Source organism: Rissa tridactyla, chromosome 11, assembly GCF_028500815.1.
Source record: "Rissa tridactyla isolate bRisTri1 chromosome 11, bRisTri1.patW.cur.20221130, whole genome shotgun sequence".
In the NCBI taxonomy this organism is placed as follows: Eukaryota; Metazoa; Chordata; class Aves; order Charadriiformes; family Laridae; genus Rissa; species Rissa tridactyla.
Window position 1 is genome coordinate 3,175,774 of NC_071476.1, and position 68,410 is coordinate 3,244,183.

The 68,410-nt window shown below is 50.3% G+C and overlaps 4 protein-coding genes across 7 annotated transcripts; 3 read left to right on the forward strand and 1 right to left on the reverse strand.

The window, feature by feature from the left end:
* Nucleotides 1-3,115: 3,115 nt before the first annotated feature.
* On the reverse strand, nt 3,116-13,501 carry MFAP3 (microfibril associated protein 3). 3 transcript variants are annotated; one of them, XM_054217113.1, is made up of 3 exons: nt 8,667-8,797; nt 8,427-8,557; nt 3,116-7,270 (listed from the first exon to the last, which is right to left on the reverse strand). In XM_054217113.1, exons 2-3 carry the CDS (start codon nt 8,503-8,505, stop codon nt 6,525-6,527), a joined length of 825 nt encoding a protein of 274 aa, XP_054073088.1. In that variant the 5' UTR covers nt 8,506-8,557; nt 8,667-8,797; the 3' UTR covers nt 3,116-6,524. The 3 variants fall into 3 exon arrangements, with proteins under 3 accessions (XP_054073088.1, XP_054073086.1, XP_054073087.1); XM_054217111.1 differs by lacking the exon at nt 8,427-8,557 and adding an exon at nt 13,407-13,501 and having other exon boundaries at nt 3,118-7,270; nt 8,667-9,124; XM_054217112.1 differs by lacking the exon at nt 8,427-8,557 and adding an exon at nt 13,169-13,376 and having other exon boundaries at nt 3,118-7,270; nt 8,667-9,124.
* Nucleotides 13,459-24,805, forward strand: FAM114A2 (family with sequence similarity 114 member A2). 2 transcript variants are annotated; one of them, XM_054217108.1, is made up of 14 exons: nt 13,459-13,613; nt 15,080-15,291; nt 15,511-15,610; nt 16,079-16,174; nt 16,459-16,571; nt 17,542-17,676; nt 17,821-17,979; nt 18,595-18,718; nt 19,720-19,799; nt 20,509-20,637; nt 20,852-20,991; nt 21,776-21,848; nt 22,424-22,477; nt 23,198-24,805. In XM_054217108.1, the coding sequence occupies exons 1-14, from the start codon at nt 13,604-13,606 to the stop codon at nt 23,297-23,299; spliced, it is 1,527 nt and encodes a 508-aa protein (XP_054073083.1). In that variant the 5' UTR covers nt 13,459-13,603; the 3' UTR covers nt 23,300-24,805. The 2 variants fall into 2 exon arrangements, with proteins under 2 accessions (XP_054073083.1, XP_054073085.1); XM_054217110.1 differs by having other exon boundaries at nt 13,476-13,613; nt 14,799-15,291.
* Nucleotides 24,806-29,960: 5,155 nt separating this feature from the next.
* On the forward strand, nt 29,961-38,951 carry LOC128916013 (uncharacterized). The gene is made up of 6 exons (XM_054217114.1): nt 29,961-30,060; nt 30,148-30,208; nt 30,305-30,444; nt 31,308-31,358; nt 31,539-31,793; nt 38,904-38,951. Exons 1-5 carry the CDS (start codon nt 30,025-30,027, stop codon nt 31,578-31,580), a joined length of 330 nt encoding a protein of 109 aa, XP_054073089.1. The 5' UTR covers nt 29,961-30,024; the 3' UTR covers nt 31,581-31,793; nt 38,904-38,951.
* A 2,625-nt stretch (nt 38,952-41,576) lies between these two features.
* LOC128916323 (LON peptidase N-terminal domain and RING finger protein 1-like) lies at nt 41,577-57,425 on the forward strand. Its single transcript, XM_054217797.1, has 12 exons — nt 41,577-42,101; nt 45,715-45,833; nt 46,652-46,774; nt 47,510-47,641; nt 48,374-48,509; nt 49,304-49,397; nt 51,042-51,156; nt 51,778-51,899; nt 52,306-52,464; nt 53,374-53,536; nt 53,625-53,771; nt 55,017-57,425. Exons 1-12 carry the CDS (start codon nt 41,711-41,713, stop codon nt 55,212-55,214), a joined length of 1,899 nt encoding a protein of 632 aa, XP_054073772.1. The 5' UTR covers nt 41,577-41,710; the 3' UTR covers nt 55,215-57,425.
* Nucleotides 57,426-68,410: the final 10,985 nt, after the last annotated feature.

A 68,410-nucleotide genomic window follows, 5' to 3' on the forward strand; every position in this document is an offset into this window, starting at 1 on the left:
TTCTGCAGGTTTTGTCTGAACACTGAACAGCCTCTTCAGACCTGGCAGGCACATGAAGCCAAGCACGGCCCTGCCTGATGTCCCCACCCAGTTCCTCTCCTGCGTGTTTGGGGTGGCCCTGATTTGGGCTGAGACGTAGCAGCAGTAGACACAGACAGGATGAGAAAGGTGAGGAATTTAGAGATGCTTGGGGACAGGTATCAGGGAAATCTTTCCAGCAGTCGGGATAGGTTAGCAGGGGAACAGATTGCCTGGGAGATGCGACATCTCTGCCAGTGGCTGTTTCTAAGACAGGACGGACGTCCGTGGCTGAGAGCACGTCCTGGGTGGGCTCCCATGCTCGCTTCTAACCCAGGGCTGTTCTCAGTGCCCCGACCTTCACAGGAACAGAAAGTAGCACGGGACACAATTTTCATTTTCAGGTCCTGCAGACGGCCCGTAAGAGGCCTTATACCAGAGGCAGAGAGAAGGAATGGGAAGGGGAACTCCAGCCAGCTATCTCCAACTACTTACTGAAGTTCGTGTGATGGCAGCCTCCCCCTTACATTTAAAGCTGAATACGTCCCCTCACTTTCCACTGCAATGGCTTTCTGCAAGCTTGTATTATGCTTGGAACGATTTAATATGAAATTATATATATTTAATAACATGGTAGCACAAAGAGGCACTGAACATAAAAAAGAGCTAGCAATAGCCTCTGGAATATTGAATCCACTGTGCGCCCTTCATAAAATCCTCGCCCAGGTTTCATTTGCCTTTGATTTACTTGAAGTATAAACCTCTTGAGACAGTCTTCAGTGCATTTATCCACCCCAGTGCTCTGCCCTCCGAGGGCTATCACGATACAGCACTCACAATCCCAGTGGTGCTGCCGTCAGCAACGTCTGTGCCGGGGACAGCCGATCTCCATCGGAGATCAGACATGTTCATCACTCTTCCAGCCTCTGACAGCGGCCGACGCGCGAACCCGGCAGCACACACACACGCGCCACGATGACACCAGCCTCTTTGCCCGACTCATCGACATGCAGCAGCAGAAACCTTGGATACCATATGGAATGTGGAGGCAGATGGATGGACATATGTATAATCCATGTGCATCTCTGCCGATGCGAGCGTCCCAGCGCAGGCATTAGTGCTCAAGTATATGGTTTGCACTGGGGGCGCGAGAGAATTTTTCGCCCATAAAATAAATAAAATACATTCTGAGCATCTTGGGATGAAGCCATTCCAATCCTTTGATTCTTTCCAAAGGCAAATGATTCTATATTCAGGGCACTGTGAAAACAATTAATTAGCCTAATGAAAATGAAAGGCCTAATTGCTCAGTATTACGATGATCATTGGCAGCCAGGCGTGACCAAAGAATAGGCACTGCCTTACCAGGGATAAAGCGTAACTTCCCAGCTTTTTGGGCTTTTTTGATATTTGAACATCTAGCAAAACAATATTTTATTTTTTTGGAGTGATGGTGTAATTCTCCTTTCCACATGCAAAAAAGCTGGCAGTGTTTGGAGACATCTGAATGAGCCGCTATACAATAAAAAAAAAACAGAGAGAGACCCAGCTGGTGTGAAATGACCTGGCTGAATGGAAGTCGATAAACCTGTAACTTGCCTGAATTGAATGACATGGTGGTGTCTCCACACGTGCAACATTAAGAAAAAAATGTATTTTTTAAGGAGAACACCTAAAATTAAAGTACAATCATCCTTAATGCAGCTCCCTTTTCAGTGATCAACAATGTTCAATAAACAACAATGTCTAGTTGTTATCCAACTGGAAAAGCGCTTTGAATTTATGCTGATGAATTTGTTCACTGTGGATGGGATCATGAAGAGTCAGGTTACAGGAGTTTTAAGAAACTGAACCGTTATCATTTATGCATATCTCGTAACATGGAGATAGAAAGCAGATGCTGATTGAACATTAACCTAGCCTGAGCGGTATGGGTCCAATAATTCCTCCTTTAAGCAGCTGATTCTCATGGGAAAATCCCCAAGATTCAGCTTTAATTCTATTATCTGCCTTGTGCAGAGACTGGCAACCAGAGACCATTCTTTTAAAAGCAATGTGGTGAAGTCTGCTTTCATTCACACTTGCACAACCCCACTGACTACATTACAGAGGGCTTCTCAGCAAGATGGATTTTTGGTGTTTGGGGTGGGGGGGGATTGCAGTTTAAACTTAACTAGGGGCGCTTTTACTCTGTGCTCCAGGCTGGAACCCAGAGCTGCATGATGTGCCCATACACAAGACATCCATTATCACGCAGTGTCGGATGCCCACATGGGAAATACACCTTCCCCGTGTAACCGGTGGGGATAAGTAAACGCCTCGCTTAGGGGCTTGGGATCATCCCCTGGCAGAGTTTAATACTCTGAATTGATTGCAAAGGGATCAGGAACCCAAGCCTGGTCCCCTCCTTTCCATTCTCAGTGTGCCCAGCACAGCACTCCAGGGGATGTTACTCCCTCCCTGTTTAATGTAATAAACTGCTGGCTAGCAAAGGGCAAGGGTAAAGTCAGACCTACGCCTCCTCCAGCTCTAGGGATGCAGAGTGAGAGCAGCCCACATCCTTCCCTTGGCGCAGGAGTGGAAATTCCTTTATGCCATCTCAGCAACTCACTGGAAAAACAGCGACACGGACCTGGTGACTCAAAAGCTTTAGATACTCCACATTTGTGCTGCGTTGCCTTTTAGGAGATAAGTTGTGTCCCAATATACTGGGTTTTGAGCAGAACTTAAAAAAAAAAAAAAAAAAGATGTGATTACAATACAGAATAGTACAATCCCGTGAAAAAGGTAAGAACAGAAAATACAGGTTTGTGGCTGACGGTCACTGCACTTCACCATCGCCCTTTTACCTTGCAAAAGTGAAATCAAGGAGGACGCACGGGCCTTCCTGAGACCATTTCATGTCCGTTACCATTTGTTTATGTAGCTGTAACAATTATTACAGATGCTGCTGGGGACTTTGAGACATAGAAAAACGACAGACCCAAAGACGTCATAGCAGGAACTGCTATCAGATAACTGAACACCCCGCCGACCTTCGTCAGGCTGGCTAACCACCTTTGCTTAGTTGCATACCGCTGCTATTTAACCTCGGACAGACAGGCACTCATCGCCCCTCACTGACAAAAAAGAAAACCCTAACAAAAGGAGGCTTCCGTTTTTAATTTATTTTGCAAATCTACCAATTCATTTTATGAAAGTATGAAATCCTATGTGGTTACATTAAACAGTTACATTACAGGTAATACAAATAACCACTACAAAGTTAGTCTTAGGTACTCTTGGATAACAAGTAGATTTAACATTATTTAAAGTAAGTCACAAAGAAGAGAAAAATAGCCTTGTGATTGTCAAAGAATTTAGTTTAAAGCAAGGAAACCACTGTAGACTCTCCTTGTCCTACAAAAAATTAAGAGAGAAACACTGATGTTTACATCATCTTTCAATGTTAATAGTCAATTAGTCGCATCAAACAAATTCAAGTGCATACATCTAGTCAGGATAACAAGAATAGTTCACACATTGTTTGCAAACCAGTGTCAGATTTCATTCTCTGGAAATCACATTTATAGTATAACATCCCCACCATCCTTGCTTTCAGATGCATAAAAATCCTGTAATATCATTTGTAAAATATACTAGAGCTTCAAATCTGCTCTAATTGAATTCAGTGGGAGTAGGATCATTTAATAAGTACTCCTGATTTACTGAAATCCTTACAAAACAGCCTCCTTCCCAGGAATGAAATTAATTTACCGAACAAAATACTGTAATAATTCAGCAAAACTCTTAGCTTTACTATCCAGCAATTGACACTGAAACTGCATTTTTGAGGACCTTTATGCATGACCATTCTTTCCTCTCCACCAGCAACAGGACACACGAAGACACCGAGTAGCTGTGCTTAGTAAGAACTTGGAGCTATGTAAATAAAGTGTAAAAATCAACGAACAGATTGAATTAATCTAGAAACTGCTCTCCTGACACCCATCTGACACACCTCTAGTGTCATTCTGCCACCTGTAAACTGCCGCTTCCGATGAGACATCTGTCAATCACGACTGCACAACTGCTTCTTAGGAAGCAATTAACTGCAGCTTTGATTTTGTAGCTGCATCTCTACACTGCATACGTAGTTAGGGGGAAAATGGCCAAGATGCCACTGCTGCATATAATGCAAGAGTTTCACAGAAGTAAGGAGAGCTATTTATGGGGAAAAAAGGCAGGTGCAGGTAAAATCCTGATGGCTCGTGGAGAGCCATCAGGAGAGCCAAAGGAGATTAAAACCTATCATTCTCTCTTGTAGCCTTCACCTCTTCCAACTAGGACATCCAAATCAGTGCAAACCCCCAAATCTCCACTCATGCACGTGCAAGAAAGCTGCAGAGCTCGTCGTAGTACAGAAGTGAAGCCAGCAGCATCTTAGCAGGGCTTCTAAGAGAACTAGGCATTTATCCACAAGAGTATCTTTTAACACCGATGACCTCAAAAAACTTAAAAGAAACCAGACAGGTTACACAAAACTATACAAACTTTTCACCTGGACATAAAGTGCCACCAAACTATGGAAGCAAAAAAGAACTTACTGTTGAGGGCAGTAGCTACTGGAAGTGTCTAGAGAAGGCTTTATTCTCCTGAAGCAGATAAAGTTTGCTACAATCTTGGAAAAGGTATCAAGCTGGCGGGAATACTGCTATAACCAAGGCTAGCCATTTTCTTCCCTCCTGACAAACGCCACTTATCTGACAAACCAAAGCCAACTAGGCTGCGTTTACTGGTAGCTGACTGCAGAACTTTCCCCAGAAGGTAGTTTAAAATGTTAAGAGATGCTTCAGTTTCCCATTCTCTGACATGATACGATAAATATAATTTGTCCAGACCCTTTGTTACGAGCATGCATTACAACAGACAGCCCCACCCTGCTATTACCACCGTGCCTGCTTGTTTTCCATCTCTACTCATGTAAATGTAATGTCAAATCCTCTTAAGAATCCTGAGCAGCCATCCAAAATCACTTGTTCAACTGACATTTCTGTAATAATAAGGAAAGAAAAAAGAGTTGTGGGAAATTAAATGGTGCTCCTGTTGCCAAGTTGTTAAAATTATATGGCAATATGCTTCCAGTAGTTGTAAGAAATTAATTTGTGGAGTGCTTACAAGCCTTACATCTACTAAATCTCAACAGGATATAAAATGCTATTTAAGTGATACAACTTACAAATGTTAAGGAGAAAAAAAAAAACAGCACCAAAGAGTGAAAGAAGAAATTACATTCTTGTCTGCACTCTGATTCCTTGAGGCTGGATCTCTACAGCTCAGGAAGCCATGCGAGATATCCTTGGTGAAGTACTTATGTGTGTACCTATGTCAGCACCTGCGCCTCTCCCTTCTGCCACCCCTCTTCAGCAGATGAGACAGAGCACGGTCCGTGAGTTACTCCGCTCCTGCAAACAGTGGCTGGCAAACAGCTCAGCCAGCCCCTCCGCTAACCACTCTCTCTTCAACTGCTTTCTGAAAGCACTAGCCAGAGCAAAGTGAGTGTCACTACTTTTCCTCTCCTTTATTATAATGTTGTTCAGAGAAGTGCCTGAGACATCTGATCTGTAGATGAATTAATTTATAAATTATGCCACTACATATTACTGCCATTCTTTTCTCACAATAATGTCAAATACAATATAAAACTTTGGATTTTCTATAGTAAGTGAAATCAGCAAAGTCGAAAGAAAGAGAGTGCCAGCAGTGCTGTTACTGCTCTGTTCTCGAAGACAGAACCAGGGTAAGGCGCTTTGGCAATCAGCACCGAGTTTACGTGACAAGCTTTGTAACAACAATTCGCCCTCTGCACACTAGAGTACACACAAGTTTTCTGCAGATGCATGGAAAACTGAGACCCCCTGGTTGTTCTCTAAGCTGCTTTGAAACTGCAACAATTTGTTTAATCCAGCAGCAGATCCTGGTACTATTCTTTTTCCTAAGTACAGTACATTTTGATAGCAACATAGAAGCACACGACACAAAACAGATTTGTTCAAGCTCACCATGGTTCTGATGGGCTACACGCACCAAGAGGCAATTCAAAAAGAGCACACAACTCAATTCATCAGGACAACACCATTGACTCAAAGGAATTCCGGCTCCACTTTGTGGAAAAGATCTTATTGCAAATTGTACTGCTCAGCTTGGCCGCTTCTAATACAGATTAGAAGTATCAGAAGCTACCAAGGAGTAAAGGACAAAGAATTCCTGTTTTGTAAATATTTTAAGTATAGCAAGCTCGCTTTAAAAAGAAAAGCCACTGCACAATATTCCAAATGGCTTTCTCTAACAGACTTGAAATCGTTAGATCAACACTGACAGAAAATACAGATTTCAGTAGCAGTTCTGGCACTTTGCAATTTGGATAACTCTTGTGCATATGGGACTGAGGCAGCTTGTTTGCAGACCCCTTTCTCGCAGTATCCTTGGGTCATCTCTGGTCCCTTCACAACAGCGTAGCGCTGGACTCAGCAGGTGCCTTCCTCAGAAGGTGGAAACTGGCAGCTGTCGTGAGAAACAGTGTCAATGCTCTGCACTTCTGACTGCGGGTGAATGGACACCTGGACGGCTATCTCTTGACCTTGCTCATTCATGGACCCATCGTCTGAATCCCCGGCTGGTGAATCGCTGCGCTTGATCTCTGGGTTGATGGGGTATATCGCAGCTTGGGTACCGCAGCCTTGGGTCTGTTTTTCCTCCTCACCAACTTCATCAGGGTCGTCAACTCGCACAGCCTCAAAGATCTCCTCCATGAACGCCCTGCAGTTAAGGATCAGTGGTGGAAGGGGAATGCTTCTGGCAAGCTCTTCAATGTATCTAGCAAACTCCATGGTCTTAAACTGAGTGACTTTGGCCAGCTCTAGTGTTTTGGCAGATGTAATGATAGGGATACGCTTGGCTATCTCAAAAGCCTTCTGAAGCTTCTCAGCCCCTTCCGTTCTGAAGAACTCATTGATAGCCTTCTCTGTTTTGCGGAGGTGACTGCTCATCATGCACAGACGGGTTATGTTTAAAATGAGGGTGATAGCAAAGGCAACGAGGCACACAATCATGTAGTAGATACTCATGTCTCCTGAGGTGAAGATAACCCTCAAGGTGACTGTGTAATATGAAGTGTCATTGCGACTAACAGCTGCACACGTGTATCGCCCCCGGTCAGCAAAGTTGACCTTTGTGATGTTAAGGGAGTTATCAGCAATCCTCCACCGTCCACCTGGAGATTCAAAAGAAATAAACTGAGCTAATGAAATAAAAATCACTTGGTAAACTAAACACATGTTGTTTGCTCCATCAACAGGAGACGGAGCTTGGAAGTAAGCAGTCCATTTCTGGCATAATAATACAAACAGTACACCAAGGACGGAAATTTCCTTTTCGTGCTTCTGATATAGAAGGCCACAAACCAGGTACCAACCTTACTGCTTAATGGTAAATTATTGTGCATGCCTGCTTCTCTGGTTCTGCTGCTTTCTCTCATCTGCAGTTTCTTGTGTGCTTTTGGACTGCCAGCTCTTTCTGACAGGGAACCTAATTCTTAACCAGTGCTTCTCACCCACTGTGTAACACTATGTTGAAAGACTGTCCTCTATAAAGTCTAATTTTCCGTATGTTCGGAATCAAAAGTCAAGTGACCCATGAAAAAGATCAGAGTCAGTAAATGGCTCCGCTGGCAAAAGAACCCGGGATTTTCTTGAGTTTTCTGCTGAGCATGCAGTGCTAATATACAAAACCAATGTAAAAAGAAATCAATAAAAGAAGCTAGCTTTATACAGTATTTCCTACGCATTTATAACTTAGGGGGAAAACTGTTTTCATAACTCATTCTTCTAATTACTCTACTTTGAGCTAATCTCCAGATGGCATTCTAACTACAAAGAGGTTACTGAATACTTAAGGCAGAAAGACGGCCTCCGAGAAGATCCTATCAATTAGCTCGATGACCTTCATTAATACTAATAGAGTAGCGAAAAACCACATGCATCTCTAAAAGACATTATTTTTTGAAAATTAAAAACTACTGCGACAGAACTATAAGAGCCAATGGCTAGGAATCTATCTTCTCCCTTTGTACAAGAGGGTTAAATAGCACGTATTTCATCATTGACCATTACAAATTGTGTTAGTTTCCACAGTCTCACTGGTGCATACATGAGAAAATAAAGGTAGTAAGTTACCCCATGCTTTAAAAAATCCTGTAACAAAATTAAAACATTGATTGCCGGCTGGAAAAAGTCAGAAGTTGCAGAGAATTTTGTTTAATTTATGTGTTTGGGAAAATATAATATAAACCAGAGTAATAATAAATAAAAACATCAGTTAGCATCTGGTAGGATACAGACTCATTTCTCCTGTATTGAATACTGTGATACCTCTTGACTGAATTGATTCTGTGGGGCACCACAGCAGGATGGATGGGCTAGGACAGAAGAACTCAGGTATAATTCTCATGGCACACGCCACAGGGCAAAGGGCTTTTTCTTGCTCTCTCCTTATCTGCCTACTGTAAAAATGGGAGGACGAGAAGAGAAAATGATAATAAAGTCCCAGAGGTTTTCAGATACTGTATAAAAGGGGAATACTGAAGGATAGAACACAGCAGGAAAGCTCACCTTCATCTTTCTGTTGAAGCAGGTGTCCTCTGGAGTTATACCAAAGAATATATTCATACTGGCTGATGTTCAGTTTACATTCAATTAAAATACTGGTCCCCTCTTTGGCTATGATATCATGGTGTGCTGGAGAACTTACTAAAGCTTGAGACACTGCATGAAGTGATGTATTGAAAGACCCAAAAGCGACAGTCCCATTTGAAGCTACATTTTCCAGTGTATATCCGATTACAAGATCAGCACTAACAGTCAAAATTAACAGGCAATAGCTGAGCTTCATGGAAAGCTACAGAAAATTCTTTTTTCATTTAATTTGGAGAAATGAGGTCATATGATATTAGGCTGTCTGTATTGCTCTGAGATAAGAGAGAAGGCTCTTGATTCAGCGATAGAAAACGTCTTGGATCCAAATGCACTTTCAAGACCATCAATATCAGAAGTGGAAACTGGAAATCCAACTGGAAAAAAAAAGAAAAAGAATTAAGTTTATTGACAGCAAGCTTACAGCATATTCAAATTTCATTTCCAGCAAACAGATTTCGATTAGCATAATATAAACTGTCAGCCGAGAGATTCCAAATCAGAGCTTTGCTCAGAACACAGTAATGAAACAAGGGTAAGGAGGCACTAGCACAACTTTCGGTCCTCCAGCTGTTCATCTTCCCATCCAAATAAATAATCTCAGAAACAATAATCATTAAGGGGAAAAACGTTTTTAAAAAAGAACAAATTGTTCAGACTACTTAAAATGCATAACTATCTTTAGGGTCAGAAAGTGGATTCTGCATTTATTAACAGAGAAAAAGTGCTTCACTTAATACAGGAAGAAAAGCAAGAAAAAGGACATAATTTCTGCCTCCCTCCCCATCAATATCAGTGCTTTTAAGCCCTGATTTCCTAAAGTCAGTCTTTCATTTAGCATCTAGAAAAAACCAAAGCACTCACAAACCTGATTTTTAGCATTTATACATCTACTTACTTGATTTTAGAGGCACGGTCAGTGTTAGATGTCTAAGTACTACATAATACGCTTCTAGTTTCTTGTGTTAGTTATCTAGAGCAACAGAGAGGAAGTCCCTTTCTGAATATCAGGGCACTGATGTCTAAATATACTTCCTTTTTTGCAATCTATCTTGTTGATATTGCATTTTATAACTCTGCCTCTTTTTTTTTCTTGTTTGTTTTACAATAAGCTCCTATTGAAAATCTTTTTCTTTATGCTGCTGCGTCTGAGTGGTTATACCTTGTTTATCATCTTTTCTACCTAAATTCTGCCCCGTACTTCACTGCAATTTGAAAAATTGTTTTTGTCTAGGGACAGATTTCACACTCTTCAAATTATTGTGCACAAAAGATATTTTTAAGACATTAGGATACAGCCTTTAATTTTATATTCTTTGCTCACAAGGATTTTTCTTTTTTAAAAACCAGAATAAAACCAACTTCTAACAAAATGAGATGACACCAATAAGAGAAAATCTGCAATCAATTTTCCTGGAAGCCTCATTCAAGAAAATTTCTAATCCAATATGCATTCCCTGAAGTTATGATTCCATCTAGACTGCGCCAGAACCCTAAAAAACAATTTACAAAGTACAGAAGCCCCAGGCCAAAATGTTATCTTAAAGAACATCTCACTTCATCCCATTGACTGTGTGACTTCAAACTATCATCTTGCCTTCTACCAATAACAAATGCTAGCGGAGTTGAATTTCATAAATAACACAATACAAAGGAATACATTTTCTTAATAAATAATGCAGGCACTTCTCGTTATCACTGCCTAAAGCAGATAGAAATCTTATAATTTATGAAAAATAATATAAATAAATACAGGTGATTTGTAGTAATTGTCTTTTCAACAGAGAAAAATTAAGCTTATTCAGGAACAGGAAAACTTGCTGATAACACACTACCCAGATGGAATTTTTTTCAGTTAAAGATAATTTGCCAGAGGCCAAACCAGATCCCAGACTTGACATCTGATGAGAAACGTGTATCTGACCCATTTCTGTTGCAGCTATTGCCAAAATCAGTTTAACAAAGAAGACAGCTGCGTCCAACTCTCCTTCAAGCTTGACTAACCAACTCACCCAGTGAATCCTGCAAGAGAAACTGGAAAACAGGCCCTCTACTTGTTTCCTTGTAAACAGCAATCCCTTCATCTGCCCTCGTTTTGTTTCTTTAGTTGGCCCCACTCTTTTTTCTATCATGCCTCTTGTCCGCTTATTTGAGACCAACGCTCAGAAATCAATTATACCGCTGAAGAAGCTACTTTCCCACAGCTAAACAGTTAAAAATATACCAAGGCCTCTTTCATTCCTGTTTTCCAACAGTCACACTTCAGTGCTACTGAGTCCTGCTGCCTGTGAAGAAGAATATCCCAGCCACATTGACTGCACAGGTCTGAAAAAAACCCAGTACCGATTAGTTGATCAACAACTAATCTTCTGTTTGAAGGAGTGGTTTCAGCCTTCCTTTTTTAAATCCCCAGTATTTTCTGAGGGTTTCAGAGCCTTCAGAAGGCTGATGACAACTTGGGTCACCTTAAAGGCAGGCTGTGGATCGTTAGCAGTTTGTAGACCACTGACATTTGGATTGCCAGTGCTGCCATTTGAGTGTCTGTCACCGCTTGCGCTAGCAAGTGAGGTGCTGTGGTTGCAGATATTCAGCATACATCGCTCCACAACCCAGCTGCCTTCAGTTTAAAATGCCACCGCACTTAATGGCTTTTGCATGCACTGGGACTTGACTTCACAGCATTTGATGCAGTTACAACTGATGATAGCTCTGCAGTGAAGTCAAACCCTCATCTTCAGTATCTCATCAAACGCACAGAATAACTTTGTCTTCCAAAACAATAACCTCCCAACTAATAATGTTTTAGATTTATTAGAGAATAATTCCAGTACCTCCTGTACTTTGCCTGAGTTATTGTCATCTTAAATTATTAAATTTAAATTGTTAGATTTCCAAGCATCTGTGACACTCCTCCTAAAATGACATTAGGAACCTCAGTCAATTATTTAACACAAGAAATAGTCAGCAACATTTTCCCCTCATAAGAATAAGATAATTATCTTCAGTAATTGCATATACTCTCCACTATATTTGCACTGAGCTTGCATAATGTATAAAACATTGGTGATGGGTCATTGAATTTTACTATTAAACTCTTCGAGGCCTGATTTATTAGAAATTGTTTGTCACATTTTGCTCTTGGAAAAGCCATTATTGCTAAGCAGACAATGATCTCTCACTGACGAGTGCTCAGAAAAATAAAACGATCTGCGAAATCCACATTCTTCAACCATCACACTTATGCAAAACAGCTGCTGGAGCTGATAAAGGACCGAAAAAGGATAAAGCGTGAGCAGTGCCAACACCACAATTCTTCAAGAAAGCATTAAGCCCAAGCAAGATGAAATGTGAGGAATATAAACTGGCTATTTTACAACTGAACCTGAAGTTGAGCTCTACATATTTAACCTTTATTGAACCATAAGTTGTAACAACAAATAGTGGTGGAAAGATAAAAATCCGTGATGCATACACTTGTATGAGTCATCTTTGGCTCTTATCCTGAAAAAGTGTATCTATGTTTAACTTAAAGCACTATAAGTAGTCCCACTGAGGTCCATGGAAGTACTGATAGTACTTAAAAGTACACATATTTATAAGGCACTGCAAAATTGAGGCCCAAGAGGTTGCAGGTCATATGGCTTCACATTCACTGCTTATAACATCATTTCATACCTGGAGAAAAGCGAAGCAATAAACAGAGACACACCAGACAGACCACAGACTGTTCTACCCAACTGCCACTTCTGGCACACGACGTGGAAATGTTTTCTGGCATCTCCAACACGCTAATGGATAATAACGTGCACTAAATAGATCTAAATGGATCGCTCTTGCACAGAGCACGCCTTCCTACTAGCAGTGTGATGTCTTGCAGCGATAAGGCTGCTGTGACCACCTTGTGAGGCCCCTCTGACCTTCTTTCAAATCAGAGAGCCACGTGTGGCCAAGCCCTGAAGACTCCTAGAGAGTTTACGAAAACAGATGTTGTAGGCTTGACAAGAGATGCATTTCCAGAGCAGGAGAGGCAGCAGGGAGGGTTCACCCTCTGCTGGCACCAGCGAAGGCTCTGCAGGGAGCAGCTGCACCCACAGTCCAAGCACCGACGTGGGGAGCAAACCTCCATGAGACCTGGGCCGACCTCGTCCGCAGGCACTGCCTTAGGGGACACAGTGTTCTGCCCTGTGTGTGGTCCTGTGGCTGCCTGGCATGTCACCGGGTAATGAACGAAGGACACGGGATGGCCTGACCGCCAAAACAATCTTTTTTTTTCCCTATTATTGGCTATAAAAAAAAAAAACAGGGGACAAAACTCCACAGCACAGAAACCTTGTCCCCAGCAGCCCCGGCCCCACACACGCCTGGGTTCCCTCGTGGAAATACCCCGCTCAAGCCGAGCTGCTCAGAAAAACACGACGTACCTCTGAGGTAACGCAGGCCTCATGGGCCTGACGTCACACGGGTCTGACATCACACCAGAATACCGCCTTACCCCTCCCCGTCCGCACCTCCATGCCAAAACAGCCCCTAAGACACGGGCCCCCAACACCTCCCGCAGCAGCGGGGAGGGCCTGCGCGTCGCTCCCCCCCAACTCTGACGTCGCCAGGCAACACCTGACGTCACAGTGACGCGGTGAGGTAGGGGTACGCGGCTCTCACCGGGAAGAGAGTGGCCGGACCCGTCCCACCGCACTCCGCCGCCGCCGGCCCCGCCGCCACGGAACTGCTTCCCCACGCGCCCTTCCGGGCTGGGCCGCACTTCCGGGGTCAGCCGGCCAGTGCCGCTCTGCGCCTGATCTCGATGGTTAAGGTCCGCCTGGCGGGGGCAGCGCGGAGCTGGCGGCCCGGCCTGGTCCATGCTGGCGGGTGAGGCGGCACCGAGACCGGGATGGGACAGCGGAGCGGGTCTTCGGAGGGCCGGGGGCACAAGGGGCTTGAAGGGGCCTTCTGTGGGACGAGGAGCCCCCAAGGGGAGGGGGCTTTGGGGCACCTGTGGGTCCCCTGTGGGGCATGGAGCCCTGGGGGGGGTGGACTTTGGGGCATATGGGGGTCCCTTGTGGAGCAGGGAGCCCCATGAGGGGGTTGTGGGTACACGGAGGTGCGCTGTAGGGCAGGGTGTCCCGTATGTATGTTCGTGTGTGTGTTTGTGAGTGGGGGGGGTTGTGGGCACCTGTGGGTCCGCTGTGGGGCAAGGAATCCTGGGGGGGGGCGCGGTTTGGAGCACCCGGGGTCCCCTGTGGGGCAAGGGACTCCCGTGGGCAGGTTGTGGGCACTCGGGGGTCCCCTGTGGGGCAGACAGTCCCATATGGAGGTTGTGGGGCCCTGGGGGTCTGCCAGGGAAGCGGAGGCACAGGGAGACCCCCAGGGCTGAGGGATGCAGGGGGAGCCCCGGGTGAGGACAGGCCCGGTGGGGGGCCGGGGGAGCTGGCGGTGGCCAGGCAGGTTTGGGGGTGCTGCGGGGGGGTCCCGGGGAAACAGGGTGGGGGTCCCCTGTCTGTCACCCAGAACTGCCCTTTCCATCGCGGCTGCTGCCCTATTCCTTCACTTAAAGCCAAGAAAATCACGTTCCTGGGGGTAACTCCCCCGACTGCATCAGAGGTCGCCTCTCTGGGGATGCTGCTCAATGGCGGGGGGCTGGGGGATGCCCTGCCTGTCCTTGCCTGCTGCTGCCTTCACGTTACTGCCCCGGAGCTGGTGAAGTGCCGCTGCCGGGAGGGAGAACCCCCTGCCCCGTGAGCAGGCTGCAGCATGGCAGCCCTGTGCGTGGGTACTGTCATCCCCAACGGGCGATGTCAGGGCTGGTGTTTGTGGCAGCTGGAGCACATTTCAAATCCTGGGTGGCATTAACACCCTGGCGAAGCTGAGCCCTAAATACAAAAGTGAACCAGTCACTGCCTCCCTACCTGCTTGGCATTCTGACAACTATCCTCATTCGTATCTGAAACCCTTCAAAACAGCTGTCCCAAGCAATTTGTTTCGGCTTTTTTTTGGTGAAGCAAGTCATGGATTTAATTATCTGAGGATCTTTTGTACCTTGCATTTGCTTTTCAGAGTTAGCAACCTGTTTCTTTCCTGCGGAGAGGGTGTGTCTGTTAGATAAAGCCACGTGTTTCTGTGGGACTTTAAACTTCCAAGTGTGACATTTCTTCTAGTCAGATGTAACTCATTGTACACATTCCCTTAAAAACATAATCTGTTTGTGCGGGTGCGAGTGGCAACATAAAGGAATTTCTATCTTAGTTGTGTTTAATTATTTAAAACACAAATGTGATGCTTTTGAACTAATGTCAAAGTGTACAAGGGAGTGATTATTTTACTACGGATGTTCATAGTCATGTCTGAGAAAGACAGTAGTGAAAGTCTGAAAGAAGAAGCCTCTTACGAAGAAGAAAATGAACAGAAAGCAGAGGAACTTGGCTGTGCTGAGAGCAATGAAGAGAGAGAGCAAGAGCTTGAACCTGTGCCTATGACTCGGAAAAGACCTGAACCCAAACCCCCAAGCCAGCCTGCTGCCACAGGAAAGCCTGCAGCTGAAACCCTCAAGGTGTGTTCCTATGCTGGTTCTGAATAACGTGACTTCATGGTTTTCGTGGCTTTATGCACAGAAGAATTTTGACCGTAAGCCTCACTGCTTTATTGAAAATTCACATTGCTGTTTATCTGAAAAGAAAAAGCTGCACAAAAGTTACACATCACAGACTGCTGGTGTTCCTCTCCTCGCCATAATACCTGCGTCACTCTTTTCTGCTTTTCTTCATTAAAGGTCTCCGATTCTCCTACCGCAGTTCAGACAGGATGGGGGTACTGGGGAAGCTGGGGGAAATCTCTTCTGTCAACTGCGTCTGCTACTGTAGCCACTGTAGGTAAGGCTCTTTCTAGTATTTGGTAAATATTTTAACCATACTTCATGTCTCAAGCTAGTGCTTTTGAGCTTGTTTCTAGAGAAAGGAAATTCTGTTATAGAAGCAATTATTGGAAAAACGTCAAGAGAATCATTCAAGTAATGGGGAAAACTTGTACCAAAAGGTACAGTGAGATTAAGGAGATATGCACAGCCAAAATTACTTTCAAGTTTTTAAGGTGTTAGCATAATTTTCAGGTGGTACTTTAAATCGATATTCAGCTGGTATTTACAACTTTATTTAAAAGCTGAGAGGAAACCTGAGTTCATTACACTGGCAAGCAAGCTGGATAGTAGGTTTTAGTACTGGGTGAACTGTCACAAACTGGAGGAATGTAGAATGATAAAAAACAATATGTAGCCCTAATCCTGTTTCTGTTCTGATTTCTGTTGTATCTCATGGTTAAAGTAATGCTGCTGTCTTCTCTAGGTCAAGGTATTTCAAATGTCATAGAAAAAGCAGAAACAACCCTTGGGATCCCCAGTCCTAGTGAAATATCTTCAGAGACTGGAGATGCTACAAGAGGTCAGTTTTACTGCGTAAGAACAACACTGAAATGTTTCTCATAACATAATCATCCCCAAAATAACATCACCTTACCCTGCATCTTGCATGTTGAAGTAGATATCTGTATGCTAAAATAATACTCTATTGGTTACTTCTATTAGCACTGAAAAGTAGGTAGGTAGATAATCCCAATTCTAGCCCTGCTCCTGGCTGACACTTGATGTTTGTAATTTTCTTCACTCTGCAGCTGATGGGATCTTTTTTTGGAAGTGAGGAAGTTAATTTTCTGCCTTCTAATGCAGGAAGCGAGAATGCTGGTGGTAGCAACACAGATGCAGTTGATGATGGCAGTTCCTTTCCTATTGCTGGGGCCCTTGGAGTTTTATCAACCATCTCTACTGCTGTCCAAAGCACAGTGAGTGAGTTGGGAATGCAGGACACAACGGGTTTAAGAGAGCGTTGGGGTTTTTACCTTTCATCTGAAACATCGTAAGAGGAGACTTTTAATTTTGACTTTTGTGGGATGAATGGTGAGAAACTGTTTCAACCTTCAGACAGTCTTTATCCCGTGCCTTGCTTGTAACTGGCACTTAACATGTAAGTTGCCTTGAATTTTGATAGTTTCTGTATTGAATGTTGATACGTAACAAAAAAGAAAATGTGGACTGTGTGGTGTGTGCATTCCCATGTGTGCGTTCCTATGCGTGTCACCTCTGTACTCTGCTATCTCTGCTCCTTTCCTTTAGAGTATTTGGGTAAATGCAGGGTCAGACTCATTCCTGGAATATTTCCACTGATTTCCACAGAAATGTCTAGAGGTGAAATCCATTCTCTTCAAAAACTTTTGTGAATCTAGCCCAAATTGCTTGGAAATGAGCTTGCTCCTGTGACCATGAGAAATGCACTTCAAAGGAACGCATTACCCTTGGAAAATGTGCTTTTGTGATCTGCTGTCTTGTCAGTTTGCCCGTGAATTTGAAAGAGCTGCAGATGGAAAGCTTGCTTCTGCTTTTAAGGCTTGAACAAGAGTTAGCAGCCCACTGGTCTAGTGTTTTGTGATTGGAAGGACAAGAACTAAATACTTTAATACTTTAATGTGGCGAGAACCAGCTTGTTCACAAAATAAAAATGTATTTCCCATCAGATTGCTGCAGCTGTCTGAGTGCTATATTAAACTGTTGGATGATAGCATGTTGTGTCTCTTTCCATGTCGTCCTGCTATCTTTGTGGCAATTAGGGTTGAATTTTAGGATGACAAGGACCAGTTTGGCTTGCATGTGAGTGTCTGGAGTATCATTGCTGTATAAAGTCCCCGATTCAGTGTCTTCAATTGCATAGTCTTCTGTGACTTTTATGCGATGTGTATATCCAAATCTGATTCCTAGGGCAAAAGTGTTATTAGTGGAGGTCTGGATGCCTTGGAATTCATCGGGAAAAAGACAATGGATGTAATAGCTGAGGGAGACCCTGGTTTCAAAAAAACAAAGGGCTTAATGAACAGAACCTCTACGTTATCACAGGTATGGCAGTTCCACATCAGCTCTTCTCTTTTCTTCTCCCTTCTTTTGTGGTCCAGTCTTTAAGCAACCATTTACTATTGAACCAAAAGCCTTCTCCTCTGTATCTTCTGGCACTGACCTGAGTTCTCTGCTTTTCTTTTTCAGGTCTTACGAGAGGCAAAGGAGAAAGAAGAGCAGCAGACAGCTACTGAGGTTACCATGGCTACAGAGAAGAAAGCCCATTATGGGTTACTGTTTGATGAGTTTCAGGGTCTTTCGCATCTGGAGGCCTTAGAGATGCTTTCCAGAGAGAGTGAATCAAAGGTAATGGCCTTGAGCAATTTGCCTTCTATTTTAAGTTCAGCTGAGCAGGGCAAAAAAGATGAGAAATATATGTATATACATGTAAAATCAAGTGCTCCGAACTTGCTATAAAATGATTGATTACACAACTTCAGTTTGATCTGGTGTTTACCTTGGGAGCATTATGGCCTGTCGTCAGCTCCTAGAGCTGTTCTCTTTATCTAGCTAGCCTCAGTTCCTTCGTACCTTCAGCAATTTTTTACAAGTTACTCTCTCGTCATACCCACTTGTTTGCTGCCTTGGTCTGGAGAAGCAGAGAGTACTTTAAGCTCAGCAGAGATTGTCCTCTCTGCCTTGGGGTATGGAGGAGGGCAGATCAGCATGCAATTTGAGAATTCATTCACTTTTTTACGAAAGAAAGTATTTTAATAATTCCTTAAGAATCCATTGTTATCTAACGAGACTTCAGAAATAGGTCTTTCCTTTTCCTCCTTACCGTAGTAAAATATGGCTTTCTCATGAATATCAATCTGTGGTGTTTTTACATGCAGTGTAAACCAGTGCTGCATCTTTCATCCTGTTTCTTTTTCTTGTTGAGTTTATGATTCTCTTTGTGGCTGTGCTGCCCCTAACTAGGTGAAATCAGTTCTAAATGCTCTCTCTGGAGAAGAGTTGGACACACTCAAGGATGAAATGGAGCAACTCAAAGAAGCGTTTTCTTTACCTGAATTCTTTGAAGAAGAAGAGGAAGAAAAGAAGGGTAAGAGGTTGTGGGAAGAGAAGGTGGTTCTCAATGAAATTCTCAGTGTAGAACCAGCCAGCCCTGAGATCACCAGCAATGGGCATGGTGCCAAAGTTAAGTTATTCTTTAGGTGGATGCTTAATCCTAAAGCTGTCTGTGGCCAGGAGCATGACAGGTAACTATAGTCTTCATCTCTGGAAAGCTGCTGTGCATTAATTCTGTAGCAGGAACGATTTCTTGCCAGAGCAGGATTAAAGTTGCTTGACTCCTAGGCAATACATACAACAGACATTGAGCCAAGATGCAAATTCAAAGAGATGCTGGGTTCCCCTGACCGTGAGGGAAAGACTGTGAATAGAGTTTACAACCTGTGGGAAAGTAAAAAGCCTTTTTATTTAATTTTTTTTTTTAATGAGTTAGCCACACAGACCAAAAGGCTCAGAGGTGCCTCCGTACACAAGAGCCATCTGATTCTTGAGGATTACACAGCTTTAAATGTAAATTTCTTGCATTGCTTTTACCTAAATGGCTCATCAGGGAGGGCTTACACACCTGCATTTGCTACCATTTAACATTTAATGTACCTTTTATATTTGCACATGATGGATCTCACAGCCTTCCCCCCACTGTTAACATCTGCCCTGCCGTATATAATAGAACCATAGACTTTAAGTGATATTTCACATTCCCCAAGGTGATGCGCAAGTTAATGCATTGTAAAATGCTGCCTGAAAAAAAATAATAATAATTTAAAAAAAATAGAATTACCTTATCTGCAAAACCAGGATTGAAAAAGCAAAAGCTAACCTTTGGGCACTGATGTCTCCACCTTTTCAGAACTTCCCTTATAAATTGTATTTAAAAAGAGCAGGTTTGATGCATTCTTGCCTGAGGTGATGATTCAAAGAGAAATAAAGGAAACAGTTGAGAGACTTGTGCAGAACCAGTTGTGCATTGAAGAGCTGCTTATTCCCGTATCTGTCCTTTATGTGGATTCTTCAACCTTTCCTGTCCTTTAGGAGATGAGGAATTCACAAAAGAAGTAACAGAGTTGTTTTCTGAATTGCGTATCTGCTCAAAGCCAGACAAACTGATCATGGTGAGTTATTTCCCATCTTCTAAAAGTTGGAGGGATTCCTCACAGGAACTGCTTCCCAGTCCTGCTTTGCCTGTGGAAATATCAAAGGCATGAAACCAAGCTGCGTTTTAGATCCTTTGACAATAGTAGGCAAAAGAGATGGGCCTTTTCCTTTGGCTTTATGGGGCAAAATCATATTCTGTCATGTCTTTGGCTCTGGATCAGTAGACACTAGTGTGTCTTTGCCCTGTCACTGGGCAGTAATCAGTGGTGGCAAAGATAGCCGGGAGCAGTAACCCTTCAGCCACCACAATGAAATCAACCTAGGGTCATGAATTGAAGCCCTCCTCTTGGTACAAAGCAGCTGGTTTTACTACGTTCAGAAGTTGGTTTGCGGTAGAATTGCCTTTCTTGCCTTTATTTCACTACCCTTCAGATCCACCAAGTGGCAGCAGCATTCTGCAGACATGTTTTTAAAGCACCTCTTACTTGTGGTCTTGCTGGTAAACTCCAGCACCCAGTGCTAGAGAAATGACTGCCCTCGACTACATCAGTGCATCTGACACTCTACAAAGTCCTGAAGGTGCTAGGATCATTTGTCCTGGTTCTCCTCGCTAGCTCAGGAGTCGTAGCTGTTTCCTTCCTCTAGAGAGGTCCAATACTCCATGTTTTGTGGTGTGCAGGGGGGCTTCATTCCAGTCATTAAGTACTATGGCACATCTTCATACAGGTGAGGACATCTGCTCATGAATGGATAGCACGATTCAACAGTAGCCTTCCTAAAGAAGAAAAAGGGAGTGAAGAAAACCAAGAAGTGGAATCCGGAGATGGTGACCGTGATGCTAAAAATTCAGTAGAGGTAACTCAGTAATGAAGGAAGAGAATATCTGACCGCAGAGTGTTTATCTGGTGGCTAAGTTACAGCTGTGATTCCCGGAGTTTATGGGTTTCTGTTTCTGTGCAGATTCTGAAAGGGTGGTGTAGTGATAGTATGTTGTGTGAATCGCTTGTTTTAAATAATAAAAACTGCTGGGTTTTGTATGCTATGGGGGGAATCTTTTTAACTCTCGCAGGATATTCATGCGTTTGCTATAAGAAGTCTGGCTGAACTGACAGCATGCTCCATCGAAATGTTTCACAAAACTGCAGCTTTATTTCTACATGGTCAGAAACAAGAGGTGACAGCCACAGACAGAGCCAAGTCCCTTTCACAGTAAGTTCATCTCATAGTAAATGTGTAGCATATAATTACTCAACATACTGATTAAACTGTCTAATAAATCCATGGGGTTCAGGGCTTTTTGAATTCTGCATATGTGTTCAAAGTTGCATCACTATCTTCCAGCAGAATTCAGCTGTCTCTTTCTTTTTCCAGCTTAAAAACATTTCTTGATAGGAAAGAGGAAACTACTTGAAAGCTTTTATATAGCCAAGAAGAATGTTTGCCCTAAGCTTGTGCTAGTTAGTAGACAGATATTTAAAATATGACAAAGCAGTTGTATAGAAGTGATTCTTAATTACCTCTGTTAATCATTTAGTATGTTAGGTACGTGATATTGTAAAATTTCTGCAACTAATTAGTAGACTGGTCTTACAAATAATGAATAACACAAGATTGTTCTTTTCTGTCAGGAGATACCTGGCAAGTATACGAAATACGCAGTACTTTCTAAGTAAGAAAATAGTCAGAAAATGACAGTTGTCAGTAAAAAAAAAACCACAAGTTAGTACTGTTCCTTCTTGAATGAATGTGTCTGTCCCCTGAATGCTGTTTCCTGTCTTCAGCTTGAATTATTTATTTTTCCATGTTTCTCCTCCCTAATTTGTTTGGGGAACTTCTGGATCTTCAGACGCTGTTTATATGCTCTGTATCGATTTTGGTTTAATTTAGCTTTATGTGCACGGAAGCAAGGTATTTGTGTGTTAGAGGAATGCTAAAAGAAAGTTATTCTTGTAAACTGTAATTACCAGATGGTTTTCCTACTCTTCTTCCACAGAATGACGATTGTGCTGTGTAGAGAACTGTCAACTTTCTCTAAAGAATTTACTACGTGCTTAACGACTGCAGGGGTAAGAGTTAACACCATAGTTCTTAGGAATAAGATGTGCTTGGTTGATTACAGCCTTGGGATCTTCACCACAAAGTGCTTTTTGTGTTTGCACACTTATATATGCAGTTTTTTGCCCTGTGAACTGATCTTCTAGGCCAGCGTTCCCCAAATTGTGGCAGCTGAGTGTATGCTGAGCTTTTGAATGCCTCCTGCTGCATTCAGCCTGGCGCAGAGCGGGGGTGGGAATTGGTGCTGAGAGTACTAAGGAGAGAGAAGAAAATTAGATTTGTGATCCTGTTGTGGATTTTCCAAAACACTCAGGTGTTACCGAAGATAACATCATTATCTCTAAATTCTCCAGAGTTCATTTGAAGATGTAACGTGTGTATTCATGTCCAACTTGTGTTGGGCGTATGTGGGTTGCTGTGTTCTTATTTGCATGCTACAGGGCAGGTGCTCTGCAGTTTGTGACTTAGCTTTCCTGTAGTCGAGGGAGCAATGGTGATTTTAAACTTACTGAGGATTTAGCTTTATCTTGCTTGAAGAAATGTGATCAAATTTTCAATCAGGATAATATATGTCTGATCTCTGCAGGTCAAAGAGAAAGCAGATGTGCTTAATCCCTTAATCACTGGAGTGTTTTTAGAGGTCAGTTATGCTGAAGTTAAAACTTTAAGCTAATACTTAAAAAATAGATATGCTGGTTTTTTTCCATTTCAGTATCCTTATGCCTGTCAAGTTCTCTAACCCATGGGCTAAGATTCTGCTTACCTATCTAATAACTTAAAACTTTTAATAAAAGTCTGTAGATTTGTGCAAGAGAGGACTGACTAAGTGAAGAGTGAGCCTTCTGTGGTCTCAGCTGACACAGAAGACACATATTAAATTCATCAGTCTGTATTTCTAGAATTTAAATGTCCAAAGTCAAACCTTAGACAAGCTCATAAATTAGCATGCGAGAGTCCCAACGCTTCCCAGCTGTTAAGTTGGTTCTCAATGCTTGTAAACTTCTGAGGTGTGGTAGGAAACGGGTGTTTCCTGTTGGTGTGTTCTTCCTTCCTACCGCAGCATGGGTATGTTTCACTTTGAAATAAACTCTTCTCAACTGTTATCAAAAACAGAATCCTATATTTGGATTGTACCTAATCTTGTTTGGCAGTTTTTAAGCCAGTTGCTTTTTTGCCTAGCGGCATAAAGCCCCTCAAAAACATAAACTGATTTCTAGAATGAAGCCTTAAAAATCTGACAAGCGCTAGGCTTCTGTTTCTTATGTGCATTAATCAATGCTGTTTGAAATGAGTATGTAGTTAGTAAAGCTGATTGGTAGCATAATTATTCATGCGTATATTTTGATTTTTGTTTTCATAGGCTTCAAACAGTGCTTCGTATATCCAAGATGCCTTCCAGCTCTTGCTGCCTGTACTGCAGATCTCTCTTATTGAGGCTAGAACGGAACTACCACAGCAATAAAAATCCTTCTAATTAAGAACTTTTTGACCTTCCCACTTCATAGTTTCCATGCTGGAGAATGATGTAATGGCTCTTATTAAAGGGAAAAAGATTAACTCTGATCGCTGCTGCTGCAAGAACAGTGATTAAATGCAGTCTGGCAATGACAGCTCTTGCAGCACATTGTGAGATGTGATTAGCTTAGTCCAGGCTGGTGGACAACGTGACAGACCTAAAGTGCAGATTGCTTCTCTGTTTTCATGGACTGTCTGTATCTTTTCACTGAAATCCCTCTGCTATATGCGTTAACAAGCTCTTTGGAGAAGCTCTCTGGACTGTGAAGACAGTGCCGGAGAAAAGAGTAGCAGCTGGCTAGTTAAAGAGTTAGCTAAAATCATGGTGTGATTTTTAAGTCAGAGGGACATAATTGGGTTCCTGATAGCTCTGCATTGGTCTTGAAATGAATATTGCGTAGGAGGTGCAAGAAAAGGCAAATATTTATGATTATGAACCTTGCGGTTTCTAGGCTGGAAAGAATACAGCAGAGGGGATTCCTTATCAAGCTGCTGTTTGTGAAGCGAAGCCCTGGCTTCCTGAAGATGTCTGTTAATGACTCAGGGATGTGGGACAGGGACTCTCACTAGGGTGCTGTTTCTCATTCTCTTGCAGAGTGCTTGCTTCAGCACGAGCTGGGAAAATGCTGATCTGGCCCTAAGAATGTGGGTACTTTGCTTTATAGCAATAAATGAGAACTGGCTAAAAGGGATTGATTTGTGTTTGGAAGATTTAATGAGAGAATTTAGCAGGAGGACTCCCCTTTTTCCGTGCAGCTTGACATGTCAGCCACAGACTGTTCACAAACTCGGATACTGCTTTTCTCGCGTTTCTGTGTAAAAACACTCTAATGCAATGCTCCTTCTTCTTGGAAGGTATATTAAAGTAGGGGGAGAGGAAGCAATTTGGTTCTGTTGGCGGGAGTCCTAATTTGTCTCAGAAGCTGCTCCACATATGGTATCTGTTTCTTTGTGCTGTGAAAGTTCCCTGCTTTGTTCCTTTTTGCAATTTTTATCTTTTGAGCCTGCCCATTGGGAGGGAGCAGCCTCTGTTGGAATCACAAGAGCAGAAATGCACAGCTAAAATGGAACTTCAGGAACAGCTAACCAGAGGTGACCGAGTGTCACACCTGCCTCTGTGCTCGCTCATTGGTAACAATGATGCTCATATCCCCCTTTTGAAAATCCTCCGGGTTTTAGCAGGTCTTGCACATTTCTGCTGTTCTGAAGGCTTAACATTCTTCTGCTCTATTTGTGCAGCAGAGAAGTGTTTTTATTATTAGAATACCTTTTGGCTAATGCTCCTCTGATTTTATATATATGGAAAAAGCCTTGCCTTAGTCCTGGTTAGACTGATCAGATCTCTAAAGGGAGAGCCTTCTTTTGCATCTTAAAGAAAACTAGACTTGAAAGGAGTGTGTCTGGGGTAAAAAAAAAAAAAAATTGCAGTACAATAAACTATTTTTTATTCTTCTTTAGGTTGATAGCATTATTAAAGAAAATACTTATTTTGACAATGATTTCAGATAAAAGCTATCAAGGTAGCAATGGGCGTGAATGAAATGAGAAGAACTAACTGTGGTTTTGGTCTTTTTCTTCTCAGCCCTGACTGTGGTTTGCGGGGCAGGGCTGGGTGCTGCCCTGGGGCCGGGACGGCTGGGGCTGTTCTCAGGACAGGGTACCGTCCCATGGGAAAAAGGGCTCTGAACCCCGGCTGGGGGGTGAGAGCTCCCAATTCCCGCATCGGTGCAAAATGGCAGCTTTGCTCCTACCGCAAAGCCAAAATCTACAGAGATGTCGGAAGAGATGAAATAAAGATAACAGGGTTTTATGAAGCAGCAGCTGCTGCTCTTGCAGATAAATTCCACTCACCTGCAGTGCTTTAGTGCAGAGTAGTTTAATAATTAAAGGAAATAAGGTGATTTTTTTTTTTTTAATATGCAGACAGTAATTCTTTCAGTCATATGCCCACCTACATTTCATTACAGCAGCCAACAACCAAATGTGCACCAGCTTCGCTTGTGTACCTGCGCAAGGACTGCAGGAGATCGCCAACAAAAACAGTTCCACAGCTGCTGAAATCTTCTTACCCGAAGGATTCATCAGAATTCAGCATCCAGCTGTCTGGAGGTCTTATTGCTCGGCCTTGCCTTGTGCATGAACCTAATGAGAGCTGGCAGTAATTTGAGCACTTCTGGTAGTGTTTGGGGAGGTGAGAGGTGGCTGAGAATAGATAAGAGTTCGCCGAGATGCTGGCAGTGACTTGGAGGGGAAGAGAGAAAAAAAAAAAAAAAGCCTTCCACAATTATTTTCTTTCCTTGGGAGAGATTCTGTTACTTGCAGCTGTGAAAGCTGCTTCCTGGCAGCTGCTGTGGAAAGGTTTAAACCATAAAGGCTCGGTCCTCCCGATGGATTTCGGGACTTGCTCCCAGGCCTTGCCCAACCAGCTTCCCGGGAACTCATTTTTCATTATTAAAACATGCACGTTCAGGAGCAGCAAAACCTCTGACACGGGCGGGATGAGCAGTTGTCCTCGTTTTGGAAGAAGCAGCAGCTATGTTGTCACTGGTGGCCCCGAGCAAGGGGACAGCTGTCCCAGGTCACCCGCAGCACAAATTAAATGGTCTGACTCAGAGGCAGGATGAGGAGGAACAGGAGGAGGAGGAGGAGAGTTCTGGCATTTCCTTCCCAGGTGTGCACGCTGGATCCTAAATAAACAGCGGTCTATGATGATATGATTTAAGCAGAGAGATTGATCTTCTGTAGCCAAAGGCTTCTTGGCACAGAAATGGAGGACATAAGTGCCCAGTACTGTGCTAATTAATGTTTTCGGGGAGTGTAGCTAGTCCCTTGCAGCTCTGCACTGTGACAGCAGCTTGGAGGTGGCCCCGTGCTGGTGTTTCGGGTCTGGCTGGCAGGTTCCTTTCCTTCCTTCAAGGGCAGCTTTGTGCCTGCTGCAGGGAGAGAGCAGAGCCCGTGCAGTCTGTGGGCTGGGACCTGCCACTCTCTGCTGTCCTGCTGGGTGGGTGGTGGCAGCCGCCCCTCTGCTGTCAGATGCCGATGGCTACAGCCTGGCCAGATGGCTGGAATGGTCCCTGAGAGCCAGTGCCTCGGGGTGATGCTTTGTGTCCCTGTGTCCAGGGAGCGATGGCAGGGCTGTCCCCTGGGCTGCTCTAACTGGAGGATGCTGCAGGCTTAGGTTCCTCGCATCAGAGTACTGAGAGCCCGGCTGCGGCTGGCAGGGAGCGAGCAATGAGGTCACCAGTTAAAAATGAGGTTGAGCGTGGTGTTTGTGGGGGAGGATCTTCCTAAGGTGGTGGCAGGAGCTGCTCAGAGGAGTGGGAGTGGATGCCAGCTGGTCCTGACACCAAACAGCCTCCCTGGATCCAGCCCAGGGCCCCATCCTGTCTCCACTGCCCTCCTGTGCCTCTTGAGTTCCCCGTCTGTGTCACCCCGGGATCGGGCAGCATCGCTGCCGTCGTTTACCCCCAGACTCAGCTCTGGCCACTGGGAGTTCCCCGAATGATTTGTGTATGAGCTGATGCATCTCTGCTAGAAAGCACCACTGCCATCGATGGTAAAATTGGCAGCAACGGGGACTCTGCCGACATTTTGGCTGAGCTCTTCCAGGTTTTTTCCACCTTTGCCCTTAAAACCCATCCCTTATTTCTGATCTAAACCTGCGGAGGGGACCCTTGCTCTACAGCTGGGGCTGGTGCAGGCTCTGGTGGAGGAGGCCTGGGGCAGACGTGGCCAGGTTTTTGGGACCAGTGACTTCTGTACAGCTGCCTGCCCCCCGTGTGAGTTACCCGGTCTCGCTCGGTGGGAGGGGGCTCCACGCATGCTGTAAATTAAAGTAAAATGACTATGGGAGCAACTTTGTTGTAGAGTTGAAGGCTTTAAATGGGGCAAATCTTGCGGGAGAGGTAATGCCTTTTATTAGGTAGAGAAAACAAATTAGCTTTCAGGTACACAAGCCCTTCTTGACTTATTGTTACTGTTATTATCCCATATTGGTGCTAGTGGAAACGAGGGCATTGCTTTAGAGGGGGAAGCACATTATGCAAGCGTTTAGACCTGCTGGTAACTGCTCTCTTCTGACAGGCATTTGCTTAATGATATGTTGGAGTGAAAGCCAGCAGCAAGGACAAGCATTGCAGGGAGCTGGGAGTGCTGAGCTCTGCCTGGTCTGGCCTTGCCTGGACCTCCTGGAGCAGCCTGATACCTCCCACCAAGCGGGGAGCAAGGACATGCTGGAGGTTCCACCTACCTTGGTCTCAAGGACACCCCCAAATCCCCTCTTTTCTTCTTCAAACAGGGTCCTGACCATAGCACATTCCTGGATTGAGTCCCCAGTGCCCACCCTCATCCCAGGGCTGGTCCCCATGGATGTCTGCAGCCTCCAGATCTGCCCTGGCTTGCTTGCAAAGGGTCAGGAGGTCTTTCTGCTCCTGCCTGCGCCAGAGGCAATGTCAGTGAGGCTCTTGCGGACACGAATGGGACTGGTCATGTTCCCAGTGTCATGCGCTGCCCGTGGCGGGCGGCAGAGCCAGTTTTTCTGCTCTGAAAGTGGGACTGGGGAGGAGACCGCAACACTCAAATACCCAGATCCCTGGTAGCTGCCAGCCGCGCACTGAGGAGGCCACTTGCCTTTCCCAGCTCCAGGTAAGGCACTTTCCTGTCTCCCTCATGTCATTTACAGAGGGGTTTACAGAGTCGCTTGTCAATTAGACGGGCTGGAGAAGCAGAGCGGGAGGGCAGGCTGCAGCAGAGGGTGCCGCAGGAGCATCCCTGGGACGACTTGCATTCCCTGTGGTCTTGGGGATGGGAATCGGGCAACGTGCCTGAGCCTCGCGGGAAGCACTTCAGTCCTCTGAGTGATACGGGAGCGGGCACAGACAGTGGGAGCAGTGAGCCCGTTGTGCCTGGGGGTAAGGCCACCCGGGCTATTGCACCTGGTGGGGTACGAATAGGCTCGTTTGCTTCATTAGCCAGAGATCTGATCCACACGTGCCTCGTGCTTTGCTTGGCCATGGAGAACAATTGCAGCTTGTCAGTGGGGACCTTTGAGCCGGTCACTGGGTGTTGCTGGTCTGCCTGCCTGCCTGGGCTTTCAGAAACCAGCTCATCTGGGGCAGGGAGACCTGCCTGCCCAAAATGCGGTGGCCAAGGCTCCTGAGGAACAGGCGGAACTGGATCTGCTGGTCTGGGATGGGAAAAAGAGCTGAGCGTTGGCAGCCGTCATCTGAGCCACCACCCGCGGTGGGGGCTGCACGGGGTGCTGGGTGGCACCCCCTGTACAGGACCCCGGCAGAGCCTGGGATGGGGGAGCCCACCCCGTCTCTTGGAAACCAGCTGGGTTGGTCCCCAGGGACAGGATTATCGGTGCGGTGAGGAATTAAAGGGTTGTAAAACACCCCCCCCCACATTGGTGGCATTTCTTAGCATGCGTTGGGGCAGCATCACCCCTTCCCAGCCCTGGCTGCTGGGCCTTGGTCTGGTTGCCCATCTCATAGTGCAAAGCTTGAGGTCCACCTCTGTGTACCTTGTGCCTTTCCTATCTGCTCACCCCCCCCTGCCCCCGGCAGGGAAGGCACCAGGCAGGAGCATCCCGCGTGGATTTGGGGCTGGGCACACGCCTGGGAGCTGCCGAGCAGCTTTGGTGCGATAGGACCTGGGGTCAGGGCATCAGCTACGTCTTCTCCTGTGTCTTCCCAGGGGCTGCCTTTTCTTTTGTTAACATTTGATTATTTTTAATGATTTTAGATTAAAATGTAATTATTTTCAATTAGTAGTTGCACTTGTTAATTATAGAGATGAATTAGATTACTGTTCATTATTAATTAGATTTTAACTTTGCGCTGATTACGCCTTTTATCAGCCACTTCCCACGCTCCTGCCCTCCCCGTCCAACCTGCCGCTGCCCCAAACCCCGCTGCTTCCTGCTGCCCTGCAGCATCCCAGGGGTTTTAAAACCTGTCTAGAAAATACAAATCAATGTTATCGGCTCAGAAACTGCTCTTTTAAAAGCCTAAATACCAACCAGATGATGTAATTGTGTGGATAAAAAAAAAAAAATAATTACAAGAAAGCATTAATATCCTGCTTCCCCCCATCAGTGGCTGGAAGAGAAACTGTTTCCTAATTACCTGCTGCAGCAGCGACCCTGTTTTTCCCTGCAAGCAGAAGGGACCCGATCCCTTGACCCTGCTGCCTTCCCTCTGCCCCTTTCTCATGGACTTTGGTCCTGCTGTTTTTAAAGCAAGCTGTCTTCTTTCTTTTCTTTTCATCTGCCACCTTTCAGGCACCTAATCGGTGCTCGGAGTTTTCTTGCCGCTGCTCTCCGTTTCTCTTCTGCTTGCTGCTGCCTCCATCTCCCTCCCTGCCCTCGCCCTGTCCCAGGGGAGATCTCCTTTCTGCCAAGACCTCCTGGGAGCCCCAAACCTGCTCTGTATTGAGTCATCCTCATTTAATTTTAAATATTTCTGCAATTTGCACCTGCTCATGAGGGAGTTTAAGGCACTTCCCTGTGCATTTGCTGTGCGATTTCTCTCTCTGGCTCCATCACTCTCTCCTTGCTGCTTCCCCAGGCAGAGGGCAGTGGGTGCTGCCTGTGTGGGCGCAAGGTCTGGTCCGTTTTTCTGGAGGCCACAAGTCTGTGGCCTTTACCCTTTTCCCTGCGATTTTGAGGAAATGCCTCTTCTCTCGTGGAGAAAAGAAAACAAAGTGGTGGGGTCCAGGGAGGTGTTTTCATCCCTGAAAAGCTCAGGTTACTCCACTCTCCAGTTACTCTTTCAGGTCCTCTCTGTGCTGCAGGTGGGACGGTCTTGTGCCCCAGGCCCCTTTGGCTTCGCTGAAATGTCGACAATCCTGAAATGTGAGTGTTTGGTGTGAACCCAGGGGGGACTTGCTGGGTTCGTCTGCGCTGGATGCTGCACGCTGGCAATGAACCTCCCTCTGTGCCCTGTTGTAGGGTTTGGACGGGAAGAAAAGGAGAAAGAGGACAAGGACAAGGAAAAGGACAAGGAAGAAGAGAAAGAAGAAAAGGAAAAGGCTGAGGGAGAAAAAGAGAAGGACAAAAAGAAGAGGAAGAAAAAGGAGGAAGAGGACAAGGTAGGGGAATGATGGAGTTTTCTGCAGATCAGCTGCTGAACCATTTGCCGGAGGGTTTCCAGCCCCAAAGTCCCCAGCGCGGTGCTCAGGGTGTGCCCAGCACCTCCCAAACCATCTGATGCCGGGGGGGCCGTGCTGGGACCCCCCTGGACCAGCTGTCCCACTGGCTGTGCGGTGTCTGTGGGGCACCCTGACCACCCTGCCCAGCATGCGACGGGATGGGGCCAGCTCCTGCGAGGACGGTCGGTGTCCTGGGGGACGCAGGCAGCTACAGAGTCGGGCCACCTCTGCAGATGAGCACGGCGCAGCGGGGACGTGAGCGATGCAGAGCCCCCAGGTTACCACCGAGCCCTGGGGAGAGGATGCTTGGCACAGGCAGGCACGGGAGGCAGCCGGGGTTTGTAGGGTGTTAGAAAGCACCAAATGATTTACATCCCGGCCGCCAAGGGAAGCGGCGTCTGACCCGTGGCACCCCCACACCTCTGGCAGATGGAGCTGTGCCATCCACAGCCTAGAAATCACTCTGCGCCTGTGGCTTTTCCATTGAGAGACAGCTCCCTCTCTTTGCTCCTAATATTCCTTGTTAGTTCTCCTTCCTTTTCCTCCTATTTCAAGCCAGACGAGATGCTGCTGTGGACAGCGATGCTGTCTGCACCGAATCCTTGCTAAATCCTTGCGCTTGGCTCTGGAGGTCTCTGTGGGGCCATGGGCACACGTGGGTCCACAGCAGCACCAGCGGTGCAAAGCCTGGCTCGAGATACCCACAGGACCAGACACCTCTCTGACTCGAGGGTCTAGCTGGAGCAGCGAACGGGGTGTCAGGGTCCCCGGTGATGCTTGTCCTTCTCTCTTTGCACCTGCAGGGAGACGGGGAAGAGGACAGGAGCAGCAGCAGCTCCGACAGCGACTCGGAGGTAACCACACCAACAGCTCTGTGCTGGGGCTTGGATGGCCCAAGGGATTTGCACCTGCAAACCCCCGCGTGGACGCTGGCTGCGGGTGCTATTGCATAGCTACAGATACTGGGGGACGGAAAACAAAACACCCAGCACCTCCCTCACATACTGTCCCTTTTCTTTTTTTTCCTGCCCCAGGACCACGGCAGTGACAAGGATGAGAAGGAAGACAAAGATTAGTATTTCCATGCCGGAGCAGCAGCGTATGCCCTGGGCACACCGAGGAGGTGGGGATACAAATGGCAGCGCATGCTGGAGGGGACCTTGGCCACTTCTAGCCAAATAAAGGTGTTTGTGGCCTCCAAAGAGAAATGCTATTTATTCATCTAGTCACACTGCCTCCCGAGAAGGAAAAGGCCAAGGAAAGGCAATGGGCAGGGAGCTGGGATCTGGGTGAGCACAGACAGGTTTAAAAATCCGTGAAAGACTCTGGAGAGACATCCCAGGCCTCTGGCTCCCTGGCTCTCCACAGTCCTCCAAAACCAGGCTCTCCTCTATCCTCCTTGTCCCCTCCGTGCCCCTTGCTGTGGGATGGAGCAGCCTGAGCCGGGACAGGTGCCTGGGGCTGTGCTGAGCTGTGATTTCAAATTTACCCAAAATATACGAAAAGCAGTTAGAAAGACGGGGGGGGGGGGAAACCCCAACACAACCTCCCCCTCCTGCAGAGCTGCCCCAGCGCGGGGGCTGAGCGTGTGCGGAGCGCGGGGCTGGAACCGGGAGCAGCGCCAGGGGTGGGGGGGAGGGTGGGAAAGAAAAAAAAAACAAAACACCAAACCAGGGAAATATTGGGAAAAATGAGCTGGCACCGCCATCTACCGGGGAGGGGACGAGTGGCGGCGGGTCCCGGGGTTTCATAACCGCTCGGCTGTTTTGTAAGGCTCCCGCAGCGCGGCCGGGGGCGGGGAGCGCACCGTCCCCTGCGGCGACAAGGGACATCGGAGGAGGCCGTTGTGCCCCTCCGAGCAGTGCCAGCACCCCGACCCACCGCTGCTGCCGGCGGTATCAGGCCGAGCCCAGGAGTCCCACCATCAATGACAACTTCAGAGCAAACTTGAGCCCAAGCTCACCCCGCTGTGTCGCTGCCTGGATTTGTTTTCCTGAAGGAGTCTATTTTTAAGGGCATTTTCCTGAGTAAGGCAGATCTCAGCCGAACTCGAGTTTAAGAGTCAGCACCACGGAGGATTTTACTTGAAACCACAGAATGTGGCTTTTAGATCTTGTTTTCATGGAACAAATGCAGCCGTCTCTTGTATAATCACACCAAACAGCAGGAAAGATGATGAGGAATGTTGTCTTAATTATCCAGCACAAAGATTAAAGAGACAACATGAAGACGGGAAAAACAAACAACCCCAAAAGCTAAACTGGTTTTCAACGCGCTGGTTTGGCTTCAGCAGGGAAAGACCAAGGCAAAGTGCCTTATTGCTGTGTGAACAAGGGCACTTTAATGTAAAATAACCCTGTGGGGGGGGTTATTTTACATATTTTACTTTCCCCTCCATGCAAGTATGCAGTACTCTTGCACAAGACACGACCTACTTCCAAATGGTATATGGAGTTGCGGCATTTTACAGTCCCCTCAGGCCATACTCCCGCAGCACGGCAATCTCTTGGAATAAATTCTCTGTGTCTGGATATGAAAAGGGGAGGCCCTGCCTTTGCTTTTTAAGTTAAAGGTTGGAAACTTTTCAAGCGTGCTGTGCTAGGCCATTTTCTGAGGTCAAGGGTGCCTGTAGATGCTCAGCTGGAGCCAAGAGGTGTGTTGCATCTCAGTGGCGTGAGATTCCGCTTTTCAGCTGATGGCAGATATCTCACCTGACAAGCTAAAAGCCCTAAAAATGTCCTCTGCACCTTGGGCCTCAGCTCCCAAAGTGGGTGAAGCTCGCAAGCGGCTGTCTGATACCCCACCAACGTGTCCTCACAGTGCCCAAATCCCAGCACCTTCACATCCTTGGTGCCAGCATGGGTGCACCCTGAGCTGGTGGGTGATGGTGAACACTGAGCCAGGCCGTTTTACTGTTTGTGTTTTATGGTCCCTGCTTCAGGCTGCCCCGCTAAGCTCTGTGCAAACGTAACATGTGCAGCCAGATCCCCGTGGCACAAGAGTAAAAAGCAAAACACACCCTGGCATCGGCTGTGCGAACATCCAGGCGTCTCCTCCGGCAGCTGAGGTGTTCTCCATCCTGGCTCCGGCACCTCGTCCTGCACGTAGCTCGCTCCCCTCTGCTGCCTTGATTTGAACCGGTCAAGTTTCCCTGGAAAGTTGCAGGGGTGGAAACCCATTTCAAATTACCTGGTGTCCCCAAGTCCTCGTTGAATCTCAGCCCTGGCTTGAAGCCAGGCGACGTGAACGGGCGTGCAGCACGAGCGTTCACGCCAGCCATGGGGCTACGGGCTCTAAAAACAGCTAGTGGAGGAGGCAAAAAGCAGGTGGAACATTTGGGGGATGCTGAGGACCCTTAGCGGCAGGGGGACAGTGGCTGTCCTGTGGGACACGTCCCCCAGCGTGACCTCGGTGTGCCGAGCTGGGTGCTTGCCCGCAGACGTGACAGCCAGCAGCTTCCCAAGCGCTGCTGGGCATGAGGTCTGACTTCAGCGGGGTGTTGAACCACCTCATTTGCTCGAAGAAGCATCTGCGAGCTTCAACTTGGGGCTTCTTGGAGCTGATGTGCCTTCAGCCGGCCGGGAGAGGAGCGCGGACACCCATCACGTCAGGCTCGCGGAGGGGTGGAGTAGGAAAAGAAGACCAGCGAGAGAAACTGGCAGACGTGGAGTTACTTAAGCAAGTCTTGTTTACACGCATTTGCTCCCCTTTATATAATAACCTCGGCTGGTTCTCGGGGAGCAGGAGGGGTTGTGCCGCCCCTGCTCACAACATCTGGGGGTACCCGCAGGGACCCCACATGGCACCTGGCCATCCGGGCCCTCGTAGCAGCAGAGGTGCCAAGAGAGCTTAGGCATGGAGAAAGAACTGATTTCCATACCATTTCAGGCAGAGGTGCCGCCAGATGACGGCCTTTTTCTATAAATGCCAACAATTTCAGAACAGAAAGGTTAGACCTTTATGTTGCAGTGAAGTTTTTCATCTTACATCTAGGGGCTTTAGTATAGAAAGTGTCCCATTAGGGAAACGAGCCTCTCTAAGGTAGAGATCAAAAAGAAATCTTTCCTCTATTCCCAAGTGACCTTCTTCATGGGAAAATTCAAGCTGCTTTTTCATTCCACTGAAAAATGGAAACAGTTAGAAATCCTGACTTTCCCAGAAAAGCTGATTCCTGCAGCCCTGCTTATGATCTGCTAATCTCTACAGAGAGCCCGGCAGAGGTTTCCTGTGAAACGACTCTTCTATTTTTCGCCCTGACTAATAAGAAAAGCAAAACCCAAACAGAACCCGAGTTTTGCAAGCGAAGGGTGTTTTGGAAGGTCAAGTCCCCGCTTCTGCCCCCGCTCCCAGCAGAGCACTCACACTCGCTCCTCTCCGGGCTGCGTCCTTCTGCAGCTTGTCCCTTCATTCTGAAAATCTGTAAATGAAGACTTTTCGCTAGGTTAATTAGCAGTTAAAAGTTATAGCAGAGCTTTATTCACCGAACTGCTTGGGATTCACGTTCGTGAAAGGGACTCTAAGGATACACAACTTTCACAGCGCCCTTCTCTCTCCTGCAAACCTCTCTAGGACTCCTGCCTTTGCTCTTTCAGAAGAGCAGAGCGGGCTCTTTACTCCCCAAACCTCACCGCAATAACATTCCTAAAATCCACACAGAAACAGAGCCAGGCTTCTTGAGAAGGGAAACCTGCAATTTGCCACGGCAGATCCACCAGGGCAGGTTTCTGGGTGACAGACCTTTCTGCTGAGTCCTGACAACTTGACCTCTTTACAAGGCGTGCGGTCCGGGCGTTACGAAAGGGCGCGCTGGCGGCGGGGCGGGTGACTCACCCACCCAAACACGATTCACCTGCCGTCCGAAGTGCAGCGAGAGGTGGAGGCGAAACAGCCCATGGAAGAAAAAAAAAAATAAAAAAAAAAAATGGGCACAGCCAGAAATACTCGTCTGCTCCCTGCCCAGGCCACCACCGCTGCAGCCAGCCAGGGAGCCCACAAGCTGCTATTTCTAATTGTGGTAGAGACACAGCCCTGCTCATCCTGCCTGAAATCCAGCCCAGCGCCTGTGTCCAGGGCTTCGCAGCGGCTGGATGTGGGGAAAAGGGGCTGCAGGTAGAGCCTGAGCAGCCCCCTGCATTGCTCCCCCAGTCTTCAAGGTGCTTCGTTCTCCTCCATGCTCAGACACGGCTCAGCTGGAATTCCAGCCCCTGGCTTTGCAAGAGCTCTTTTGTCCTCATGAAAAAGGACGCCTGCCATCAGGCTGGTGGCAGTGGAGATGCTGGAGCTGAAGGAATAAAGACCAGGGCAGAGGATGAGGAAGCTACACACAAAAGCTCACCTGGAAAGACGTCTGTACAGGAACCAACACCGAGAGCAGAGAGAGGGGGAAAGATCTGCAGCCCCCCGGGCAGCACAGCCGGGGCGAGCACCCACCCGGCAGCTCTTGGCTGCTGGGGAAGGAGTATTCATGGGGGGGACGGATGCTCAGCTGCAGGACCTTGCCGCTTACCCACGCTCGCCCCGGACAACCCCACCAGCACCAGCAGATTCACTCCCAGTGGGGGCCCTGGTGAAGGGGAGCCAGGCTCCTCCACCAGTTAGCACCCCCCTGTCCCCCAGTGAGGCACTGGATGAGTGGGACAAGCTGGACCCTGGACCTGACCTGACCCGGGCAGGATAGAGGCGTCACTGCAGACCAGGCTCTGCCATCTGGGGGGACTAGGGGGCATCTAGGGGGTTGGACTAGATGATCTCCAGAGGTCCCTTCCAACCCTATGATTCTATGATTCTATGATTCTATGATCTGCAGAGCCCACCCGCCGCCACTTGCAGCCTCCTTTGGCAAAGTGAAAAGGAAGCGCTGGGTCCCCGCCAGCCCTGCTGGCATCTTTGTCAGGTGGGTGGGAGCTAAACAGGAAGAGTGAAAAAGGGAAGAAATGAGAGAGGCGGCACGTACTCCCTTCTTGCTGGGGCAAGGAGCCAAGGCCACACGGGCTGGTGAATGAGCGGGGCAGGGCAGCCTGGTGAGTCCCCGAGCTGCGATGATGGGCCACCACGGCGTCACCCCTTGGCCACCCCTTGGCTCAGCTTGTGAAGCCAGTAAGTTTTCTCTGACCCTGTAGTTACAACTGATTACAAATCAGCTCTCCCCATCCAGAAGATGAAGTGGGTGATGTGACCTCTGGGTTTGGCCCGCTAGGATGGAGCTCCCTGTGGACACCAAGTCCTTTGGAAGTGGTGGAGCTTGCTGCAACGTAAAGGTGGATTCATATCCTCAAAAAGTGGGTTCTGTATGGCTTTTCCTGCTCTAATCGCTTGGTTGTGTTATCCATGCCCTCATGCACTCCAGGATTAGATGGTGCTAAATGAGCCATACTGACTTTAGACCTCTCCATGGGATCTCCTACAGATGGAGGATCTTCACCTGCCCTTGAAGCACCAATAAAACAATTGCAATGCATCAAGGGAAGCTTATAGCACCCTGCACCGCAGACCGTGGTCTCATCGCTCATCCTAGGGCTTCCCCTCGGATCATGGGGACACTTCTGACCTTGCTTTTAGCTGTACTGCCTTCTCAGGAGTATGTGGCTTGTACATGACTGCCCATGGAAAAGGACATCTCCATGCATTTTATGTGGGACTTGCTTCCAAGACAGAGTGATAATGTTCTGCCAACCTCTTTGCCAAGATGTTTGGCCCAAGAGAGTAAAAGGAGGCAGATACGGATCTGGGCTCTCCCCCTGTGGCTCTCCAGTTTCCAGGAGTTCAGGCATAAGCCCAGTTACACAAGCAATGAGATAACGTTACATCGCGGGTCCGTGTCCTGCCAATCCATGTGATAGTCAACTCACTTCTCTAGGAATGATGATGCCTCAGGCAAAGCCTGTATGACTCAGAAGGGAAAATATTAAAGTTTTCTTTAAAGGAAAATATTGACATTTTCTTTAATTCCCCAACCCTGTTTACATCTGCTCCTCCTTACTGAGAGAGTCAGGGCCTCTCTGAGCTCTCAAGCAGCAGAGTTTCAGGACGGGAACAATACGGTGTAATTTAGATGATTGCTCCCTGCCCAGCGCCTCCTCAGCACAGTGCGGACCTCACCAAGGAGCCGGTGTGGCAATCTGCTTGCCTCTGCCCGAGGGAAAGCCAGGCGTGGAGCAGCTCCCCTTACCGCACACAAAGACCTGAAAGAAAAGGTGCTTGTTATAAAAGAGGAGCCAGGAGTCTCCCACGCCACCTGCTTCCACTTCCTTTTGCTTCACTTACCGGGACCAGCTTTGAACCGCGTGTGGCAAATGGAGAAACCTGCTGGTTGGATAACGTCCTGGATCTGGAAATATTGTGACGCAAAGAAAGCAAAAATTCCAGGAAGCTGATGTGTTTGTTGACAGGCTGGGAGGGGTATGATGCAAATAACTCCCTGCATGTTATTTGCACGTACTGAGGTGTAAAAATAATTCCTTAGACCAAGTCTTCAGGCTTGCAGACAAGCCGGGATCCAGGCACAGCGCTGCTGAAAGGGTGCTGTAAGCCTTGAGGTCAGGAGTGGGTCTGCACAGATGCTGAGGCTGGATTTGGCCCTGGCTCTTTGCCTAGTCACCTAGGCAGGAAAAAAACCCTAAAAAGCAACTGGAGCCTGATCCTGTGCAGGCTGCACTGGCTCTTACTCGTTCTCCTCCTCAGCTGGAATGCCGGCACGTTCCTCCTTCCACTGCTTTTGAAATCGGGAAACTAGTTTTTACTTCTGTGCAACAGGTCTTTCAGGTCTGATGGTGAGAGCCTTGTCCGAGCAGGAGGAGCTCGGTGGGCAGAGCGGGGACAGCCGTGTGTAAAAGGGGTCGTGACATTCCCGGTGCAGGTGCATTTTCCTGTTTAGCAAGTGTTTATTATGGTGCCTTTGAAGACACCCAAAGGAGCACACGGGTCTCTCCTCACTGCACAAAAAAAAGGCACCACTTGGTAGGTGCTGTCACTCTGAGTCACTCCTTAATCCCCAATGTGTCCAAATCAAACGTCAACGTTTGCAACAAATGTTTTTGCATGAAACACAGCTGGTGTGAAATCCCTGATCCCCATGTTGCCCTGTCAGCTGGCTGGACCACCTTAAGGAGGCTCTACTCCAGCAGAAGCACAAGTGGTGCATGTGGCTGGGAGCCAGAGGAGGAGCTGGTTTCTCCTGCAGCAACACCTGGAGCTCCTCACCCTGCACTGACCCTGGGCTCTTTCCCACCTTTAAAGTGGAAAAAAAAAATAAAATTACAAAATAAATCCTATTGTGCTTTGCAAATAGTTCCTAAACACAGTGTGATGTGTTCTGCGTTATGCAAAACATGAAGTCCTCATCTGGCCAGCAGAATGGTTAGCATTAAGCATTTAAAGCTTTTTTTTTTTCTTTTTCATAGTTATACTGAGTCAGCACAAACACATCAGTGGCAAAGCAAAAGCATTTGGAGTTCAGAACCAGCTCAGCTCTGGATGGAATGAAGAAAACAAATTGTTCTTGCACTGGCGCTAATGAAGCCTGGTTTCCAATGGACTCGCGTGTCGTGGTTGATTGATTTTTAAGTGCATTATGCAAAGGCAGCGGCACGTCCTGTCCTCACCGCTTACAGGGCGCTGGAGAGCCCACACACGTGAGAACACTTGTGGAGTGAATCAGGAGGTGAGGAAAAGAACGAGGCAGGTCCCAGGAAACAGCCCGGTGTCTCTCGGAGAATCTGGCTGGCGTGATGAAAGATGCTCCTCTCCTCTCTTGACTCCTGCTGCCCGTGGCGGAGGGCTGCTGCCCCCAAGCTGAGCCACATGAACAGGTTATGGGAGCACTCTTCAAGCACATTGCTGCAAAGTTGGCCACGATGGCTAAAATCACCCTCATTTCACGGCTCGAGAGCCATAAATGTGTCCTTGAGGGGTAACCTGGAGGTAAGACCGGTGAGAACCCCCTGGTGGCAACCTTTTGTTTAAGTGAATTGTCAGGTTTTGGTGGAAAAACTAGCCATGGCGAGAACTAAATCAAGGGAGGAGAGTGGTGTGAATGAGCCTTGACCATCTGAGAAATGCCCACGGGAGAACTGCTGGGGGAACTGATGTGGCAAGTCCCTCTGGGAAGACAAGCAGAAGCTGATCCTGTGGATGGGGAACATGGAAAATGTCTCCCATGGGGCAGAGTCTGTGACAGCCCCGCGACGCTCCTGGGGCAGCCGTTGTCCCTAATGCTGCGCTCAGGAGGTGTTCGGGGCTGTGCTGCTGAACAGGGCCTGAGACTTCCCCCGTCTGAAGGGACCACTGAAAAAGATAATGGAACAAGCAGCGAAGCCTTCCAAGCCCACAGAAAATACTTAGTTGTCGAGCTTTTGAAACCACTCATGAGCTGTTTAATGTAATCACAGTAGGTTTTGAAACAAAACCTGCTCCACAGCCCAAACCTCTGCCAGCCACTCCCGTAGCGGGGCATGGGTTTCACCAGCACTCTTGTCCTACTGGTGATCTCCCTCCCTGGGCATCCCTTCCAGTGCGTGCATGGGTTCGGTTTGTTTTTGGGGACACGCAAACCCTTGGGGAATGTGCATCATCCTTACATAAAGTCTGATCTACTAAGCTCCAAAGTTGACAGATTTCACCTGTTTTCCCCAGCACCTGCTATGCAAGACTTGCTGGCTCCTCGCTGTACAGCTGTGTGGTGAGGGGATGTATCGCCCTTGGGACACAGAGCCCACCCTGGAGGTCTGTGAGTGAGGAGATCTTCCCAAAACAGGGTCTGAACTGGTTCAGTTCTGGATAAGCAGAGCATCTAGGGAAGATGCAGCTTCCCATCTACACTGGAGGGACACCCCTTTTCCCCAGAAACATCCTTCCATGACAGGTCTGCACAGTGGGGTGTGAGAAGGGGCCTTTGATGCACCCCAGCCTCGCCAGCCCTGGCTGCTCTGGGGCACCGCAACACCCTGCACCCCAGTCCTGCTCTGGAGAGCCTCAGCTAGCTCAGGCACCCTGCGCTGCTCCCGAGCACTCCAAACACCATGAGCATCCTGTTCCCCAGCCACGCTGGAGCCCCCCATCCTCCTGGCTAGAGCTCCCTATGCCCCCCAGGACTTGTTCCACAGCACCCCAGATACCCCAGGCAGCCTGCACCATGGGCTGGCTCCAAGGTGCTCTGCTCTGGGGCACCCCAAAACATCTCCCAGCACTTTGCACCCTGGTCCTTCTTCAGAGCGCCCCAGATTCCAGCCCCTGGGGACTTCGTGCCCCAGCTGGTCCAGAGAGCCCTCCAGCACGCTCCGCGTGGCTTCACACTCGAGTACCCTGACTTGTACCTGCACCCCGGCTGCTCCAGAGCCCCCCAACACTCCCGCGTCCTGGCTCCAGGGGACTGGCACCAGAGCCCCCTAACACCCCCAGCACCCTGGCATTCCGGCTCCAGGGGACCAGCACCAGAGCCCCCCAACACGGCCAACACCCCGGCGTCCCAGCTCCAGGGGATTGGCACCAGAGCCCCGAACACCCCCAGCACCCTGGCATCTGGCTCCAACCAGCCCCCCAGTGTCCGGCTCTGGGGATTGGCACTGGAGCCCCCCAATATACCGGTGTCCCGCAGTTGTGGCTCCAGGGGATCGGCACTGGAGCCCCCCAACACCCCAGCGTCCCGGCTCCCTAAAACACCCCAGTGGCCCACAGTCCTGGCTCCGGGGGATCGGCACTGGAGCCCCCCAACACCCCGGCGTCCCGGCTCCCTAAAACACCCCAGAGGCCCACAGTCCTGGCTCCGGGGGATCGGCACCGGAGCCCCCCTGCACCCCCGCGGCGCTGCTCAGCAGCCCGTGCCCGACCCCACGCCGGGGTACCCCCTTCCCCCGCGGCCCCGCATCCCGCCCGCTGCCGCTCCCGCCCCGAGCCCGCTCGGCGGCGCCCCCGCTCCCGCCGGCTCCGTTACGAAACGCGGCCGGGGCGGGGCGGGGCGGCGCAGCGCGGCGGCGGCCGCAGCCAATGGCGTCCCCGGCAGCTCCGCCACCGGCGTCCCCCGCTGGGTCGGCTCCGTTGGGCGGGGGGGGACGACGACGACGACGGGTGTCGTGCCCCGGCGGGACGGGACGCGCCGGGAAGGATGGGCTGAGCCGGGCGGAGCGGAGCGGGGCAATGCGCGGGGTCCCGCCGGTGGCCGGGGCGTGCGGGCACCGCTGGCCCTAAGGGCAGCTCGGCTGCAGCCGCTGCCATGAGCCGCGGCCCCCCCAGCCCGTCCTCCCCACCCCGGGGGGGGAGCCCCGTCCGGCAGCCCCTCGGCCCCGGGCGGGGGGGCTTGGACCTGCTGCGCTGCCCCTCCTGCCTCCTCCTCCTCTGGGAGCCGGTGACCGTGTCGTGCGGTCACTCTTTCTGCAAGCCGTGCCTGGGCGGGGCCGTGCCCTCCCGCTGCCCCCTGTGCCAGGAGAGGCTGAAGCTGCTGGGCGTCGGGGCGGCGAGGTGCAACGTGGTGCTCTGCGGCCTCCTGGAGAAATGCGTGGAGCGGGAGAGCCGGCTGGCCTGGCTGGTGGCCCGCGTCCGGGACCATCTCACCCGTGGGGACACACGGGAGGCACTGAGGATGGCCCAGAAAGGGGTCGAGCTGGGTAAGCACCACCGGGCCCGAGGGGTTGGGTTGGGGGTTGCGGATGCTGGGTGCGAGGGGCCGGCCCTTCCAGCCGAGATGGGGATGCTCCGGCTGTGCCTCTGGGGCAGGAGGGTACCAATGCGAGTCACTTTATCCCAGCACCGCGGTTGCCTTCTGAGCTTGCACAGTCCACAGGTGGGAGACCCGGGAAGCTGGAAATATTGGAAAGGCAGGTCTGGTGGGGATGGGGAGGGGAGATCCAGCTGCTGGGCATTTCTCCCAGTGTCTCGGGGTGATGGGAGGGGACGGGTGGCTGGAGAAGCCCTGCTGCTCATCCCGGGGTCCAGGGCTGCGAGCAGGACAGGGTGCACAGCCCGTGTCCCATCGGACACATGCTTCTTTCCGGAGAGGAAATAGCAGCAAACAGCTTCTTGCATCTTGCCGCCCGGCAGTATTTCAGGGTCAGAGGAAGAGCTCTGCCTGGGGGGGTGGCCATTACATAAAGTGTTTGGGACTTTTCCAGTCCGGGACAGACGCGTCCTTGCCCCCAGAGCCTGGCAAGGACACAGCCTTGGCTGAGCTCCTGTACCAGCCCCATGGTGCAAGGCACAACCCCCCCTTCCCCCCCGTCCCCCTTCTGACACCGTCTCTGGCGAGACATTTGCCTGCAGGGTCAAGATTGGGCCCACGGGGGGTTGATCTGCTTTAATATGTGGCTGTAAGTGGATTTCTTGGAAAGTAATGCTTAAATAAAAGGGGTTATACAAGGCGTCTGGAGCAGGAGATTGGGGCGACGGAGGCAGAAGGTCCTTTCTCCACCAGTGTTTCTATGACAGCAGTCAGCTCTCCTCCTGCAGCGCAGACACTTATTCATCGCCCGCTGCGAGACAAGTGCCGGAGGTTCAGAGTTTGCCTGGAATCGAAGGGCTGAGCGGGCTTGGCCGATGCCGGTGTTGGCAGCAGAGAGCAGGTCCCTTTATGCAACCTCCCGAGGCGTCTGTCTCATGCCCTGCGCACCCGTCCTCCGACACAAACGCACGTGCACGGTTCTCTAGTACTGTTTGCCTTACTGCCAGACTTTGATTGGGGCGTGCAATTATTTACCTTTTTTTAAAAAGCCTCTGTGAGTATAAAGAGGAGAAGTTGCCAGCTCTGTCCTCAGACTTCCCTGTGTGCTCCATTCCCTGAAGGACAGGGGAAGTCTGGCTCAGGGCAATAAGGAAATTGCAATCACAGCCCCAGCTCCCGTAAACCTGCCCTTGCTGGTGCTGCTCGGGCACCTTTCGGGACGCGTTTTACCACTCCAGCAGCCTGCAGACTGCTTTCAGGCTACACAACTTCTTACGGGCTCCCCTTCGCTTTCAAACATAACCACTGATAAATGTTCAACCCACGACAATGGGGTTTTTTTTTTGTTCAGCATCGCACAGTGCAGCAGTTTGCAGTGCCCCGGCTCAGCGCAGCCTGCAGAGCAGTGCTCTTCACTTGGGAGAAAATCGATTGTCAACTTTTAATCTTCTGTTTTTCTAAAAAATGCACTGTAACGCGTAACACAGGAGACCTCCCAACACGCCTGGAGCCGGGAGGCTGGGGAGCGCTATCAGTCATTCATCAGCTGCTGGGGCCGCCAGCTGGCTGACGTCCCTGATGTCTAATGATATCATAGATCAAAAACAGCTGCAGCAGAAGAGAAATGCAGAATTCATAGCCCCACTTTACACATCTTGTTTTTACCGAATCGGTCGCTTTATTGCCGGGCTGTGCAAATGTTTGAATGCGTTTGCCCACATGGAAGATAAGCCTCTAGACTTTGTACCCATTTGGTCGGCTCTACCTGCCGTTAGGGGCTGGAATATTTCATCATTGGATGCGTGCTTGTGGGGCGGGGTACCGAGCAGCAAGTTCCCATGTTTCCTGACTTGACCCCCAAAGTTCGAGCTAACTTTATGAATGAAAATAAGCTCTGAGGGATCAGGTGTTGCTCTGCTGCACAACATGGCCAGGGTACTTCAGTGCAGGAGCGTCTGTGGCCGGGCTATCTGCTGCTCTCCGGGTTGCGGTGGCACCTTGAACCCCAGGCAGAAAGCAAGGTCTGCCTGTGCGCTGCGCTGGGCACGGGGACAAAAGGAGGCGATAGCCATGGCCGAACTTCCTGCTCCATGATAAGACATGATGGGCACCTGGGCACGGTGACAGCGGAGGCAGGCAGGGGTGCGCCAGACGCCGGCTTCCCGCACCCTGCTGTCGTGGGGCTGCTACTCCGGACCTGCAGTTCCCTGGCAGAGCTGCATCAGCGCCGTGTTTGAGACAGGGCAGGAGGAAAGGCTGCCGGGGTTGGGAGTGCAGGAGACATCACCAGCAACGACGTCTCCCCATGATCGCTGCTCGGCTGCTGCCCAGCTCCCCCCGGACTCGGCTCACCCCAGTAGGAGCTGCTGGCCCTTCAGCAAGGAGGTGCTGCCAGCCCCGCTTTGGCACAGTAAATGCAGCACCAGTGCCTGCAAATGGTGCTTAATTTATGATGCAGGTCTGTCCTCAGAGCCAGCATCCTGCTGGTGATGGTGTGATTCGATGACACGGGGACGGGTGCATGGACCCGTTGCCTTCACCGGAAGAGCAGCAGTGCGATGGATGTAGGTCGCCTCCGCAGCAAGCTGTGATATAACGGGGTGGGTCTGGGAATGCTCCGCAGTTCAGACCCACAAATGTAACCACACCTGGTTACTCCATGAGCCAGTGTGCGGGCTTTCGGGGTGCTGCTTGCTCATACTCCCCGACATCCCCACCTTGATTCCCCTGCTGGCGGTGCTGGTAGGAAGGAAGGTCTTTATGGGGTTTCCCTGAGGCAGGAGAGAAGAGGGTCTCACTGCCTGTTATTTAGGAGCAGGCAGGAGCATGTGGGGTGCCCAGCAGCAAGACACTTGGGGTGTCATGGCCAGCAGCACCTGCAGGAGCGGTGCCCCCCTCCATGCCCCCAGGCCACTGAGATCCCATCAGTGACATCTCACTGACGAGGAACGGGATGCTCAGTTCCCTACCTCCTTTTTGGGAAATCTCAGCCTTTTCTCATAATTGGAAACCCCGAGTCACGTGATGGGGGCAGATCTTTGCACCCCTCCCTGGTTTCCCCTCTGCCCCCGGTGGCAGCCAGGTGGGTCGGGGAGGCTCCCTGGTGTTTTGGGATCTCAGGTCTCTGCAGCTGCAGGCTTGTTTGGTAACGTGTTATTGTGACTCCGTGGGTGAATCACATCGCAGAGCCTCCTGTGGCAACAGCCTCCATAGGGACTACGTGCATAGTACAGCCTTTTTTGGTGCATCCCAAAAGGTTGGACGAGAGCCCAGATGCCCATGTGGCTGAGCCCCAAAGCAGTGGTGGGGCCCCTTAGCTGAGGGTGTTCGAAAGAGATGGGGGAAAATGAAGGAAACGTCCTCAAAGAGTTTAAAAGTAGATACTTAGGGGAAATAACTTCCTTGCTGAGGCTTATGAGGGCAGTGATTCCTGCCGAAGAGGAGCGCAGCAGCTGGCGGTGCTCAGTGTGAGGCATCGTGGTGGCATCTCCCTGGCCTCATCCAGCCCCTCTGCCTCACTGCGGATGGACTCATCACACGGGTGACAACATTTCTCTTTCCAGCCCCGGACGCCAGCTCCCTGCGGCTGTGCCGGGCAGAGGTGTTGGTGGCGCTGGGGCAGCACTCGCGGGCGCTGGAGGACTTGGACGCTGCGTGCAGGGCTGAGCCTGGAGAGCACGAGGTGAGCAGAGGGCAGGCTGTGCTCGGAGCCAAATCTCACTGTACGGGAGCAGTTTCCCCCTTTCCTTAATTCTCCTAGCCATTGGATTCATCCTGCTCAGAAATACACTTGCCAAACCCATTAAGTTGCAAGTCCAGGCTGCAAGCTCTGCGTTGCACTAACGGAGAGGTCTGGCACCACATCCCTCCTTGCTCGCGCGCAGGTGGTGAGGGCACGTAGCCGTGCTGGTGTGCAGGATCGGACCTGGGGACTCGGGGAAGGGTTGACCGGGGGCTGAGCTGCCCTTGGAGAAATCAACCCTGGGAGCTTGCTTGCTGATCTGTGAAGCACTCACAGAGTCGTAGGAGTTGGAAGGGACCTTCGGAGATCATCTAGTCCAACCCCCCTGCCAAAGCAGGTTCACCTAGAGCAGGTTCCAGGAATGCATCCAGGAGGGTTTTGAGTATCTCCAGAGAAGGAGACTCCACCACCTCTCTGGGATGCCTGTTCCAGTGCTCTGTTACCCTCAAAAACACTCATTGGCAATAGTTCCATGGCTTCAAAGGCAGAAGCCCTTGACTCCTTCTCTAGGTCTCTATAGGGTTTGGTTGCTTGGCTTTTGCAACTGCTGTATTTTGGGAGAGTCCTGTTTTATGGGTACCTGGCTGTGGGTGGACCTGTCTGTTTTAGACATCTGAGCATGGGAGCAGCACCGTGTCCGGGTCCTTTGGGTTGGGACGGGAGCAGGCAGGAGGCTGGAGGCTCACATGGGAGCTGAAGGGGCATGTGCTCAGCTGGTCACTGTCTCCGGAGTCACCACAGGTTTTTCTGCTCTGCAGGGCTTCTTCAGGAAAGGCAAGGTGCTTCTGGAGCTGGGACAGAGAGCCGAAGCCCTGCTGGCGTGGGAGCACTGCCTGACGCTCAGTCCCCATTTCCATCCTGCTCGGAGAGAGATGGAGAAGGTGCGTGGGCCGTACCGCGGCAGCATCCACATGATGGCCTTGTCCTCTGAAGGACTCGCATCCATCATGGTCATGCTGCTCTGGCCAGCATTGGGATTGAGGGAAGTCGTGTCCTGGTCCAAGAGCCTTCCTGTTACTCCAATACAGGTTCACCCGTGCAGAAAACTCCCCTTCCTCAGTATATGTCTTTGAGTCTCAAGTTTTGCAGGGTTTAGATGCTGACATGGCGCAAGGTGGGCTTGGAGGCGTAGTCACCCAAGGTAAAGTAGCCAGCCGAAAGCTGCCACTGGACAGCCAGTGTCTTTTCTGCACATGATTTCAAGCCAGCACCAGCTCGTGGAGCAAAATCACTGGTAGGGCCTCCAGCAGTGTCCCTGGCATGGGGACTTCATGCCTTGAGCGGTCACTTGCCCCCCAGGAGCGAAAGGGCAGGGGAATAGGCAATGACCTTGTACCCTGCACAGCTCACTTCCTTCCTGCTCTTTGTAGGTGATGGAGAACACGGGTCTCAGCCCTTAAAATACAGCATTTTTTTCACTGCCTTGTGCTGCTTCCTTCCTTATGCAATGCTAAGGTATTTGTTTGACAGAGAGCTCAGTCAGCGCTGAAACAAGTAACCCTGACGTGCCCTGTGGTGAGCAGGAGACTGCTCTGGGGAAAGAGGGAGCCTGGCAGCCCACCCACATCCCTTCCTCCTTCTCCCCGCACCCCCTGAGCCCCACTTTCTCCTTGCAGATCCTAATGCGAGAGGAAGCTCCTCGGCCACGCACGGCTGCTGTACGCCAGGGCGATGCTCACCGGGGCTCGACTGGTGCCCAGGTGGATGGAGGGAGCCCTGCGCTCCCATCCTCCTCCCCAGGAGCTCAGGTAAGAGAGCCTGCAACCATCTGAGACTGTGATGGGACTTAATGTCCCTCTGGGACATCCCAAATTGGGTTTTTCCAGTGATGGGAATGGAGGCGTGATAAGGGAAGGTTGTGCAGGACCATAGCCATGGGTGTGTGGTTGTGTGCTGGGATGAGAAGCTGCAGGTAGCGGAGGGTGGGAGAGCAAAGACGCCATTGGAGCTGATGCCGGGGGGACTGGGGAAGGAGAGGAGGCTCTTTCTGTCTCCTCCTGTCCCAGTTTTATTCTGCAATACTTCTGGTAAGATTTTAGACTCATTGTTTTTAAAACACTCAAGTGACATATCATTCAGAAAAAAGAAAGTCAGCTTTAATGTGGTTTTTTTTTTTCCGTCCAGACCCCACATTTGAGAACAGTTCAGACCATTAGCAGCTAGTCAGGGAAGCTCACCTTTTGCTCCTTGCCTTCTATAGGGGAATTTGGCAGGTTTGGAGAGAGGGGGAAATCAGAGAAAATGCTCTCAGATACACCCAAATACCGTGTGGAACATCTGGACAGACTAAAGCCATGTTTTAACCATGAGGTGGGATGTCTGAAGGCCACACTGCCCCGTTGTCCCTTTGATGCCAGATGATAATATGCAGCAATACACCAGAAAAACTCCCGGTGCCATCGGGCTCGGCGGGGCGCGTGGGGCAGCGTATTCAAAGGGAGAAGAGGTTTTGGGGTCGATTTCATCTTTGCTGTGTCTAGGATCAGGAGGGAGAGCCAGCAGATGGCAGAGGGGACACTGGGCCTGAGCATGGCCGGGGAACAACCACCCTTTCCCAGCTGAGGCGACGGCAGGAACCGGAGACTTCGTCGGAGAGGCAGGACTGGCAGTTGGTAGGTGAGTGTCCTCAGAGGTACTAACATCTCATCTCATGCAAAATACCTGTTTAAAATCTGCTTTGGCACTGAAAACTTAGTGCTGGGGTTGTGTGCCAGCTCAGCGAGCAGACACCCCAGGGACACCCCTCGGGGCAGCTCTGGCCAGCACATTTGCCGCTCCTCACGCGTGTGAGGAGGATCCGATCTTCCTGTGCTGAGCTGGTGAACGTACACCAAACCTTTGGGTCTCACTTCATGAAAGGTTCTTGCTGAAGCCAGACATCCATTTTTCCCTGTGTGGAGCCAGGGAGAGGCTTCCTTTGGTTCCCATGGGTTTTAGCTCAGAATTTAAATTCCCTTGCGATGCACGCAGCGTGTCATGTGTTGGGAGAAGTGACACCTCCGTTGGCATTAACTTGCCAACAGTGTCCGGTCAGATGGCTTCTGTGTACGTGGATTTGCATAAAGCAGTGATGGTGCTTTTTGGCTGGTCTCCAGACACCTCCATCTGGGAGCTTCTTATGTCACTTCATCTCCCAGTGCCTCAGTTTCCCTGCCTGCAGAAGGAGGTAGGGGGATACCACCTTCCTCTGCCAAGCACCATGAGTCCCACTGATGTAAAAGCTATGGATGAACAGGGACAGGTTAATAGAGGGGTTTATGTCGCATTTCCTAGCAGTTTTGTTTTTAACTTTCAAAGCACTTCGTGTAGCAATTAACTACTTACACCTCAGAACAAGGTCAGAAAGCAAAGATTAATTTTGAGTATTGAAATGGGGGGTCATCTTCTCTTTCCTTCTCTGTTGCCGCTAGATAATGAAGAGGACACAGCAGCAGCAAAGTGCACCCAGCCATGCCTGGAGGAGCTGCTGAGCGTGTCTGACTTGGAGTGCTCCCTCTGCATACGGTGAGTTCTCCAGCAGGAGAGCTTTTAGGATGAAGAATTAGCACCTGCTGGGCTTTCTTTCCTGGTGTGGATCTTTCCTCACATCTTAATAGCAAACTCAGTCCCCGATACTGCTGACGCGCAGGTTTCAGCGGAGATAAGAGATGAGAGGGGAAGACAGGGGCGTGCTTTGCCCTGCCAGGCTGTGAGAGCTCAGATTGCCCTGTCTCAGGGTGCAGCATCCTTAGGTCTGTATCGATGGGGACGTCGGTGTGGAGGTGGGGATGTCCAGCGGGGTCAAAGACTGAAAGCGATGTTTGCCCTGTGTACCTGCAGGCTGGAATGGAAAGGTGTTGCCCCAGGTACATACCATCCCTGATGGGGATGTTGCAAACCCAGAGGGGAGCGTTTCCGAGCTCTGTGCCTGCTGGAGGCGGAAAGGGGGACAGGGTAGAGCCCGTGTCTATCTGCTGGGGAAGGGCTGGGTGCTGCCACAGGGCGTGCTGAAACCAGGCTGTTATTTCTGGTGTGTCCCAGGACCTCGAGCAGTTGTGCAGCTGGCTGCTGGCAGAGGTGTTGCACCGCTGGACCCGCAAGATGGTCAAAGTCTCTTGTGTCATGGCTTTGTCCAGGTCTGGGCATGGCACAGGAGAATGGCAAAGTGGGGAGAGATGTCAAGATCTGCATTATGTGAATTAAGGTCTCTTCTGAGATCAGGGAAACATAATGTTTAGGAGGAGCCAGGGCTTAGTGCTGAGCAGGGCTTTCCTGGGAGCTTCATTTCATTTCTGATCCTGGAGCTCCCTGTGAGCAACCCGAGTGCTTGCTGCTGGCTCTGCCCTTGGAGCCCAGGAGAAGGCGGCACTTTCCCATTGACACCTTTTGGGCTACACACCACTGTGGGTGTCTGGGGAACCGCAGCCCTGCTAGGACCAAGAGTTGCCGTGTGTGTACTGATGGTATCCATGAGGACCCTGCAGGGACGGGGAGCAGTGCTCAGGTCCGGGGCAGTTCTCTTCTTACATCATTGTGCAAGTCCAACAGTCTGAGCCCAGACTTCTAATTAAAGGAATAGTCCAGTTAGGAGTTATACTTAATTAACAGGAGTTACGAGCAAAGCTAAGCCAATGCAGCTTTAGTGAAGGTGAGTTTCATTCATAGCCATGGGCTACCAGGGCTTGGAAGGCACAGAGTGAGATTGCTTTCCATGGCATTGCATTCCTGCAGCATCGCTGTCTTCAGTGCAGAAGGCTGGGGAAGGCAGCAGATTTCCCTTGAAATGGTAGGAGGGGACATGGGAAATGTCTTGTACCTGCTGGAAGCAAAAGCTCTTGTTCTCAGCAAGGGGATTCAAGGAAGGTGCAGGTACAAGGCTGGGGATAGCCAGAAGCTGCACCCGTGGCTTTGCCCACCCTGACCTGCTCGACCCTTGCAGCACCAGCCTGGGCCTCTGCAAGTCCCTGAGCGCTTTCTGGGACCCCAGCACTGTGGGGCTGAGACCAGCTGCGGTTTCCAAAGCAGGGTGCTGAGCCAGGCCTGGGGAACACCAGCTTTGAGGGTATCCAGCCCTGTGACAGAGGCTCTCCGAAGTCCCTCCGCTGGGCTTAGCTGTGCTTCTTCCCCCATGGTACTCTCCCCAGTCCATTAACTTTGGTCCCTTTGCAGGATGTTCTTCGAGCCCGTGACGACGCCGTGCGGGCACACCTTCTGCAAGGAGTGCCTCGAACGCTGCCTGGACCACCGGCCCAACTGCCCCCTCTGCAAACAGAGCCTGAGAGAGGTGAGGGCATGTGTCCCGCGGGATGGAGCCCAAGGGATGGAGTGTGCCCAGGGCTGGGGTGGGAAGGTGCGATGCTCTTACGTTAGCAGGTCCCTAGCATGGAGGTGTCAGCTCCACTCACGTGGGAATGACCAGACAGTTGATAATTAAGACCAAGAGATTCATTTCTACAAGATGCCACGGTGATTTAGTGAGATTGTAAACAGGACTGAGAGGTAGAGAGAGAGAGAAAGAAAGAAGCGAATGCTAATTACTTTTAAAAATGGAAATGGATGGAAAACCTGCTAGCCTGGAGATTTGATTTAATCTTTAATGAAAAGGGATTCGGATGAGACCGTCAGGGAAATTAGGTTGTCATACAAGGACTGCATCACTGTCAGAGATAGGACGCAGCGCTGGACGGGCCCTGGGTCTGAGCCGCGTCTGGAGGTCTCGGTGGAGCTGACATCCCATCCTGCTAGATGGCTCAACATCACTCAATAGATTTCATCCCTGACTTTCTCTGATCTAAAATTACCCTCAGCTCCAATAAAAGTGAGCATGATTCAGAGTCCGGCAGGGCCTCAGGGCTCCCCCCCCCCGGCTCTTCTCCAACCTATTTCTGGGTCTAATTTCTTTTAGTACCTGAAGGCTGGAAGCTACAGCCCCACTGTGCTGCTGCAGGACATCATGCTGGCCACCTTCCCCGCACAGCTGGCCGAGCGCCGGGAGCTGCACCGGGCTGAGATGGCAGAGCTCTCCAAGTAAGCCCCGACCTGCTCCAGTGTGTGTGTGTGTGTATGTGTACATGGGGGCTGGGAGGGTCTCCAAGGGGCCTGTCCACTCCACACACCATTGCCCTGGCTTGGTTCTGCTCAAGTGATGTCTGTCCCACTTCAAGGGCCATGTTACAGCAGTGCTGGATGGGTGCGGACGTGCCCCATGGGGCACCTGGGGATGAGGGGGCATCTCTGCAAGAAGCTGCTTTGTGGATAGAGTCTGTCCTTGAGCTCTTGGTGGGCCTAGTGGAAGCTTTGGTCTTGCTCTGCATCGGAGCATCACTTCTTGGGGTAAAGGGCACATCTGGTTTGGGGGAGCAGCTGATGCAGAGCCCTTGGGATGGGATTTGCTCTGAGGGGTTTCATTGTGGTCTTTCCTCCTGTCCCTCAGCCTGACCAAGAACATCCCCATCTTCGTTTGCACGATGTCCTTCCCAGGCATTCCCTGCCCTCTGCACGTCTTTGAGCCTCGCTACCGCCTCATGATCCGGCGGTGCCAGGAGACGGGCACGAGGAGGTTCGGCATGTGTATATATGAGAATGGGAAAAGGTGAGCTCCTGGGCAAGGCAGCTTCCCTCTGTCCTGGCTGATTTGCCTCTCTCTGCCCCAGCGCCAAATGGCTAAAATCCAGAGTAGTTCAGAGAGAAGGAACCAGATGCAATTTTCTATCCCACCGCACCCCGCAGATAAAACCAGCAGGGAGGTGGCGTGTTCCCCACAGCAGAGTGAAACGGGATCTTGCTGCCTCCCGGCATCACCACCGGCCGGGCAAGGAATGGGGCCAGCGCTGGAGCTGGGCAGAGCCAGCAGTGGCTGTTAAATACGATGGTCTGGGAACAGCTTCTGGCTCAGGACATCTCTGAGCTGCATCGTTCCCTGGCCGTGTCCTCCAGCTCCTCTTAGTGAGCACTTTAAAACTGCTGTATTTCTCATACTCTGTCCTTAACAAGCTGTGAGAGGACACTGGGCTAAATGGGTTTTTGTTTGGTACAGCGTGGCCATCCTTATGTTCCTGGTGGCACCTCCAGATCTTGGGTGGGCTCAGTCTCCAGGCTCCTAACCCAAGTACTCTGTTAAATACCTGTATTTACATGACATATCCCCCCTGTGCTCCAGTCTTGTTCAAGTGAAATGATAAATAACATTTTCTGGCCTTTGGGAGGATGGCTCTGCAAGGGATGGTGTCTGCAGGACCACTGGACGTCAGGGCAGCGTGGGGACCTAAGTCCTTTTGGTATATGGCAAATCCAAAGGAGTGCAAGAAGCGTGCTCGCTGTTCACTGCCCTCTTAGCAGCAAGTAACGCAATGGAGTTGAGTGAATCTCCGAATTTGCTCCCTTCCAGCCAGCTTGTTCCTGGTCCTTTTCTTCCTTTGGAGGTGTTGCCTTCAGGAGAAGCAGCTCTCCCAGCACTGGTATCCCAGCTCAGCCCTTCTTTTCTCTCCCTGGCTCCCTCCAGTTTTGCTGACTATGGCTGCATGCTGGAGATTCGGCAGATTGAGCTGCTGGCGGACGGGAGGTCCTTGGTGGACACCATTGGCAGGCGGCGGTTCCGGGTGCTGAGCCGGGGACACAGGGACGGCTACAACACTGCCGACATCGAGTACCTGGAGGACAGGAAGGTGAGACAGGGGCAGGGCATCAGCCCCCACTGTGGTGGGACAAAGCTTCCCCATGGACACCTTCTGCATTCCTCTTCCCTCCACGCAGGTGGCCGGGGAGGAGCTGCAGGAGCTGCAGTGCCTGCACGAAAACACCTACCGCTTGGCTCAGCGCTTCTGTGAGCACGGCGACCTTGCCTCCAGGCACATTTTGATGCAGCATGGACCGCTGCCGGAGAAGGAAGAGGACATCCAGGTAATGCCCTGTGGGAAGGGATGCTCTAAATAGACAGGGTACCAAGAGGGCCTCTGAAGCAGCACCGTTCCTGCACTGACCATAGAATCATAGAGTGTGTTGGGTTGGAAGGGACCCTTAAAGGTCATCTAGTCCAACCCCCCCTGCAGTGAGCAGGGACATCTTCAACTAGATCAGGTTGCTCAGAGCCTCATCAAGCCTGGCCTTGACCATCCTGCTTCCCTGCTCGGCTCCCTGCCCCAGGATGAGCAAAACAAACCCTGTTTTCACTCCTGTTTCCAGTTATGGCATCTCTCACTCAGAGAGATGGTAGAGCTTATTTCTTAGAACCGTTTTAACATCTCTTTATGGTTTTAAACGGTTCTTGGAAACTAAGCACTGAGTTTTAAAAGTTTTCCTGCAGTCTTTTCCTAAATGACAACTGAGAAACTGAACTGCCTGGGTTGGAAAACACTTGGGAAGGAAACACAAATAGGCAAATAAACGAACCCCACAGCTCAGCGAGTGTGTGGTCTCCTTACTCGCGGTGTTCCTCTGAGACAGCCATAGCTGGCCAGAGGAGAGGAGCTAAGAGGGCAGGATCCAGTTTGCTTATTAAATTGCTCTGACAAATTCAGATTCTGGATAGAAACAAAAATCCCCAAATTTAGTTTTCACTCCTTTAAGAAAGTGTTTCCTGCCTGGACTGTTACAAAGACGCTCTTGCCAGGCTAAGGCTGTCCTGGCCAGCAGCCGCATCAACACTCAGAATTACACAGCGATTCACCCTTCTTCAGCTGAATTGTGCATTTCCCTCTTAGTTTGGCTCGGCTTTTAAAAAAGCCGGTTTACAAAAGCACTGCCCAGCGGTTGTGCCTGCCTGGCCTGCAGCTCGCCTCTTGGAGTGATGATGAGGGAAATGCCCCAAGAGACACCGACCTCGCAGGATTTGGCTTACGTTTACAAAAAGCATTGCCTTAAACAAGGAAACGCACAAGATATTGCTTTGTCTCTTTAGTATAGTCCTTTTCCTGGTTACATCAATGTCTGGAGACTCCCTGGGGGATGCTTGTCTGGGAATTAAATTGGTTTATCCAGCAATTTTGAGCCTGGACAGACAAAAGGGCCATTCAGAGGAATACTTTAGCCAAAGCTGGCATTGCCGTCCTGACCAAAGCAACTGTTTCCCATCAGCGATGCCGCCCAAAGGCCACGTGTTCACCTTGCAGTTCCTGACTTAGGGGTCTCTCCCTCTCTCCCCTCCAGGCTTCAGCAGATGGTCCGATGTGGTGCTGGTGGCTCATCTCCATCCTGCCTCTTGACCCGTCCTACCAGCTGAACCTCTTCTCCACCACCTCCCTGCGTGCCCGCCTCACCCAGCTGCAGCGCATCCTCGCTGCCCTGCTGCAGCAGCCCCCCGCCGGCCACCCGCTGCCCGAGCGCAGCCCCCGGGGCCGCGTCTGAGCCCCCCCGGCCTCTCCGCAGGGGGGACCCCCACCCCCTTGGGTTTCTCTACGTGTTGCTTCATGGGTTTGCGTGTGGTTTGAGCCCCCCTCTCCCCCAAAAGTGACCTCAGTGATGAGCTGGGCACCCTCTGCCTGGCTCGGTGGGGCCGGTACCGCACCAGCAGTGACACTACACACACTACACCGTCCACGCCACCTCTGGGAGCTGCTCGGTGACATGGCCGTGCCATGCCATGCCACCACAGAGGGGACCGGGATGGAAAACTGGGTTGTGTCTCAGGAACCAAAGTTACTTGCTGAGCTGCTTCAGTGCTGAGGAGGATTCTCCTTAGGGCAGAGGGCCGAGAGCCTTGGTTTTGGCTTTTCCACTTTGAAGGACAAACTAGGGTATTTTGGTACATGGTCCTGCTCCGTGCAGCAGATTTAGAGGCTTGGGAGAGGTGGCACCAGGAGGCAGAGAGGTCCTGATGGCTTATCCCAGCCTTGGGAGCTGATGGCTCTGCCTCCTCTTACGACTTTGACTTAATTTCTATTCAAACAAGAAGAAAAGTTAAATTAAACAATCTGAAACTCATGGTCCTGCTCCTAACCACCTCCGTGACCACACGACGAGGAGATGCTTCTCTCCCAATGTGCCCGGGTCTGGCCGTCCCCTTCCCACCGCTCTGCTCGGTTCTCTGCCATGTTTGCTGTGCCGAGCTCATCGGCCACTTCCCCAGGCTGGAGCCGGGCTGGAGGCTGCCAGACGCTTCCCAGCTGCCGGATCCACTGCCCTCAAGTGCCGTGGGAAGTGGGGAGGGATTTGGCATCGTTGGTGTTTTTCCCCCTACCCAAAGGCTGCTGTTCCTGAGCCTGGCTGGGTTCAGGTTGCAGGGTCGGACCTGGGGGCTGGAAGGAGCCGATGGCACGAGGAAAGTGGTTTTGTGAGACTTTCTGCTCCTTGGCTAGTGCAGTTTTCCTGTGTTCAGTGGTTTTTTGTGAACTTTCTGCCTCCTCAGGATAAAAGCAGGATCTAAGCTGAGGCCAGATCCTTGCACTTGGAACCCAGAACAGTTCAGGATCCCCCAAAAGAGCACAGAGTAAAGTCAGAGGGAGCTGAGCCTCTGGAGAGGCGGGGAGGGGGTAGGACCGGTGACCGAGGCTGTGAGCCCCATGTCAGGGGAGCAAGTGCCTGTCTGCAAGTGCCTGGCTGCTGCTGGTCTCTAAACACGGGGAAAAGACTGTCCCCCCTGGACAAACCAGGCTTTCCTCCATGGAAATCCTGAAGGTTTGGGATTTTTGTCTCACATCAACCCAGGGTTGAGTTTTAGGAGTGACGTCCATTTAGTCGATGGATTAACATTGCTTCCAGAGTTTTATTCCTGCTTTTCTCAAAGGCTTCGCATCCCATCTGGGGGGTCGGTGGGCTGTGTATGGGGGAGAAAATCAGGCTGGGGCTGATTTTCTGCACGGGTTGCTGGGCTGAGCCCTGGGGCAGGAGGCTCCGGACACAGCTTCCAAGAGGTCCCTGCCCAGAGCCACCGCCTTTCCCTGTCCTGCTCTCTGCAGGAGTGAGAGATCTCAGTCCCTCCTCTCCAGCAAAGTGCCTCCCTGGAGCGACAGTCAGAGGGAGGGGAGGGCTTGCTCCCCAGGGACCGGAGTGAGCGCAGGGCAGCTGAGGACAACTCAAAGCTGGATTTGCTCCTTGGAGCAAAGCTCCCTCCTGGGAAGCCTTGTCGTCCCCCAGGGGGCTATATCCCCGGAATGTCAGATCGGGGTGGGCAGGGGTAGGTGATGGAGGGACACCTCGCAGGTGCGTGCAGGTGGAGTGATGCCAGTGAAGTCTGGGAAGTGCCTTTCTTTTCTGCAGGGTCAATATGAGCTCACCCAGTGACCCCTCCACCCCGAGCCCCTCACCTACCCCCCGAGCTGCCTGTTCCTCGGGTGTGGGAGCTCCCTGGGCCACCGTGGGTCCCTCCAGCAAGGGGGAGGCATGGGGGGACGCAGGGGAGAAGCGTGTGTCCACACCGTGTCCACGCTGGGGGAGAGCCAGGGACCAGAGACACATCTGCCTGGCTGCTTTGGGAAGGGACTCGTGCAAATCCCTCCGGTTTGCTCGGAGTGCCTTTGGGGTTTGTATTACTATGTTTGCTGTTTGAATTAAATTGTCTTCCTGGTCATTGAAATAAAGACGGGGCTTTTTTGTTGTTGTTTTGTTGCTGGTGTTAAACCTTTAGCTGCTTATTGATGAAAGTGCTTGGGCATCACCGGGGAGATGTGGGGATGCATGGAGAGGTGAGACCCTGGCCTTCAGACAGCAAGTTAGACATGGTGAACACAGTCCAGCAGAGGTAGGTGGCAACATGGGAAAAAATAAAGTGGGTTTGCTCACAGAAAGTGAGCACATGGAACAAGGCAGGAGGGACAGGCACCTGCCAGTCATTGCAGCTAAAAAGGCTTTGGGGAAGGATGGGAACTGGGAGACAGGTCTGATAGAGGTGCTGACCAGTGTGGGATGACCCTGGAGGCTGTCTGTCCCTCGGATGCTGGGGTGAGCATCTGTCTCTGTCCCACCTCTGCAGCCGTGGGCAGAGGGCTGCGAGCTGGGAGCAGGTTTGCTTTTGGCAGCCGACATTAGGGATGAGTGACAATCCAGGGAGACGTGCACAGGCTCTAAAATGAGAGGGTGGCCCTGGATGGAGAGGGGACGGTCCTCAACCTTGAGCATGGGGATGTCCTGCCGGGACAGCACTCACTTCCCACCTCACCTCTTCCCTCTACCTCCCAAATGTGCCATCCCAAACCAAGGGCAAGAAGGGAACTTGCTCTGCCCAGCCCTGCTTTGCACCCTGCCTGGGACCTGGAACAACTGTGGAAGAGAGGGAGAGGGCTCAAGTGGTCTGAGATGGTGGGTAACCCTAAAAATGCCCCAGGGCCTTTGCCAGGCCATTAATAACTAGCTCCATGAGGAATTATACCTTGAATTTCGCCCCCAGCAATTCTCTACAGAAACAGCCGTGCCCTGGTGAAGCCCAACTGTGCACTTTGGCCGATGCCAGCCCCTTTGGTGGCTTCAGCAGCCCAGGCCTTGTGGCCAGCTTGGTGGCTAGCGTGTGTCTGAGTGTCCAGGAGCCTGGAGCTGGCACTGGATCCCTTTGCCGTGTTGCCCTGCTCCCACTAGGTGTCAGGAGGAGGCTGAGTGCGGGCGAGGAGGAAGGCACAGCGGAGGGGCTGTGCAGCATCAGCCGCTGCCAGAGCCTTGGCCATGCTTTTCTCACCCCCAGCCCCAAAAGCAGCCCCGCTCTCAGCCCTGGCCCCGCACAGGGATTAGTCCTGGACTGCCCCGAGCTCTCCATCAGCACAGAAGTGAAGCTGGGGACCGCTGGAGTGCGTCGCTTGAGGCCACCTCCTCTTACCCAGGTACGCAGTGTCTGTCCTGGGAGATCCTTTCCCCGCTCTGGCCAGCGAGGTCTTGTTTGCCCTCTTGGGACTGGAGCAGTTGCGGGTATCCTCCTCCCCGTCCTCCTCAAACCACCCTGCTGGTCATGGCCTCAGCTCAAAGGTGGGACATGAGGCAACTTCTTGTCCCAGCACTCCACTGGGACATAACAGTGTCCCACAACCCTCTGCAAAAGCAGACCCGGCACCTCGCAGTCCCACTGGGATGATGGGTTGCTTCTCTGAGCAGTTGGTATCTGGATGGGGGCATCTGGGAGGGACCTGGCCTCCTCCACACAGCCATTCTCCCAACTCTACTCCGAATGTCTGCCTGGGCAAGGGAACCCCAGCATCCCTACCATCAGGTGGGTCTGTGGGGTGCATGTTGGGATTATTACTGGCTCCCACCAAACCATCCCCTCCAGAGATGCTCCTCCCTTCAAGATCCACTTTGGGCAGCTTTTGGACCCAGGCTGCTATGGCCTGACTGTCTGCAGGGACACAGAGAGCCAGGAGCGGCTCCTTCCCCAGCTCCAAGGGCTCCTGCTTCACCTTGTCCTCTGTCATGAGCCCATAGAGAGGTCAGATCTGGCCCTGCCTGGTACAGCTGGGGCTGGCAGCTATGGGCACCTCCAGCATCTCTGCCCCACGGTCAGTGGTAGCAGAAGCTTCACCCCCAAATCAGCAGCCAGAGCGGTGGGGAGATGGGTCCATCTATGCAGACATAGGCTTCTCGGAGGCAGTTGGAGTCCGAGGGCAGATGAGCCACCCAACCGCACAGCACAGGAGCTCCATCCCGCCTGCACCACCATGCTTTGCTTTCTGCTGCTTGGATTTGTTTCCTCCTTGTATTTTTCCATCTCCATGTGTGCTCCTCCCCAGCGTGTCCCAACAATACCTAGTAATGATTTCTGGCCTTTATATAACACTCGTCATCAGCGCTTTCCAGACGAAATCCGTCTCTGGATTTTACAGGCAGGAACCGGGGGTGGGAAGAGGCAGCACGTTGCCCAGGGTCGCCCAACAAGGTCCCTGCTAGTCAGGGGAACTACTCTCCAAATGGGTCCCTCTTCCTACCGCATCCAGCCCCCGCCTCTGTGGATGCTGGGACATATCCTGCACCTGGATTTTACATCCCTGGGGAGGTGTAAACCAGAACTAGCATTGGCCCCGCCATCCCAAAACTCATCCTCCAGGTCCCTGACCTCTCCAACAGCACCGTTTCCTCCCTTCCCATTCGGCACCTTCAGCTCAAGACATTAGTGACAACTTCCCTCACCTAATAGTGTGGGCAAGCAATTAGCTAAAGAGGCAAGTAATTAATACAGCAGGTGTCAGGCTGCGCCTTGTCTTTCTTTAACAAATGGCGCATTTCCAAACTAATTAGACCAGCTGGTACTTGAGATAGCGGAAAATCAACACGAGATTGTTTGAGCTAAGGTCTTCTTCTCTAGCAAGGCCAGGCTCATGCTAGAAGAGGAGCACAGTACATGTTAAGGTTAATGAAGGTGGGAAGAAAAAGGAGAAAACCAGCACCTAATTTTTTCCCATCCTTTAGCAACACCAGTTGGTGCAATGAAAGATGGATTGTATTGTTCCTGCTTTTTCAAAAAAACATAAAGGAAAGGAATGAAGACAGATGTGCCATCTCTTTCAAGAAAACTCACCCACGGGATGTATTCAAAGATGGAAAATGACAAGTGATGAAAAAAGCGACTCAAAGCCAGTGATGGAGCAGTTGGAGTGGGACCTGCTTGTCCCCCTGAAGAAACGTCTCCATCGCTTCCTCCATCCAGCCTGTGCCTGGTGTGAAATCAGCGTCTGTCCTGTACGGAGAAGGGCAGGGTGATTGTGGGCATGTGCTGAGGGCAACCCGGAGCAGAGGTCAAGTGGCAGCTGAACAAACGCCTTTGCCTCCTGTTTGGTGGCATTTTGGAGGTGCCTTGCTGGCACATCCCCATGCTGTGCTGTAGACAGGAGCCGTGCAAAGCCAAGCCCTGATCCGAGCAGGAGCAGGACACCTGGGAAGATGGAGCTGTCTCAGTGTGACCATGGGTCATTCACACCTTTAGCAAACAGATTTACTGGGACAGGCTTTTCCTACAGGCCCCGTTTGGGCCCATCACACCAGCAATACTGCCAACCTGCAGGTGGGGAGCCCTGCATTTGGGGCAGCCGCATGGGGCTGCCTCCCAGCCCTCCCACACCGCCTGATTCAGGGCCACCTTTCAGACCCCAGGGGGAGTCTGGAGGAGGAATTAACGCCCCCCAGTGTGTGACTGTCCCCAGTCCCACGACAGTGACACATCTGAGGTTGAGCATGGGGCAGGGGGGGTGTGCAGGATTAGCCCCATCACCGCTCTGTCCAGCCCCTGCCATGGCACGGTCCAGGGAGGACCATGTCCCTGGATGGCAGAGTAACACAGAGAGCTGTCAGTGATGCTAACCGCTCTCTCGGGGGCTATCAAAGCCTCAGTGAACACCAATTAGAGTCACTCCAGATGCGCAGGACTGTGAGAGCCGGAGCTGGCAGCTGGGAATGGGGAGATGTTTTCTGCAGAGGGTGGGAGCGACGGGCACTGCCCGCTCCAGGAGGTCTCCCTCAGCGTAGGGCACCACCACCCAACCAAAGCAAACCTCAGCAAAGCAATCCATCGCCAATATTTGGTTGGAGCATGCCAGCTTGTGGAGAGAGGGAGATTATACAGGGCCATATACATATGTATCTCTCCATATACGTATCTCTCTCTATATATATATATACACACACATCCATACACATATACTGGCCCCTCCCCTGAGTCTCTGCCCACAGCCCATGTCCCCCCAAACACCCGGCGGTGATTCGGTCTCTCCCTGCCCCGTGCCCTCCCTGTTGATTTCTGATTTCACAAAACCGTTTCAGCACAGGCAAAATATTTACAGGACTGATTAAACATGGAGGAAATGGGAAACCTGTTAAAAGTGTGGAACTTTAAATACAGCCCTATTGAAATAAAATGTGACTTTTAGCAAGGACAGCTCTCTCAGCTGTGCTGTGTTTACCTTAATTGTTTCCCTCCATTAATTACAGTCTGAGAGGGAAACTTGTGCAAATTGAAATAAATTAATCGAATTTGTTTAGAGTTTTGTGTGGCTGGCTTATGGGGATTGCAATTAAGCCAGTATGTTTGGGGTATTAAATTACATTGCCTAGATCTGTTCTTCCCTTCTCAAGCACCAGGAACGTGAAAAGGCAGGCGTCAGCGACAATTAGAAGGTAAACAGGCTGGGCGAGCAATGGGTATTTTATCTCCTCTGCCTCAGGAATTTCACTCCTTGAAAGTATTAAGGCTCATTCCTTAATAAATGCAGCCTGGCTCTGTGCAATGAAAGAAAAAGGGGCGATGGTGGCGTGGAGACCAGGGCGCATCTCGGCTCTGCCCCAGCAGTGGAAGCAGCGATGTGGGAGGGAGTTTAGTCCGATTCTCCAGGAAAATTAGGCTACGTGACTCAGCAGCCTGGTGTGCGGTCTTGCTGGTTCCCTCTAGCAGCTGCCCAATACCACCCACGTTTGATGCAGGGGAAGAGGCTTCCAGATATATCGAGGTCCTGACAAGGTCTGTGAAAACGGGCAATGAAACAGAGAAATGCATCTGCCAGTGGGGAGGGGAAGGGGATGCTCAATCACCAGCGAATCTACAGCACAGTCTTTTTCCAGATAGGTATTTAAGAAGAAACCTGGCTTCACTGGTGCTCTCCATGAGCTCCCGTCTTGTCCCAAACCAGCCAGAGGAGCGGGCTACGTGGGAGTTTGCTCCGAGATCCTCTCGCCCATGGAGAAGAGCAATCAAACTTTAGGGAGGGATTTCCGCACAAAGTAAGGAGAAAGGTGTAGTTTCTGCTCTAGAGAAGAAGGAATTTTTGGGAAGAGGAGAAAGGAAAAGAATCCAAATTTCGATCTTCAGAGCTGCACCCAAGGCGACTCCTCAAGGAGGAAGCTTGCAGCCCCAGCTCGGGCGATGGGGTCAGGCAGGAGATGAGGAGGGTACGCAGAGACCCAGGGAACCTGCTGGTCAGAGACACAGCCGGGGTGGGAGGCACTTGGTTCCCCCTCTCCTGCCTTGTGGCTCATTCATAAAACCACAGGGGATCCAAAACTCACCTCCTGTCACTTCTCCACAGATCCCTCTCCCCTGCTGCCCTGAGCCACCTCCAGTCCAGCAGACTTGTTGCTGGCTCCATGTTCGTGTTTGAACGGGAGCACCTGGCCAAACCGGTTTCAGAACACAAAAGGTGAGGTGCAGGGAGTTGTCATTCGACTCAGCTCCATCTGGCCTTGGCAGATGCTTATTGATCCCTATCTATGCAGAGATGACTTGGGGGGAGCTGTGGAAATGGCTCAGCCCGGGGTGGTCTCAACACTGCATTATCATAAGAGCCGAAACCCGAATTGTGCCTTTAATAAAAAAAATGCCCTGAGTGGAGATAACCATCCCAGACAGCGTCATCCATTCAAGCACAGTCCTGAAACAGGATATTTAAGTCCAAAGTTTTGGGGAGCAAAACGGGGGGAGTCTTCCAAAGACACAGCTGGCCTGTAGGAGATTCTGCCGCCCCTTGTCCAGGACGCTGTGCAAGGTAACTTCCCAGGATCGAGTGGCCTTACCTGAGAGAGAGAGAGGGCAAATGACTTAATAACGTACGCATGATGTCTAGCATGCTCTAAGGTCGTGATTTGTGCACTTGTTTAAGGTATTCATATCTAGCGCGCTGGTGGTTTGTGTTGTTGCTTTTCAGGATCACTTGTTAGGTGGTAATAGTGTATTGTGTGAATTGTTTTTGTTCTTTTCCCCTTAAATCGCAATAGTGCATTCTTCCACTGTATCTATAAGAATTTGCAATATTGGCATATCGGACCTGTGAGTGAAGTCCAAATAAATTGTTAATTTGAACCTCTCCGTAAAGTCTTTTTCTCTCCGTCACAGTGTTACTAGTGAAAACCCATCCCTCGTGCCCCGACAGGAGCAGATTCCCGTGGGAAGCCCCCGTTGGCATTGCTGTGCAGAGCAGCCCTAGACTGTCCTCGCCTCCTCCCGCTGCTCTGGGCACTGCTGGGAGGGCAGAAGGACGGCGACCTCCTCCCTGGTCATAAATTCCGGGTGGGCAGGGATGCCAGGGACAAGCAGCGCCTGGCAGATGTGTTCTCCGCAAGCGAACCTCTTCACCTGGCCGTTGCCTGCGCCCGGATGATATACGGAGTGGCTGGGCTGCAATAGGATTTCTACCCAGAATATTGGCTGGATGATAAAGGAGTCTGTCTGCGGTGATAATTGCACCATAAATAGCGCTGGGTTCGGCAGTGACGAGTGAGGCACTAGAAAAACCTCACCCTCTGGATTCCTCCCACTTCCTTCCATCTTCCTGACTGCTAACAAGCTGGAAGAATAGCTCGTCGGTTTTTACCAGCCACAAGAGGTTTATTGCACTCAGATGCAGCTGGGCGCCTTCCTCCACATAAATCTTAATAGCGAAAAAGGACAGAGAGAGAGAAAAAAAAAAAAACAAACCAACTAAATTGGGTGATTACTGAAAAGCAGCAGGTAGGGCTGCAGCGTGGCGTGGCTGTCGCTCTTCATTCTCTCCACTGCAAGGACGGCACCGTCCCACTCCCTCCTCCAGACTTCCCCTGGCTCCTCTGGGCGCTCTCAGGCACTGGGGGGGGGTAACCATCCGCTTTGCTCCACTGATGGAAACTGAAAACCTGCCAGCTAGCCCCAAACACTGAAAAATGAGGCGCTCAAACTGGGGAGTGCTGTAGGAGTCAAGACGGGAAAGAAACACAATTAATATGAATAGATTGGAAGCGCTCTCCAGCTCCTTGCTTTCTGAGCCCGCAGGAAGCACATGGACCCTTGTCTTTTCTTCATGAAGAAAAGCTGGGAAATGGATCTGACTCCACTGGCACATTAACCTGCTTTTGAACTCCAAAAGATACCTTAAAAACAAGGGGTTTAACCTTAAAAAACCTTACGTTAAGGTTTCTCACTCACATCAAACTCGAGTCCAGCTGAGCTCCCACTTCTGGGCGGATTTGCTCACTGTTCACAACCAGGCACCAGGTACTTTGGGGGGTGTGGTGCAAGTGGAAAATGTAGCCAGGAGTGAATGGAGGCATCTGCTCATCAAATTTTGTTTATGGTTCAGTGAATTGCTGCTGCGGCTCCTCTTTTTCTTACATGCAGTGCCCTGTTCTGCTGCAAATAGCTAAAAGATGGACCACATAGCACAAATTCTCTTTACACCCCCAGAGAGCTTGCAGATCCTGGTCAAAAATTAAACCTCGAGGAGTCAGGCATGATGTACCCCAAATGCTGGGAAAATCACATTCTTGGTTCCTATGTCCCAGCTCTGACCGAGGGGTTATAACATCCCATGGAGGACAGCCCCAAGCAGCGGGAAATGCCCCGCTGCTGGCAGACTCGCTCTGTCCTGCTCCCAGTGGCTTGGAAAACTCATTTATTAATATTAGAGAGACAGGATTTGGCCTGTCCCCCTTTGTGTCTGCCTCTGGGAAATGGCTCAAGCTGTCCTTGTCCCTCCGGCCGGGCTTTGCCTCAAGGTCACAGCCCCTTCGCTCGTGCCCCTGGCTGCGCGTCCTGCAGCGCAGAAATGCCGTGGGCGATGCGGCTGGAGTGTGTTTCCGCAGCAGGGGACGCAGGCGGCGGGTGCCCTTAGGCTGATGCAAACGCCCGGCGTGTGCTGTCAGAGCTTGAAGAGCGGTGGGATGAAAATCTGCGCTGGCGGAGGATCCTGCGCTGACAGTCACCTCGGGCGCCGCTGGCAGGGCACAGCTCCCCGCTCGGCCCATCACAGGCTGCTTCGGAGCTGAGACCCGTGGGGATCCTTCAGGGGCTAGTTACCAGGCTGTCTCCATGACCGCTCCTGACATCACTCAGACACACTGACATCACTATTGTTTTTCTAGGAAGATGATTAATTTTTTTTTTTTTTTTTTTTTTTTTTTTAGAATTTTGAAGGGCCCAGGAGTGAAGGAGGAAAACGATTCTCCTTCCCGGACACTTTATAAAGCTTCCACAAATAACTGCAGTAGGAGGAAGGCAAGTTTTATTCTGAGGTGGGAAAAGGGATGCTTAAAAAGCAATTTTTAAAGGTATTAAGTAGAGCTGGGGGAAAATCCATCCCCAGTGCCCACGTTGCAGCAGGACCCTTCGGCCGGGATGGACAGGCAGTGCTGGGGCTCACGCTGGAGCGCAAGAGCAGCAGCTCGCTCCTTTCTGCGTGCCTTGCGATGAAGGCTGCTAAGCAAGCACGAGCTTCTCAGCTCCTGCACAAATCCCTAAACTCCCCCAAACCTTTCTCTTCTGCAACAAATCCAAAGGCCAAATATAGAGCATGATTTTTCTCCCTTTTCTTTTTCTTTTTTTTTCTTTTTTTTTTTTTTTTTTACCATTCTGGAGTGTTTGAAGCAAAACTATTTACCCTGTTTAAGCTTCGGATTTGCAAGTTTAAAGCCTTCACAGCACCAGGTGCACCCAAAAAGATAAGGGAGCTAGGAGCTGCACTGCTGTCCTTAAAAATAAATAAATAAAGCTGAGATTAATTCGAAGCTACTTCTTAATACTCAGTATTTCTCCATTACCTACTGCTACTATTATATTGACCTCACCTAAGCTGACATGGGATAGCACAAAACCCTTAAAACAACAAAAGCAACGACCACCCTTCAGCTCTATGATTTTCCTCTTGGTTTTCTTCTTTTTTTTTTTTTTTTTTTTTTTTTTCACTCCGTGTCTCTGACACTTGGCAGAAGCGAGGGCAGTGGTTTTGTACCCTCCTAGGCAGGAGGTCCCCATAAAAGAACACCCCAGCAGAGGAGTGGGCGGGTGGGGGGAGCTGGGGGGCGGCAGTCTGGGGAGGTGTAACAACCATTTGAAAATGCCGGAGACCCCGAAAGCTTAGGATCGGGGAGAGAATGACTGGGCAGAAGAGAGTGGTGTGTTCCCCCGCGTCGGCTGCTGCAACGGGGCTCCTCTGCCGATGCCAAGAGCTGCACGGGGTGTGCTGAGCACCGGATCCCCTTTGGAAGCTGATACTGGGATTCCTGGCAGGAGATGGAAAACCCAGCCCCAACATACACTTGGCTGGTCACAAGGGGAGGGAAATAACCAACCCAGGCTTGAAAAAATATAATGAGACTGGAGAAACACCCAGGGAGTGGAGGGGTCTGTACTGTGCGTGACTCAGTGGAAAGAGGCGAGTCAGGGCTTTGTGGAAGAAGCTCTGGGAGAGTGAGGCTGGAGCCGAGACGAGATTAATCAAGTAGCAAGAGCTGCCCAGACATGGCTGTTCTTGACTATTCTATTAGGAAGGAGATAACTGCTTATGGTTCCTCAAAACGAGCTTCAAGGCAATTAAGCAGGCTGTAATGACGGGTCCCCTCCTTACTCGGCGGCTCTGTTCATTCAGCACATCTGGCACAGGGGTGTATTTATGTGAGGATGGATGCTCTGGGTCCGGAGAAGCAGGACATCCTCCTGGGAGCTGCGCTGGTCCCCACTTAGTGAAAAAGCACCTCCCCCAAGCTCTGTACCCTGCTTCTGAGGGCCTTTCCCTGGCAGCAGCTCCGCTTGTGCCAGCCGAACAGGCAGATCTTCCTCCTGCCTGCATGAGGAGGACTCAGATGTCCTGCCCTTGAGAGGACGGGGAGCTAGCACACGGCATCGTGCTCCTGGCATCCCGGATCATTGGCGAGGACACACGGCTGGAGCACCCACAAGCCTAATCTTGGGTGGGCACAGCAAATACAGCAAATTCTTGGAAAAAAAAAATAAAACGGGCCCACATGACACATCCGTAGCTGCAACAAATGAAATTCGTAGTTAGGAGCTGGAATAAGCTGTCAATGTTTGTCTGTCTCTGGGAGTTAAAGCTTTATGGAAATGGTAGTGGGATCTTAGTCCAGGTCAGGAAAAACATAGTTCTGAAAGTTATTCGTTTTCTTGCCTTTATTTTTTGAATGTCATTCGCTGCATTTTATTTTGTCAGCTTTCTCTCCCTCAAAAGCTCAATACCACCCACAGCACTGGGTACTGCTGAGCTCTGGCTCTCAGTCAAATCCTCTTGCCTTCAGGGAGATGGAAACTAATCAATGAGGAATATTAAACAATATGAAAGTCACAACGATTTAACATTTCCCACAAAGGTCAGAGTCCCCCGGCAGCTCCACGATAACACTGAGCTGAAGGAGGCACGGGGAGATGACATATCTCGGAGATAAGCTCTCATTCCTCTGTTTTCTGCAGGAGACCTTTTTGTACGTGATGGAAAAGATCCTGCTGCTGAGCGGGCTCAGGCTTGTGCTAGACTGAGCTTAGGTTCCCCAGGTGCTCGTGGGGAGCCTGGGCTGTCTCAGCCCTGGGTTCGCAGGGCCATAGGGTCCCATTGCAGCACATTCCTGCTTCAGGGCCTTTGCCCAGTCTGAAAGTCTCCAGTTTTGCGGGAGCGGGGTGATGCACTCTGGTCACCCCAGGGATGCTCAGCAGAGCTTGCTGCGGAGATGTTGGGATCCCTCAATTGGCGGAGTAGAACTCATCTGCCCAACAGCAGCTGCCTGAGGCTGGGGGTTTCACTGGATCCCTGATAGGAGTTTTCAAACCAGATTCAGCCCTGGGTTCAGGTCTTGATTTGGCTCCATACCTCCCTTTCCAAAGATGCGAGGTGTTGGGAGCCCAGGAGGGCTCTCGTGAGGTTCAAGGCAGGGTGCAGGACGCAGGC

What these genes read in the sequence shown, in the direction of transcription:
- MFAP3 (XM_054217111.1), bottom strand. Translation starts at nt 8,946, where the DNA reads ATGAAGCTCAGCTATTGCCTGTTAATTTTGACTGTTAGTGCTGATCTT. An exon ending in GCTTCAACAGAAAGATGAAG is followed by an intron (nt 7,271 to 8,666) that starts GTGAGCTTTCCT and finishes TTGAATCTCCAG; the next exon opens with GTGGACGGTGGAGGATTGCT.
- FAM114A2 (XM_054217108.1), top strand. An exon ending in TGCTACTGTAGCCACTGTAG is followed by an intron (nt 15,611 to 16,078) that starts GTAAGGCTCTTT and finishes TGTCTTCTCTAG; the next exon opens with GTCAAGGTATTTCAAATGTC. An exon ending in CGTGCTTAACGACTGCAGGG is followed by an intron (nt 21,849 to 22,423) that starts GTAAGAGTTAAC and finishes TGATCTCTGCAG; the next exon opens with GTCAAAGAGAAAGCAGATGT.
- LOC128916013 (XM_054217114.1), top strand. Translation starts at nt 30,025, where the DNA reads ATGCCTCTTCTCTCGTGGAGAAAAGAAAACAAAGTG. An exon ending in AATGTCGACAATCCTGAAAT is followed by an intron (nt 30,209 to 30,304) that starts GTGAGTGTTTGG and finishes GCCCTGTTGTAG; the next exon opens with GGTTTGGACGGGAAGAAAAG. An exon ending in AAAAGGAGGAAGAGGACAAG is followed by an intron (nt 30,445 to 31,307) that starts GTAGGGGAATGA and finishes TTGCACCTGCAG; the next exon opens with GGAGACGGGGAAGAGGACAG.
- LOC128916323 (XM_054217797.1), top strand. Translation starts at nt 41,711, where the DNA reads ATGAGCCGCGGCCCCCCCAGCCCGTCCTCCCCACCCCGGGGGGGGAGC. An exon ending in GCAGGACTGGCAGTTGGTAG is followed by an intron (nt 48,510 to 49,303) that starts GTGAGTGTCCTC and finishes TGTTGCCGCTAG; the next exon opens with ATAATGAAGAGGACACAGCA. An exon ending in AGAAGGAAGAGGACATCCAG is followed by an intron (nt 53,772 to 55,016) that starts GTAATGCCCTGT and finishes TCTCCCCTCCAG; the next exon opens with GCTTCAGCAGATGGTCCGAT.